The following is a 70,851-nucleotide window of genomic DNA, read 5'->3' as shown; positions in this document are numbered from 1 at the left end:
GCTGTAAATAAGTAATGATAACTTATTTTAGTATTTATAGTAATAATGATTTGATAGGCATGGATTTTGAAAAGAAACTCATTTAAACTCCGTGGAGCCCACCATGATGTATATATTTTATCTCGGCCATTCATTTTGTCAAATCATTTTAGGGCACGAGCCAAAAACTTAGGTGAATCCAAAACTTCATTAGTCCCCAATAAGTTTTCAATGGTAAGCCTTCAATTTCCACTGTCGTATGTCACGTGGTCCACTTGGACTCTGGATCTACCTCATCATTTGGCATTCGTCATAAAATGATACAAGAAAATGAGTGGACAGCATGGATACGACACATACATAGCATTGAGTTTTATCTAAAACTTTAAAGTGAAATTCAACTTTAAACAAAAGCACGAGCATTTGTCATAATTATTTATTAACCACTGCTTAAACACCTAAACAAGTTAAGGCCATCAAATTGTAGGAGACTCGAGTTCATCGACGTCAGTTCCAATACCAGAAATTCCATTTCCCATCCATGTCTCATGTAAATGGGGTTTCAATTTCAAAGACCTTTTAATACGGTAGGACCATGTCAACTTCCAACCATCAAGACGGCGCTTCATTGAATACCATATGTCGTTAGATGCAGAATCTTCTTGTGATTGGACTGAGGGCGACTTGCGTGGCTATAACCATTGGACGGTTGAGATTTTTGGACAATTTTCTATCCGGACTATTGGTTGGTTTAGGTTTAATGTATGGGTGTATACCTTATTTCAGTTCCAGAGGTTGTACCACACGTTTTGTATTTGGTACAGCACTCTATTACTACCTACGCATTCATGGAATTTTTCATATCCAGCTATAAATGTCTCATGAAATTCAAATCCAACGGTCCAAACGGTGGAAACTACGGAAATTGTAACAGAAGTAACTTCTGGTGGACCATTGAATGAAAGTAGTTATAAACGGTCCAACAAGCAAGTGTCCAGTGCTTAGAGGGTATGATGCAGGGAAACGGATTGGCTACTCCCCCTGCCACCAGCCAATGGCTGGTGGTCGGTGATCTGTGGGCTCCACCATGATGTATGTGTTTCATCCATGCCGTCCATCTATTTTTCCAGATCATTTTATTGTATAAGGCCAAAAATGAGGTATATCCCATCTCAAGTGAACCACATTACAGGAAAAAGTGTTGAATGAGCGTCGACCATTAAAAACCTTTTGGGGGCCATAAAAGTCTTGGATCAAGCTAATTTTTGTTTTTTCCCATCATCTAGGCCTGTATGACCTAATCAACAGATTAGATGTCAAATAAACAGTACAGTGGCCCTTAGGAGGATTTTAATGGTGGATATCCAATCAATATTGTTTTCCTGTTGTGTGGTCAACCTGAGATCTTTATCCCACTCATTTTTGGATTCAAGCACTAAAATGATCTGTAAAGATGGATGAACGGAATGGATGAAATACATACATCATGGTGGAGCCCACAGAGCACCGACCATCAGCGTGGCAGGGGGAGTAGCCAATCCGTTTCCATGATACAGGGTGGATTTGGGTACAACTCCTGTTAGCACCGACCTCAACTGTAACTTGATGTGGTGGGATTTGATAGGATAGCAGGGCTGCGGTAACAGATGGGGCTCACATGATACATTTTTGGGAATCTGTTGGGTGGAGAATGTACTTAACCCGCTCATCTCTGTCTCACCACCAATCCAATCTTGCCACGCCGTGTTAGTACCAATGTCAGCTTTGGCAAGGGTAGCAACAAATTCATGATTTGGGCAGTCATGGTCGGGTGCCGAATGATGGAGCTGAAAAAGCTCTGAGCCTCACCATGATGATATGTTTTTATTTATTTATTTTGTCAATTCACTTTACGGCATGACATAAAAAGAAAATAAAGTAGATCCAAATTTAAATTGGACAACCACAAGAATAACAATGGTTTAACACTTGTGATATAATAATAATAATAAAAACCTTCTTAAGGTTGACTGTAATGCTTATTTTACATCAATTTGAGTCACACATATCAGGATTACGGCAACTTGATCCAGAACTTTTCTGGACTCTAAAGAAAATTTTAAGAGTGGGCGTTAATTCAATCGTCATTATTTGTGTGATGTGGTCCACTAGAAATTTGAATCTGATCTCATGTACTAAAATGAGGGGGTAAAATATGGATGGAGGAAACACACCCATCATGGTGGGGCCACGGAGCTTTTCCAGCACTACCAAGGTCACTGCAGGGTCGGAGACCCCAATCCATGTCCTGTCTAATGAACATGGACTGGGTATTGTTAATCTATGTGCCACGTGTACTGGGCTATGTGGGGCCTACCGTGATGTAAGTGTTTTATCCAGGCCGTTTATCGCTTTTCTTAGATCATTTTAAGGTATTATATTAAAAATGAAGCAGGTCCAAAGCTCTAGTGGACCACCTGCAGTGATAATGACACCCACCGTTGAAACCTTTCTAAGGGCTACTGTGATGTTTTTTTTTTACCATCGAATTTCTTATTATTATTATTATTTATTTATTTATTTAAACCATTGAACCTATTCAGAAGGTTACTTAGACGTGGATGATGTGAAAAAACAAATACCATCTTGTTCCGAAGCTTCTTTAGGTCACTTAGACGTGGATAAAGTGAAAAAACAAATATCATCTTAAGCCCTGTACTTGCCTCAGCTTTTGGTTAGTACCTTTAAACGATATGAAAAAAGCAATGAATAGCGTGGATAAAACACTTACATCACAGTGGGTCCCACGGAACACTGCCGGTATGATGCAATCTGTTGTTGTCCTATGCTATAAACATAGGTGGGGTCCATTGATGTTTGTCAGAAATCTATCCCGTCCATCCATTTTGTGAGATCATTTTAAGACTTGAAACCAAAATTAAATGGGATCCAAGACTTAAGTGAGCTGAAAACGTGATGATTAGACGTTCACGGTTGAAATATTCGTGGGCCACAAAATTTTAAATTAGATTATGTAACACCCTGAAATTTGGGGGTCGTACATACACTCGACTCCCAAGTTCCTAGGTGTCACTTATAATCAAATTTTACTGTTTTGTATTTAATCCAGTTTAATGGGCAGTATGGAATTGCTTGGAACATGAATCACTATCATAACTAGTCTACTGAAATGAAAGTGGCTAATGTATACAAGTCTACAAAATATATTAATGGGTCGCACAAGGCGTCGCCCGGCAAAATACAAAAATAATGTGTCCAAAAGAATAGTGCGTTAAGTCCACTACTCAGCGATCCCAAAATCTGCCCGCTAAATCTATGGTGAACTGCTCATCAGCTGGAAGTAGGACAGCTCATCCTCCTCATCTATGCTCGCGCTGCACAACTCAACATCACCTGCATCTACTGAAGAGTCTAGTTGGTGTTTTGAAACATCATCCCAGAGTGGGAGTTAGTGATCAACTCAGTAGGTGCTATTAGCCTTAAGTTATAACAAGAATCAATTCTATGATAAATTTAATGAAAGACAAACATTCATAAATCCCTAACTAATCTTGTTAATGCATATGCATGAATTATGATATGATGCATGACCTCGCAACAACACTCTCTCGAGCGACTTCGTCTAATGATCCCACATAACCAACGCTCCCTCATTGCGACCTCAATTGCCAAGTCGTCAATCTAACTAGTGCGATGCGATCATGATAGTGTTAGCCGAGTTGTTAATTAATTTCGTTCATCCAGTAGATTGAGGAAACTGATTCACCCCATGATATCAATGCCCTCAACTAGTTGCGAGGCTAAGGCCCCTCAACGTGCGAGATCAGGACCCCGCGATCCTTGATCTCATCGGGTTCCCCATCCCCGATTTCAAGCATATGGGGAGTGTTGGGAAGTGGGATTGCTCGCTGTCACTACGGGGAAGCTCGTCACCCCAGTGTAGGCCGACAGCTCGGACACAGTATCTCATTCTACCATGCCCTACTCTCGAGACAATGGATCGGTTTCATACGATTATTAATGGGCTTCAGTGGGCGAAAGGTGTTTCAGGTTCCATACAGGTGTAAGTAGACATGGTTAACAAACATGATTGGCCAGTAAGTGGACTAGACCGTGTGAGTTCAGGCGAGTATGTGACGGATGACATCGGGTACAAGCGACCCATGTAGTCCAACTACTGTTGCCCATTCGCATCCGCCCAAATCCGTTAGTCTAGCCACAGGATGGTCCTATCAACGGGACCACCTTCGCCAATCTCGGTTCCCTGACCAACCCAGAAATTGGATTGTAATCAATAACACTTCAACAATCAAGGGTTCATTTTCTAGTACAAGTGAAGTCATACATATAATACATCAAGCATGAAAATTCAGATTTTTTTTATATAAATGTAACTACTCTCAATAGCATGAAATTAAACGTGTGTGTGTGGTGTTGGGTTACTGAAGAGACTGAGAACAATATATCACTCATAGTACAAGAATATGACAAGGAACAATGCAATCATGCCTGCTACAGGGAAAATCATGCAAGATTCTTGTACGAGATGAACATGCTACACCAATTTCATACCCAATCATGTTGAAGAACATACAAACAATAATTAATCATTTCGTGTCATTTGGGTGGACCTATCATGTAGGTTCTTGGCTAGGTTTTCTCTAGATTACTCATGCACATCACCCTAACATTTATAATCATTAAATTTATCCGAAAATTGGTACTTGGCCACCTACGAATAATAGTTCGCACCTATGGATTGTTGAGAGCTTGAGGAAATGACTTATAAGTGTCGAACTTGCGGGTCGATTGGCTATGAGCCTCACCATGATAATATGTTTTTTTATTTATTCTGTCAATTCACTTTAAGGCCCGAGATAAAAAGAAAATAAATTAAGTAGATCCAAATTAAAAATGGACCACCACAAGAATAACAATGGTTTAACACTTGTGATATAATAATAATAAAAACCTTCTTAAGGTTGACTGTAATGCTTATTTTACATCAATTTGAGTCACACATATCAGGATTACGGCAACTTGATCCAGAACTTTTTTGGACTCTAAAGAAAATTTTAAGAGTGGGCATTAATTCAATCGTCATTATTTGTGTGATGTGGTCCACTAGAAATTTGAATCTGATCTCATGTACTAAAATAAGGGGGGCCACGGAGCTTTTCCAGCACTACCAAGGTCACTGCAGAGTTGGAGACCCCAATCCATGTCCTGTCTAATGAACATGGACTGGGTATTGTTAATCTATGTGCCACGTGTACCAGGCTCTGTGGGGCCCACTGTGATGTAAGTGTTTTATCCACGCTGTTCATTGCTTTTGTTAGATCATTTTAAGGTATAGTATTAAAAATGAAGCAAGTCCAGAGCTCCAGTGGACCACACTAAAGCGAAGCTGCAGTGATAATGACACCCACCATTGAAACCTTTCTAAGAGCTACTGTGATGTTTTTTTACCATCACCTATTCATAAGGTCACTTAGACGTGGATGAAGTGAAAAAACAAATATGATCTTGTTCAGAAACTTCTCTAGGTCATTTAGACATGGATGAAGTGAAAAAACAAATATCACCTTAAGCCATGTACCTGCCCCAACTTTTGGTTAATACCTTTAAACGATATAAACACTTACATCACAGTGGGTCCCACAGAGCACTGCTGGCAGGACACAATCGGATTTCCTGAAGTTCCTGCGCTGTAAACGTTGGTGGGGCCCTTCATGTTTGTCAGAAATCTATCCTGTCCATCCCTTTTGTGAGATCATTTTAAGGCTTGAAATCAGAATTAAACGTGATCCAAGACCAAGTGAGCCGAAAACGTGAGGATTAGACATCTACAATTGGAATATGAAGTTTTGAATTAGATTAATATTTGTGCGTGCTTTCAGTTTATCCCAGTAGGAATGACGTTGTGAACGGTATGAATGGCCCGTAAACATCACTGTCGACCTAGGGAGGTTTCAACGGTAGAAATTTCCCTACCCGACTTTTCCTTTAGTGCGGCCCACTTGAGTCTTGGATTCTGATTAATTTTTATCTAAGTCCTAAAATAAGCTCAAAAACGGATGGACATGATAGATTTATCACAAACATCAGGATGAGGCCCACCTAGCTTTACATCGCAGGAACTCCTTGCCGAAGCTCTACGAGCGTCGTTCGTTTTCGCACGACAGGTACCCACACCAGCTATATTGCCGTGTGTGGTACACAGCCTACCTTATCAAATAATCATATATTCCCGCCAACACGCCCATTGGAAGTGTACTATTTAAAGTTAGGCTCATCACGGTGATCATCTCGCGTAAAATTCGTGAAGGTCCATTTATAGGTGCGCCACACCGTTGGAATCAAGGGACAGCCAGCGGTCTGACTTTAATATGCATCTGTCCTCCATCCAGCGGTTGGATCAATCTAATTTTCTCAATGAAATAAACAAGATACATTTTTTTCACAATGGAATCTCTGATGTGCGTCTGAATTTCTGATGACGTTGAAAATAATGTCCAAACATTTTAGGGGAGTTATTTCATACTCTGGCTGCTGCTTCATACGCAAGAACTTATAAATGATACACGCGGCAGGTATTAACTCAAAGTAAACAGACTAAACTGTGTATATCCTGTATTTAAGTCACACTATAATATTCAGGTTGGTTAGACAATCCTAACCTCTAATTAGCCGGCACTTCTCTTTAAAATAGACCATTGGATATTTTTATTTTTACCCATCCAATATATATCTAGTAATCTCATACTTCAATGATGAAATGAGAGTAAATAATGGTTTGTGCTCCATCTAATTAATCCGGAAGTGGATTAGCTATGACAGATTGAGCAGGGAAAACACACTTATCCATATCTCAAGTGGTAAATTGAGTGAAGATACCTCGTTTCAACACTAAGGTCTTAGTATCCATTCCCTGATGGGGTGGCTAACAGTGAAGTGTGGTGTGAAATCATGTTAAGGAATGAGACAAAGAATGAGTCATGTATGAAGTTCTAATAGACCGCACCATAGAAAACAGTAGGGAGATTAACACCCACTGTAAAAATATTCTAATGGCCCCAAAAGTTATCCATCAAGCTTATATTTGTGTTTTTCTATCTTTCATGTCTTGGTCAACGTATGAACAGGTTGGATCTCAAATAAAAAAATGGTGGACCTTAGGAAGGTTCCAATGGTGGACATCACTCTCTCCACTGTTTTCTATGGTGGGGTGCACTACAACTTTGGATCTGCCTTATCCTTTGGCTCATGTACTAAAATAATCTCTTCAAATGGATGGATGGCATGTATGCAACACATAAATCATGATGGGCCCACATAAATTGGTGACATCACTTCTGTAGCTAGTCTCGCTACTCAACTGGTCGGTAGCTAATCTGCGCCTATCTAATCTGATGCATTTAGACAAATTGATTTGAGTTATTTGTATGCTACGTAAGCAGTTTGTGTAATTTATAACTGCCAGCGCATCATCCGTCACTCTATCAGAGTGTGAAAGCATTGTTTCCCATTTTCATTCTTAGCGCACATGGGCTGTTTGCTCGGTTATTAAAAGCCTAAAACATTGTCAGCTGACTTCAACATAAATTTCAAATGAAGAGTAGTTTTTGAGGAAAGAAAAAGTGAACGTGGGTCGACCCATTGTTCAATTAAACAAATTACAACTCTCGGTCCAACGCATGTCTATGTCTATGTACAGGTGGCCTGAGTCCCATCATGGGTAGAGCTAGCTGTACACGTGTTGAGTTACCCGGTTAGCTCACTCGACTCGGTTCGGCTTGGAAAAGCTTGACTCACCAATTGGCTCGAAATTGGAACCGACCGAGTTGAGCACGTTTCTGGAGCTTAAAATTTTTCTGAGCTCAGTCATTTTAGTATTAATGCTATTCACGAGTGTTTGATGAAATGATTCAATGAGGTGTCGTTTTCTTAAATTGCTCGCATATTAGGATTTTTTAAGGAAAGATTGAAGAAAAAAATTTCCCAAGAAAAAAAAAAAAAAACCTATCATCATATATTGATGTTATTGTTGTTCACCGAGTAGCTGATGGAATACCTGTAAAGCATTTTTTATTGATTTGCATTTAAAGTATGAGATATTTAAAATGTAATTTATATGTTAGAGAAAATATCATATATGCTCGAACTAGTTGGTGTTTTGAAACATCATCCCAGAGTGGGAGTTAGTGATCAACTCAGTAGGTGCTATTAGCCTTAAGTTATAACAAGAATCAATTCTATGATAAATTTAATGAAAGACAAACATTCATAAATCCCTAACTAATCTTGTTAATGCATATGCATGAATTATGATATGATGCATGACCTCGCAACAACACTCTCTCGAGCGACTTCGTCTAATGATCCCACATAACCAACGCTCCCTCATTGCGACCTTAACTACCGAGTCGCCAACCTAACTAATGTGATGCGATCGTGATCGTGTTAGCCGAGTCTTTAATTAATTTCGTTCATCCAGCAGATTAAGGAAACTGGTACACCCTATGGTATCAATTTCCTCAATTAGTTGTAAGGCCAAGGCCCCTTAACGTGCGAGGTCAGGACCCCGCGATCCTTGATCTCATTGGGCTCCCCATCCCCGATTTCAAGCACATAGGGAGTGCTGGGAAGTGGGATCGCTCGCGGTCACTACGGGGAGGCTCATCACCCCAGCATAGGCCGACAGCTCGGTCACAGTGTCTCATTCCACCATGCCCAGCTCTCGAGATAGTGTATTGGTTTCAAATGGTTATCAACGGGCTTCAATGGGCGAGGGGTGTTTCAGGTTCCATACAGGCGTGAGTAGACATGGTTAACAAACATGATTGGTCAGTAAGTGGACTAGACCGTGCGAGTTCAGGTGAGTACGTGACGGACGACATTGAGTACAAGCGACCCATATAGTTCAACTACTGTCGTCCATTCGCATCCGCCCAAATCCGTTAGTCTAGCCATAGGATGGTCCTACCAACAGGACCACCTTCTCCAATCTCAGTTCCCTGACCAACCTAGGAATTTGATTGCATTCAATAACACTTGAACAATTAAGGGTTCATCTTCTAATACAAGTGAAGTCATACACACAATACATCGAGCATAAAAATTCAGATTTTTCTATAAATGCAACAACTCTCTATAATATGAATTTAAATGTGTATGTGTGTTGTGCGGGGTTACCGAAGAGACCGAGAACTATATATCACTCATAGCACAAGAATGCAATAAGGATTAATATAATTATGCATGCTACAAGGAAAATTATACAAGAATCATGTATGAGATAAACATGCAACACCAATTTCATGCCCAATCATGTTGAAGAACAAGCAAACAACACTTAATCATTTCATGTAATTTGGGATGACCTATCATGTAGGTTTTTGGTTAGGTTCTCTCTAGGTTACTCATGCACATCACCCTAACATTCATAATCATTAAATTTATCCTAAAATTGGTACTTGGTCACTTAAGGATAATAGTCCGCACCTATGGATCGTTGAGAGCTTGAGGAAATGACTTATAAGTGTCGAACTTGCGGGTCGATTGGCCAAGATCTTGAGTCAAATGCATTTGCATGTTAAGATTACATGCAAATCCTACCTCAACACAAAAGATTTCTAAAAAAAATAGGTGGTTACCTCCCTAATCAGTTGGAAGTGGTGCTTGTAGTGGAGGGTATGGGGAAGAGGAAGGAGATTCACCAAGTTTCAAGTTCCTTGGGCATCACCTTCTTCTACTTTCTCTTCTTCTCACTTTTTCTTCTCCTCTTTCTCTCTTCTTTCTCTCTTCTCTCTCTTTTCTCTCTTGTTGCTGAAAAATGATGAGAGTGGGTGAGAGTGGGTGCTAAAGGATCATATATCTTGAATTTTTGGGCCAAATGGCCTTAAGTTCTATTTATTTCCTTCAATAGCCCTGTGAGACCCCTCTTTGGCTGCTAGGGCTACCCCGTCACCCCTTGGCCACCAAATTTCGAGTGTACGTGTCCCATGGTCCGATGAGGGGCTGTGCAAAATTTGAAAGCAAATGGATACGGGGTTTTATCATACAGTTCCGATCTTTAAATGGCCTTATCGGATCTATTTGTAGCTGTTGGGGCGGTTCTGATGGCCCCCTGGCTATGAAATTTTTAGGATAGGTGCTTCATGGCCCGATGAAGGGCTGTACAAAATTTGAGGGCAAACAGACGAGGGGTTTTATCGTACGGGTCCGATTTGTGATCAACGGTCACCGTTCCACGATCGAGGTTCAGATTTTGTGGACGGACGTAGAAAATTGTTTCGGCCTTCACCATAAATTTAGAAGAATTCCGATGGCTGAAATGCCTAATATCTCAGTTTCATTTAAAAGGGCCAGTGATTTAAAATTCTAACCTTTGAGCGAAGGCTGGGGTGAGTTGCGCTTGGCAAGTGCTGTCAGGACGGCGCAGATAATTAATTTCTACACATCTGCTGAGTCCGTAGTCTGTAACGGACCAGAAGCCCAGTGAGGTCTACAGTTTCCCCAATTTTTAGATTTTTCTGACCTTCCTTAGCCGTTGCACGGCTCGCACAGGCTGTTGCCAAGTACAAATAGGCTATCTGGCTTAACGACCCGCACTTGGTCCGAACATAACCAAACTTGTCTGCCTTAATGGGATAAGTTGGGTTAATTTGTTAGTGGTACCCTTCGCACAAGTGGTTTAATTGAACGGTCCTGCAGCAAATCCCACGTGGACGCCTCGGGACACTGTTCTGGTTGGGTCAGGTATTACAGACTAATATTTGTGCTTTCAGTTCATCTCAGTAGGAATGACGTTGTGAACGATATGAATGGCATGTAAACATCACTGTTAACCCCGGGAGGTTTCAACGGTAGAAATTTCCTTACCCAACTTTTCCTTTAGTGCGGCCCACTTGAGTCTTGGATCCTATTTAATTTTTGTCTTAAGTTCTAAAATATGCTCAAAAACGGATGGACAGGGTAAATTTATCACAAACATCACGGTGGGCCCCACCTAGGTTTACATCGCAGGAACTCCCCGCGGAAGGCTTTCGCAGGAAATCCGCATAGCTCAAGTAGTCGGTGCTCTGTGGGCCACCATGATGTATTTGTTTCATCCATGCCGTTCAACTATTTTTGTAGATCATTTTATGGTATAAGACCAAAAATTAGGTATATCCCAATCTTAAGTGGACCATATTACAAGAAACAGTGTTGAATGAACATCAACCATTAAAAACTTTTTTGGGCCTAAAAGTTTTGGATCAAGGTGATCTTTGTTTTTTTTTTTTCGTTCATCTAGGTCTTTATGACCTAATCAACAGATTGGATGTCAAATAAACAATACAATGGGCCTTAGGAGGATTTTAATGGTGGATATCCAATCACTATTGTTTTCTGTGGTCCACCTGATATTTATATCCCTCTAATTTTTGGGACAAAGCCCTAAAATGATCGTAAAAATGGATGAAACACATACATCATGGTGGGTCCCACATAGCACTAACTTGTAACTACCAGCCACCGGGCTGGTGGCAGGGGAGTAGCCAATCCGTTGTCGTGTTTCTCTGGCCACGTGGCCCACCTTGTTGCATGTGCTGTATATCTGCTTCTCCGCCAGTTTTTTTGAAACCTAAAATATAAGCACATCCAAATCTCAAGTGGACCACGAAGGAGGGATTGAATGTTATTCTCGAGGGCCACAAAAGTTTTGAATCAAAAGCTAGTATCTGTGTTTTCCCTTCGTCCGGGTTTACATGACCTTATCAACCGCTTGGATGGTAAATAAGCTGTAAACATAACCGTGGGCCTTGGAAAGTTTTTAATAGGGGTGTTCAACGGCCAATGTTTCCTGTGCTGTGGCTGTGATACACCATGAGATAATGGATGTGCTTCAATTTTGATCCCATGGCTTAAAATGATCTTTTAAAAAATCTGATGGACTGCCTAGATATACAATCAAGGTGGGCCCCACGGCATTACCCAGGTAACACCTAATCCTCTCCCCTCACCTGCATCACAGCTTACGGTAGAGTGGACGGTGCATTATCAACGCCCCACATTCATACAGGAGAGCATGTATGCAGCACATAAATCATGATGGGCCCACAGAACTTGGTGACATCACTTCTGTAGCTAGTCTCGCTACTCAACTGGTCAGTAGCTAATCTGCGCCCATCTAATCTGATGCAGTTAGACAAATTGATTTGAGTTATTGTATGCTACGTAAGCAGTTTGTGTAATTTATAACTGCCAGCGCATCATCCGTCACTCTATCAGAGTGTGAAAGCATTGCTTACCATTTTCATTCTTAGCGCACATGGGCTGTTTGCTTGGTTTTTAAAAGCCTAAAACATTGTCAGCTGACTTCAACATAAATTTCAAATGAAGAATAGTTTTTGAGGAAAGAGAAAGTGAACGTGGAACCCATTGTTCAATTAAATAAACAACTCTCAGTCGACGCATGTCTATGTCTATGTACAGGTGGCCTGAGTCCCATCATGGGTAGAGCTAGCTGTGCACGTTTTGAGTTACCCCGGTTAGCTCACTTGACTCGATTCGACTTGGAAAAGCTTGACTTACCAATTGGCTCGAAATTGGATTAGGACGGAGTTGAGTTGAGCACGTTTCTGGCGCTTAAAATTTTTCTGAGCTCAGTCATTTTAATATTAATGCTATTTGCGAGTGTTTGATGAAATGACTCAATGAAGTTTTGTTTCTTAAATTGCCCGCATATTAAGACTTTTTAGGAAGGATTGAAGAAAAAATTTTCCTAAGAAAAAAATTATAAAAAAAAAAAAACCAAACCCTTTATATTATAAGACTGTCATCACATCTTGATGTTAATGTTGTTTATCGAGTAGCTGATGGAAAACCTGTAAAGCATTTTTATTGATTTGCATTTAAAGTATGAGATATTTAAAATGTGATTTATATGTTAGAGAAAATATCATATATGCTCGAGCTTACTAGAGTTGGTCTGAGCTACTGACCAAATCAATCCCAGTTGGTCAGTCATGCTCAAGGACCAAGTTGAGCTAAATTCGAGCTGAGATTAGCTGCTGACAAGGCTGAGCAAAGTTGTGCTAAGCTCAAGTCATTCTACTCGTGTACAACTCTAAATTCATGGGTGGCTGATGGCCCAAAAATCACATTGTTGTGATCACTGGGATTTTTCTTTGTCTAATGGTAGCTAATTTCGGGCATAGCCCACCCACTAGGGCCCACCAGATTGATTGTCAGATCATGTACTCATTCAGCGAGCGCGCGCTACTTGGCTGTGGAACCAATGATGTGGGTGCAACCATGAATGTAGGGCCACATCAATGTATGCATTCTAAATCCACACTATCCATTTATTTTTCCAGCTTATTTTAAACCATGCTACCAAAAATGAATCAGATATAAACTTCAGATGGACCACACCATAGAAAACAGTGGTCTTGACCCCCCACCGATAAAAACTTCCTAGGATCCAACATAATGTTTGTTGACCATCCAACCTGTTGATAAGGTCACGCAGAACTGGATGAAAGAAAAAATATATATACATGCCAAAAACATATAAAAGCACTTGGTGGGGCCCACATGAGTTTTGAATGCCGCTGAAACTTGGTCCGAACCCTCATCCAAGTGGGACACACATAATGGATGGGTGGATTTGCAAACCACATCTCGGTGTGCCCAAAAATGATTATGAATGTTTTAATGGTGCACGGCCCTTCCCCACTTCGTATGTGGTGTGGCCCACACAAGTCACGATTGACTTGATTTTGAGACCTAAGCCCACAATGGAATGGTGCATCGGGATGGGGTAGATGGGGCCCACACGGCTCGACCTCATGGGAAAAACTCGTGAGGTCTAGCGCATAGTACCTTTTCTCATATATATATATATGAGAAAAGGTACTATGCGCTCCACATCACGATAAGCTCCCATTAGGTCAAGCTGTGTGGGCCCCATCGTGATGCGTGTTGACCATCAACACCGTGCATTTGATGGGTCTCCTTTAAATTATGAGATATCCAAAAAATCAGCCGTATATGAAACTCAGGTGGGCCATACCATCTAAAATCATGTGAAGACGCCGTTAAAACATATAAAAGCACTTGGCGAGGCACACCTGAAGTTTGCATACGTCTAAAACTTGGTCTGAACCCTCATCCAAGTGGGACACACATAATGGATGGGCTGGATTTGCAAACCACATCTCGGTGGGCCCAAAAAATAATTATAAATGTTTTAATGGTACACGGCCCCTCTCCACTTCTGTATGTGGTGTGGTCCACACAAGTCACGGATTGACTTGATTTTTGAGAGCTAGGCCTACGATGGAATGGTGCATCTGACTGATAAGGTAGATGTTTGAAATGCATCACGGTGGGGTCCACACAGCTCGACCTCATAGGACGGACTCGTGAAGTCAAGCGCATAGTAAGGTCACGCAGAACTGGATGAAAGAAAAAATATATATATCAGCTTGATTGAAAACTTTTATAGCCCACATAAGAATTTTAATGGTCAACAACAACGGTTTCCTATAGTGTGGTCCATCTAAAATTTGAATATGCTTCATTCTTCCGATCATGCCCTAAAATAAACTGTAAAAACAGATGTACTGCATGGATATAGAATTCATACATCAAGGTAGCCAAGTCATCGAATGAGGACCCGGATCGCGACCAGCCGTTCATCAGGCATGCCTCTCCACGTTGGTCCACATCCAACATATACATATTTGGCCAACTGATGTGCGTAATAGACTAACATTTTAGCGAGAGGACTTAAAAGCTTGGAGCCCACCTCATGAACGTGCCGGATTACACGTTTATTACGTTAGGAGGAGCGAGGGCCACATGGGACAGCGAATCTTAGCATCACATGAGAATCGCTCTCCCACGCGCTTTTTGCATCTTCTTTTCTCCTTTTGGTTATGTGATCTAAACCCCTCCCAACTCGCAACCGATGTTTGCCTTTAAACGGCGGAGAAAACTTTGATGCTCTGTCAGAGTGTGATGGATAATACGCAGGCACTTAGAAATTGCATACGTGGCATTCTATTAATTCAATCTAAACTGTCCAAATCTAATTTAGATTTATCGTGAACGGAATTTTAATATTCTTGATGTAACTATATCACTGGTGGATATATATTGAACGGCTAAAAATGAAGAACACCCGATGGTCCTATTTCAACAGACCAGTTTCCACGAATCAGATTTTTCCAACCAATCTGGTTTTGAATGTGCAGCTTAACGATGGTGGGTCCCACATTTTAGTCAGTTTAATATGATTTAATGAACAATTTCACATGCCTGCGTCCGAAGGTTGGACAGGAATTCTATGCAATATCTGTTTTACGCGTGGCGTAAAACACCCATGTCCATGGGGTCCGCCATATAGTATACGTAAAATCCCTTCCGTCTATCAACTTCTATACTCAGCTCTAGACCTAAGGCCATAAATCAGAGGTTATCCTCAACTTATATGGGGCCACACCACATGTAAAACAGGAATGAGATACCAGCCATAGGTTTCTTTGCGGACCAACATGGTTTGTATATTTCATCAAATCCGTCAATCAGGTGTAACAAGCTAGAATGAAGAGAAGATACAAATCCCAGCCTATAGAAGAAACTCAGGCGGTCCACGCAATGCGAACTCAGCGTTTTTGGGATCAATTTTATATTATTTCCATCTTTTGGCCTATATAAAGTTTTAATTCAAATTATTTTTTGGTTATACGGTTAAAATACTTTTTATCACCTGATGGACGGATTGGATCTTAATATACAACATGGTGGACCCTACAGAGCTTGAATGTTTTAAGTATTGCGTAAAACAGGTGACGTAGACTTACTCTTGCTCGAGTGGAGACAGGCGGAAATATTTTTGGCACCATCGATTACATGGACCTGATGTCTTGTAAAATTGACTCTTCAGACATGAAAGATGGGGTTGCATGTTAAGGTAGCATGCAGCTGGTTGTACCGAGCCTGTTTAGTTAAAGACGATAAAAAGAAGCAGAAAAAGGTGAAGATGGCAATGACGGGGAGTCTGACTGCCTATGATGCTTCGTGGACCGGAATCTTCTACGTCACCGTCTTTTTTCTTTTTTTTTTAATATTTTATTTTACACACGCCCACACACCCCCCACACACTCACGCTATTTTGGAATTTCACCACCTATGGATATTCGAACCATATCTAGTATCCATTCATCATATGGTCCACACAAAGAAGCCAAATCAGACTATCAGTCATCCATTGAGTTCGATCTGTATCCCTCTTGGTGAGTGTGCATTTTGTAGTATTTTCACCATAGCTGTTGCTCATAATGGGATCCGCGGTTTACATGGACCGGATGTTTCATAATATTAACAATCGTGTGAGAAAGATGGGGCTGAATTCTAGATTCGCATACAGCAGTCTGTAGTTGTCTAATCCCCTTTAACCGTCCATGCGTCACAGGAACGAAAAGTGAAAGGAAGGAATAGCAACAGCTTCCACCTTTAGCATCGTTTGGCACTTTGTATTTGGGTCTATTCGTGAGGTGTAAATGCATCTTTTTGTTGCATTATGCTAAGTCTAATCAAAGATGAATGGAATTGGTAGTAAATAAAGTTACTTTTTTTTTTTTTTTAGCATATTTCGAAATCTTTTTTTCTTGCGCCATGATTTTAAGATCATTTTGTTTCACTAATTATCCCAATTATATAAAGAAAATATGTTATTACTATTGATGTGGTTTTCTAGTTAACCCTTTTGGAATTCTTGGGCACCTGCGTAAAAGATAAAGCAAAAAAGACCCTAGCTAGAGCAGGGGACCCTCCAATGCCAAAGTCGGGAATATGGGTCTGCCAAGTAGAAGCAGTTTAACAGTAAAGATTATGTGTGCGCACCTTTCACCATTAAGAGTGCGTTTATTTATAATTGGAGAGATGTACTAGCATAGAAAGAACATCCCTAATTAGTAGGTTTGTGATGTAGATGCGTTAGACGTATAGGAAATCTCCCGGGATCGTTGGGGGAATCTCGAAACCCTAAACTGATCACGAGTTAGTTTCCATGATCCTCACAGGAACGATCAGATAGATCTTCCTTCACATTAGATTGGTTTGCGTCCAGAAATCAGGGTGTGGTTGTCCGAGCTTCAATTTAGGTCGACTAGTGGAAGCTAGAATGCAGAGGGACATACCGGTCGAGCAATAAAAAGGTAAACCGATCTAAAGTACTTATGATGTCCTTGTGACCTCCAATTTCTGTAGCTTTTAACTTTTTCATGAGGCCTGGTAGGCTCTCAAAGTTGTCTCTTGGAGGGTCCGTTGAAGGTCGTGTCAACCTTGGTCGTGTCGACTTTAGTTACCAGTCGACGATCGACTTTTCATTAGTCTATTGGGTCATGTCTGGTCTTGGTCCAACTCGCCCTTATGAGTCGGTACATTTTTCCCATAACAATTATTATGATTTTTCAACCGTCAAAACATACATGAAAATTATTAGCTAAATGCATATGCATTCAAGAAATAGGTAAGTTACTTGAAATCATTGCACTCATTATAAATTTAGTATAGCTAATCCAAACATGAGATAGAATAGTCAAATACAAATTAGGAGATAAATAATTTATAATCAATATAAAAAGCTAACATGTTAGTGTAATTGGTATGAAATATATTTTTTTATAATCAATATAAAAAGCTAACATGTTAGTGTAGTTGGTATGAAATATATTTTTTTATCTCATTTCTTTAAAAATAAGAGAGTCACACAGGTAACAAAAGTATTACTAGGCTACAAACTTATCTTACATGTGCATGATGATAACTTGAACTAATTCAATCATTAATTGCATCATTAAAATCACATTAATATAATGATACTAACTATCTAATTGTTGCCTATCTAAATGGATGGTTATAAGAATTTGGTAAGGCACTTGTAATCCATGCATTTATAACCCAACCAAAGGTACAAATTTTCTTTTTATTTTTTCTGAAAAATGTGTATATTTCAGTAAGTTCATCATTACAATCATTTTGTCGGATATTTAAGTTCATTACAAACATTTTGTCAAATATGCTATGAAATACGTATATTGATTTGGGATATTTAAAAACTAAAATTCAAGTTCTTATAAATATACTAAAGATTTCCAATTTCTAATTATAGCCATTTATACAAATTTTGAGTTCCAATCCAATTACAAGCTATCAAATGCATCTTAGGATTTCACTTCACATTGATTTTTCATAATAATAATGATATGATCCCATTTATTTCAAATACAAGCTCCTAAATAAACACTTTTGTCTCCAGCTTGTTAGCAAAACTGGGAGGGAGGATCGTTTGTGAGTTATTCAGATTTTGATCCCTGACGTGCAGGAGCCGGAATGTAGCAATCGTTCTGTGGCAGAATGTATTATTTGGACCGTCCGTCTTGTTTTTCAACCTGAGATGGAAAGTCTTTCTAAATAAACCTGGATTGTAATACTCCAGTCATCCGATCAGTGCGGAAAGTGTAGAAAGATGATGGTTTTGATCGTCTGATGGGTGTGATTTTTTAAACAAGACCATCCGAGATAGGACCCACTAGATGTACAGTACAGATTGATACATCACCCTGCCACGTGTGCAGAGATGGCTCAACGGAACCGGCTCTAACGTATGATCTCCTCCACTGCATCCCCCGTTGTTCCCATCAGCACTACTAGATTTTATTGTATATTTTTCCCTTCCTCTTTTTAGTTAGTTTTTTATACGATGACAGCGTTCGGTGGCTTATACTCACGCACTCATGACTTTCACACATGGAATATATGTTGGACATAGGTCAGATCATAACCCGAGGTCACGAATCAGAGGGTTGATTAGACCCACATGATCTAATAGTGTTTAAGTGGACCATTAGATCTAGACCGCTCATATTCAGCTTTGTGAAGGTTTCATACCATATCAAGTTAGATTTTGAGGGCTCACTCTTCTGCACAAACTTTCAATATATAACTCAAGTTAAATAGGGGGACCCATTGTAGTGAATCACACCATCTCAACCTCAAAAATCATATTGGTAGGACCCCACTTATTAATGGACGGTATTTGCTAGGTGATATCTGTTAAATGTCTACCGTCAACTATTTAGGATAACTCGATGTAAATTGGGGCCCATTTTGAGACATGCAATCGACCCAATAGGATCCAAATAATGAGTGGTCTGGATCTTGCACAAGTGTGCTGCATTGACATGTGCAATCGGGAAGTCCCAAAAGTTCACTAGCACAGGAAAATCCATTTTTCTGGCACTGCAAAAGTGGGACCGGAACGAGGAATTTTCTTGTGCATCCCCGTCTGGAGGTGTGGGTAGGGATTAAGAAGACATCAAGTGTCTCAAGGGGAGCAAAATTTTCGGGCCTCCATACTGTATATCATACACGTGGAATATCTGTAAGATGATCCAAACCGTGCATCTTTGAGGATCGGACATTGATCGTCTGCTAACGAAAAATTATCCTGATATGACCGGTGTGATAAATATTCCTTGGATTTTGAAAATCTTATTACAATATCCCGGAAAATACATGGCCCGTTTGGTTACTACCAAATAAGTAGTTTATTTTGTTAACTTACACAAGTTAATAAGTTACTTCTATTAAATTAGTTTGGTTATTAAACTTAAATAATCAGCTTTAGCTTGGTTATTAAACTTAAATAAGCAACTTTTTAGAAAATATAATTTATTTTTATTAGTTATTTTTTATTGTTTTTCAACTTAAGTGACTTATGTTCTCCAATTTCTTGGGTGACACCGCAGCTTTTGAAATTATTTAAAGAATATACTTTCTATAGCCATGAACCAATTCTAAGTTAACAAGATTGGAAAATCATCCAATGAATCTAGTGGGCCTCACAAGAATTGGTGCATACAGAGATTGCCCCATATGATGGATGATCCACATCAAAGGTCTACTCTTAATGATCAATGACTCACATCCAAGGCAAGCCCCACATGATGGGCAACCAACATTGAAGGTGGGACCCAGATCAAAGGCGTGGTTCACATGATGGGCAATTAAAAATGGAGGGCCCCACATGATGAATGATCCACATCAAGGTGGGCTCCACATGATAAGCAATCCACATCAAAGGTTGACCTAGTGACAGAGTGGCCCAAATCCAAGGCAAGCCTCATGTAATGGACAACCTAAATTGGAGGTAGGTTATGCAATAGGCAATTCACATCAAAGGTGGGTTCTGCATTATGGACAATGATATTAATGGAGGACCTTACATGATGGATGAATAACATCAAAAGTGGGCTCTACCTAATGAATCATACACATTAAAGGTCAACCCCTAGTGGTGAATAGCCCACAACCAAGGTGGACCCTAAATGATAGACAAACACATCAAAGGTTGGGTTCACACAAAAAACAATCCATATTTAAAGTTGGCCCCACGGCCCACGTGATGGATGATAAATAAGTATCAAATAGACTTTCAGAATAATTACTTATAAGGTTGAAAACTAAATATATTTTTTTACTTTTTACATGGTAAGTATGTTATTTACCACATGTACATATCTGCTAATTAAGTAGAAACTAAGTGGCTTATCCAAAGTAACCTACAATCCAAATGTCCTCTAAATGGCATCATCACAATATTACCTTGATTGATCTACAAATTTTGATATATCACAGTATTGTTCCAATATTTTTCCAGTATTAACTCCAAGACTAGTAAAATTCACAAACTTTTGTGATATATATATTTCTTAAAGTTTTAATTATTAATTTATAATAAATAGTTTTAAATATTTTTATTTTTAGGAGACTTTTCCAATAATATCCAAAGAAAAACCTCAAAATTTGATAATCCCCTTGATAAATATCTGGCCCAAATTGTGGAGAAGGTGATAATGGGACTCTCCTAATTCCTAACATATATTAAATGAACTTTTATGTTGATTATGAACGGTAGCTAATCTTATCCTTTTGCAACCATTAATATGTCATCCGTTGAAAAGACAAGATTGTCCAGACAGCTTGACTTATGGTTTAGATATGCATGTAAAATGAGTACATTGCTGGGATGCTCCGTCAAAACAAAGTTATCATCTTTTCGCCATGTCTAGATATTTATTTAAGTTATAAATTTATTTATTAATTTATAATAAATATTTTAAAATATTTTTATTTTTAGAAAGATATTTTCAAGAAAAATCTCAAATTCTGAAAATCTTCCAATAAATCTCTATGACCAAAAAGTTGTATCCTAAATTCTTAATCATCTCATAAATTAACTTTTAAGATTGTGTCCTGCCCCACCTCAAATCCATCTAGTCAGGGTTTTATAAGGCCCACCGTGATGTATGGGTTTTATCAACATCATCCATCCATTTTTTTCATATCATTTTAAAATTTGAACTAAAAAAATAAAAAAGATCGCAGGCTCAAGTAGACAACCCATTAAGGATTGAAACTCTCATCATTGAAAACTTCTCTTGAGCTATAGAAATTTTGGATCAATTTAATGTTTGTGTTTTCCATTTATCTGACCTTATGATCTTATAAGATGGCAAATAAACATCTCGGTGGCTCCCCTGGAAGTTTCAAAAGTGAGTTTTATTATCCATGCTTCCTGTGATGCAGTACTTGAGTATTAGAACCGTCTAATTTTTATTCTCATAACTTAAAATAACTTAAAATGATCTGAAAATGGATGGACGGTGTGGATAAATTTCATACATAATGGTGGGCCCCACAGAGCCCTGCCTGGACGCATTAAGCATTTAACACGGGCAGGTGCGGGCAGTACCACAATCCTCTTCGATTGAACGTGAGCAGTAATGGCCATTTATGTCTCATCCCAAGATTATCCAAACGTAGTGTTTTTTTATACGTGCATTCATAAATTGCATACGTTGTATGGATGCTTTACCAGCATCCAAGCCTCGACCCTGCTAGTTGGGCTCTGTCCAAAAATCAACGGTTAAGATCATCCAGTGGACTTAATTTAGGGTTATAACATATCCATCTACAGTGGATCCGACGATTAGGATGTTTTAACTTAGAGCCACTGGCTGATAATGAACCATTACATTCTTCCGTGGTATCAAGCAACGGTAGACGGTGATGGGTGAGACAATTCAGCCGAAAATGTAGGGCATAGGAGTAGTTGCTTAATACTCCAGATACTGCGATAGTTGATACACGTGCACTTAGCATGGATATACCTCAAGGGAAACTGCTCAAACAATGAGCAAACTGTAGATGTGGCATATGACCAAACTAGAATGATTGGACAACCTTTAAAAAAAGCATATATCGATGCAATTTTTGCTATCCATACGTAATTGGGCCCCACAAATTGATGAATTTAATCTGACATTCATATAGGCCACATCTGGGTCTTTGATGTGCCGTATTAGGAACGTTTGTACTGATCCAGCCATCTAAACCGTCCGATATGGTGATAAATGGCCAATTGCTTGGACTGTGAGGTTGATATGCATGTGGACCGTTCATTTGGGTAGAAACGATCCATGCACCTAAATTCTCGTGACTGGACCGTTCATCCTTTATATTGTCTCTGGATAATTTGACACCCAAAAATCGCTCGAATTTTTATTATGTCTAATATGTCACGTGCGTATAAAAGAATCTGTGTAGAATGTCCAATCCGTGAAAAGGATGGGCCATACAATGATATGATCATGTAATATAAAAATCAAACTGATCCACTCATCAATTGGGGCCCACCATCAAATTCAATCACGGCCAACGATATGACGGAGTGTAATGTTGTGGGGGCCATCCAGCGAATGGATTAGCCTATTTTCTTATCAGGTAAGATTCATGGTTCAGACTAGCTTTTGCGCGAAATGGATTTTCTAAGAGAAATGTCTCTATCACAATTTTTAGAACAGCTGCCCTGTTTGGCCATTTCCCTTGCATGATTGCAAGAAAATGACAAATCTCAACCACAGGATATGCCCATAATACTGGTTTTCTTTTCTTTTTTTTTGTATCGGGCCCACAGTTCTATAATCCGGACCGCTGGTTTGGTGTCGATGGATGGACCATGTCTCAGGAATCTTCTCGACAGGCAATCCAACCGTTTTAAGTTAGGGGCCTTCAAATGGATTGTGAAGAGTAAGACAGACTCCCATGTTTGCTTCGCACCATTGACAAGATGGTGCTGATTCATCTTCCTCACGGGTGGCATTGATGTACAGCTATCCAGATTACTGATTTGTCGGCCTCATTGGATGGAGCATATCTCTGAAATTATACTGATCAAGCAATCTAAGCCATCCAGTTAATGGATATCAAATGGACGGTTAAAATTAAAAGTATTGATAGGCCCAATTCGAAAGAAACAAAAATCAGATGCTTAATAGTATATAATCTGTGCAATTTTTAGTTATGCGCTATCGGCAATTCGGTCAGAGATCTGGACGGTCTGGATTGCCACACAGCTATAACATGCAAAGGTTTTAAGAGTCACCGCCATTTTTTAAATGGTGAAAAACGTACGTGCGAGTCTAGCCTGTGATGAACGGGTGACCTTTAAACGGACAGTAATCGTTCCTCTCAACATGCCGCTTATGCAGGGCATCTGTACCGTCAAAAATAGGCCCCACTACGAAGATCATCTGGGACAAAAACTAGGATACACCGCGCGTAGGTGGGCCCACGGTTTTGGAATCAATGACAACCGATGATCCGATTCAACATATAGGTGGGGCCCACCCAGCGAGCAGATCATCCAGACCTTACAAGGGTAGTCTTCATGGTGGGGCCTAACGTTTTCACCGTCGTGATGTGCTGCAGAAGTGGCCTGTTGGGGACGCGGATTGCCTGTACCTCCGGACACAGGAAGTTCCTGTAGTGGGAAGCTGTGTGGGGCCCACATATATTCCTGTGGTAAATCCACTCCGTCCATTAGTTTTGCAAGAATAAAATAGTACACGATTCTAAAAATCCTGTTGAAGGGGAAATGGTACAGTACAAGACGTTGCGGTACAGCTGTCTGTATGCGGTGGTATCTGATCAGTTCTGATCAGTTCAAAAGAAGAAAACAGATTCTCGCCCAGACGTTGGAGGAAAAGCTGGGAAAGCGAGGGCTGGAATTGCATTGGCCCCATCCGTCTATCCGTCTCCCAAACTGTTATCATCTACATCCGCCTGTTGAAGGGGAAATGGTACAGTACAACACGTTGCGGTACAGCTGTCTGTATGCGGTGGTATCTGATCAGTTCTGATCAGTTCAAAAGAAGAAAACAGATTCTCGCCCAGACGTTGGAGGAAAAGCTGGGAAAGCGAGGGCTGGAATTGCATTGGCCCCATCCGTCTATCCGTCTCCCAAACTGTTATCATCTACACTAACGAACGCAAATGGACGGCCCCAATCGCTCACTGATACGTGTACCTTGAAAGTAGAGTAATGTGAAGTTTCACCATTTTCAAAATGGTGGTGACTGCGTGTACGACAATATGCACCGTTCAAACCGTATACCCAATCTTGAATGTAGCATAAAGCAAAAATTACAGCGATTAACCATGTGGCTTTTCGCTTCGACATTGGACCACTGACAACTTTACTTTTAATCGTCCATTTGGCAAACCTCAGTTGGATGTTAGGATTGCTCGATCGGTATGATTTTCCAGATGTGCTCCATCCACAATGTGCCCCAGAATTTGGATGGTCTGGATAGCATACAAAAGTGCCTCACACGACGAGGATGAGTCACCACCATTTTCAAAACGTGTGTGAACTACCACAAATATCTGGCCGTTCAATCATCTCCTACAACAGGCAACCTATCATCCCCATTTTCAAAATGGAACCAAAATTCCACCTGCAGTTCTTGCTCCACGTGCGACGCTCGTGTCATTATAGTAGGGCATGGATTCTATCGGTACAACCGTCACATATAGAACATCCGACCGATGAAAAAGGTGGGACACACCTTGATGAGTTGGTATGAGAACTAGGCTAATCAACTTATCTGGCGGAACATAAAGAAAAAATCCAAGGACAGCGAAAGGAATCATCGGTGGACTGGTGTGGTCCACCCAATCAGTGGATTAACCTGATCTTCAAATGAGTGCATTAGCACGGTGTGGCCAACCTTTTTTACGGATTGGATATTCTACAAATGTGACACGAGGCACGATCTAACATAGCGTTATCAATACGGGACAAACTAAACCGATATAACGGCCGTAAGCACATTCGATTTCGGCGTCGCCCGTTTGATTCGTTAGCAACCGTTACGGGAAGGCTAGTAGTAAATGCGGGCCGGAATCGTATACAACCGGTTGTAAGGAACGCAGGCAACATCCGAGATGTGTGGGGCCCAACGTAATGTATGGTTTACATCCAGACTGTCCATCCGTTGCTTCATCTCATATTCACCGCACGTAACATAAATAACTTCAGTAGATAAAAATTATATGGGACACTGCAAGGGAATAATTTAAATCACGCCTAAAGCATTTAAATTCACGCGGTGTGGCCCACATAAATTGGATCAAGCTATTTACCCTGGCGGACCCACCTGATTAACGGGTTAGATGGAAAATTAAAAACAAGCTCGCTCCTGGAAGGTTTCTACCAGGGAAATACAGTGGGCCAACGAAAGGTGGTAACGGTTTGCAGAGGAACACGGTGCCTCTGGCATCTCTCTTTAAAACTGGAAGTCTGAAACAAATCGGCTACGGATCTTGCTACTAGCCAATGGCTAGAGGTCGATCCTCTGTGGGACCCACCATGATGTATGTGTTTCATCCATACCGTCCATCCATTCTTCCAGATCATTTTATATATGACCCTAAAAATGAGTTTAATCCAAATCTCAAATGGACCGCACAGTGTTGATTGAACACTCACCATTAAAAACTTCTTGGAGGCTGCAAAAGTTTTAGATCAAGCTGATATATATTTTTCCCTTCATCCAAGTCTTTATGACCTAATCAACATGTTAGATGTCAAATAACCATTACAGTGGGCCCTAGGATGTTTTTAATGGTGGAAATTCAATCACTACTGTTTTTCCATGGTGTGGTCCACATGAGATTTATATATACCTAATTTTTGGGTTCTAAGACCTAAAATTATCTTTCAAAATGGATGGACGACGTGGATAAAACACATATGATGGTGGGGTCTACATATCACCGACCACTAGCCACCTAGCTGGTGTCAGCGCCACTACCCAACCGGCGTCCGAACGGACCCGACTCTTTTACGGAGAAACTGGCGGGTGCACCGCGGGAGCACCAATTTAAGAAACAACAGCAAGAGAAGAAAACGACGAGACCAAGAAAATCAAAGAAGAGAGTGAGAAAAGAAATTACACCTGTAGCCAAACACTGCTCTCTGTTACTTCTCTCCTTCCTTGCATTCTCCCTTCAAATACGGAGAACGAGAGCGATAGATTCCAATCGTTGTCTTTGTTGCATTTGAGAGAGAGATGCAGAAGCGCAGGTTAAGGTCCGTTCTCCGGCTATCCCTCCTCCGCCTGCTGCTAACGTGCGCCATAAGCACAATAGCCCTCGCGGCTCTGCTCGCAGTTCACATCTTCCCTTCCTCTAAAGTGCAGCTCCCCAAGGTGATTTCCAAATTCCACAACCGCTTTTCCCTCTCTCTCTCTCTCTCTCTCTCTCTCTCTCTCTCTCTCTCTCTCTCTCTCTCTCTCTCTCTCTCTCTCTCTCTCTGTGGTTTAGGGTTCTTATTTTAGTGTTACAGAGGATGTTTCGGTTGAGAGATTTTACAAAAATGCCAAAGATCTGTTCTTTAATTTCTATATAAAGTAGTTTTATCCGTTTTTGTGTTGTATGGTTTATCTAAATCTTTTTTTTCTTTTAGGAATTTGGATCTCATTTTTGGACTTTTTTTTTTTTAAATAGTTTTCCTTTGATTTTTTGTTTTGTTTGTCGAAAATGCTGGTTGTTTGTCGAAAATGCTGGTTGCTGTGGTGAGATCGCAAGCTGATCTTTGGATTTTTATTTTTATATATTTTTTTAACGGTAGCAAACACACGAAAGCGGTTTCCGTAAATGGAGCAGCGAGCTGAGCTGGACTCGGGAGTTCTCTCCGCCCCCATTGTCCAAAATACCCCTGCCGTCACAGAAGGTGATCGTGTTTCTTGAAATTGCATTTAATTACCATATTTAGCGATCTTTATGGTCATTATTCGACTACATTTGATGCAATTGTTTCTCTTTTTCTTTCTTCCATCTGTTGTTTGGGTTGTTGAGATGGTCGAATGAACGGTTGGATTTTGTTAGATTTCAAGTGGGATATAGATATATGTCTGATCTGTTGATGCAAAGTAGTCATACATCTTCCATGTTTTTTCACTCTTCTAGACTTGACAGTTGGATGCTGCAAAGAGGTCGGAATTCCAGAAGCTGTGGAAGCCTCCGCCGAATCGTGGTTTCCTGCCCTGTGTAGAGCCCAGCGAATCGTATTTGCGTAAGGAATCAGGGGTCTTTGGACTCTTCTTCTTCGAATTTGCAATTCCATTTGCTCTGGTCGTGTTTGGTTGTCATTTTTTCCTTTTCTTTTTCCCTTTTTTTCCAATATCTTCAGCTCCTACAGAATCGCGGGGCTACTTGCTCGTTTACACCAATGGTGGGCTTAACCAGATGCGAGCAGGGGTAAGTAAATCTCTCCCTCTCTAGATATACACCACTTCAAATTTCCAATATGATAGAGACTGATATGGCAACATATGGGCCCGTGTTGCCGCCCTTTATAATGTATCCGGGTGGGCCAATATAGATCTGTTATAGCCACATCAGATATCTAAAACCACGATCCTTATCATGCATGTCAATGAAGATTATACCTTATATGTACTATGTTGGGGAAACAATCCAGTGCAAGAAGCAGACGGCGAAGTTAGTTGTCAAACACTATACCAGTACATGTGGTCTATACTTACGTGACCAAGTCTGTTTATCCATTGGTGCCAACCATGGATGAGGCATAGGCCAAAAATCACACAGGTTGGATGATCCTAGCTGCTGACTGGAGGATTCTTTCACATTGATCGTTGACCATTGGTTGAGCTTTTCTCTAACCATCCATTGGCAAACCAAGAAGAAAAAAAATGCTCCAATCAGCTGGTAGGATCATCCAAGCTAAGTGATGTTTGGCTACGCCCCATCCATGGTGTGGTCCAATAGATGAATAAAAATGCCTGACAATTAACACGTCTTGCATCTAACAGTGGATACTTTCTATATATGTGTATATGTACATACATACAAAGGCGTTGAGATTCTCTATCAACCCAATATGAAGTGGGTGAGCAGGAAAACAACATGATTCTACTCTTTACTTGCTTTAGATACATATTTTTTGGGAAAATAGGAAAGATAAGTAGACATGCCTGTTTTTGCATAGTCACCTAAATAACTTAGATGGTAGCTACCAGAATAAGTTCTAACTCTATCTAACTTATACAACTGTAGATTGAGTTTTCGTGACTTATTAAAAAGAACTAAAAGTCTGTCCTCATAGCTTTCTGGTAAGCATCTACCAGGTCACTCATATGTCACATTTTCCATTCATAAATGTACCCTTTACTCTTTAGGAGTTTGGATTATCCTTATTTATCCCAGAATGAGGAAATATGGATTTCATGTCATCTTGGGACCTGACAGAGGTTTCACCGAATTAGCTTCTGCATAGATACAAACCACCCAAGCAGGTTTTCTTTTTTCTTTTTTGTTTTTCTTTTTTCTTTTTCTTTTTTTTTTTTCCCTAAAAGATCGTGCTAATTTTTATTGAAAAAGGAGGACAAAGTTCCTCACAACAAACTACAACCAAACATGACCAAACGGAATCAAAATAAGCTATGGGAGAAAAAGTCCCATGCAAAACTTACTGCATGAGAATATCTATATCTAAGGTGAAGCAGAATCCTGGGTGTTGCACAGTGTGCCTCCATGGCCTACACAAGAACCATTACCATTTTTCAAAAGCTTATATACCTCTGCAATGGTATTATCAGGTGCTTCTTAGTGACCTGTATAATAGATAAGCACTCATCTAGCATCAACATTCCAAATTGAATTAATCCTTGGGTTTGGGAATTTCAGTTCCATGCAAATGTTTCAGAGTTTTCAATCAAATTTTCAAGATCAAGTCAATACGATAGTTCTATGGTTTAGTTTCCTTACACCTGTCAGACCTGAATTTTGGTCCCAGATGACTCCCATCAAGAAATTTTTCAGTGTTATCCATCCCTATAGCCTTAACACTAAGAAAAATAAGCAAGACACCATTGACTTATTTTCAGTGGAAGGGTAATTTTAGTCCCTCCATGACAAGTCTAACAACTACCATAGATATTGGGTATCTTATCTTTTTCTCTCATTGCAGACAACCACCATAGATATCAGGTATGTTATATTTTTTTTCTTATTGCAGACTCACCCCCTTAAACTAAGTGAACTAAAGGTGGGTTTCATGTATATTTTTCAGTGAACAAAAGTTTGTTCTTGCCAATAAAAGTAGATGGGCTTAGTGGGTCTGATCTCCAAACCATTGAAGAGCACTCCCACTGTAGAATCTCACTTCCAATCTTGGATTCCTTACCTTTCATGCCAGTTATTGCCATTGCTGGTATTACTCCATATGGTCCATATTTGGCTCCAACATTGCTGACAAACTTGTTCTTTATTTGTCATAGTCTAGATATAATTTGAAAACCCATATTTTTTAATTCTCTACTGTTTCTGTAGATGCTTCCTATGCCTGGGAATGGGTTGGCCTGGTCAGGGAATCTTGACACTCAGTTATGAATGGAATAAAATCTACCAAGAGGCATTGATCCGTTTTATAGTTTTTTTTTTTTTTAATCACTACTGCACCTTACACTTTTAGTTTTTATCACCTGTATTACATCCTTATGGAGTTCATAGATTATATAGATCGTTTCCAAAAAAAAAATTTATGGTTATATAGATATTTTATAGAGATTCTTTTGGAGCTCACAGTCCACATTGTTATATATTGTTATATAATGCGAGGAGTAGAATTGTTCCAGTACCGATAGACACGAGGTAGTGCTAAAAGGTAGTGTCATCTTTGGGTGACAGATATGCGACATGGTAGCAGTTGCCCGTATCATAAATGCCACCCTCGTTATTCCGGAACTTGATAAAGAGTCATTTTGGCAAGATTCTAGGTACGAACCATCCTCACGTTCTTTTTCTGGTGTCATATTTATTCTCGATCTATCCTGCATTGTTGACTACTTGAAAAAGTTACTTTGGAATTGCAGTAACTTCTCGGATGTCTTTGATGAAGAACATTTTATAAGTTCTTTGGCTAACGATGTTAAAGTCATAAAGAAACTTCCAAAAGAACAGGCAACAAGCATTAAAGCTGTTAAACATTTTAGAAGCTGGTCTGGAGTAGAATACTACCAAGATGAGATATCTGATATGTGGGATGAGTATGAGGTTTGTTGGTTATAATGGCACATTTGGTAATTGAGATGCAATTCTTCTATTAAAATCAATTTAGTTGATCCTGTTTGATGGTAGCGACACATCAGCCTGGTGTAACCCATCTTTACTGCAGGTTATTCGAGCTGCTAAATCTGATTCTCGCCTTGCAAATAATAATCTTCCTCCAGACATTCAGAAGCTGCGCTGTCGTGCTTTTTACGAGGCACTTCGTTTTGCCCCTCAGATTGAGGCGTTAGGAAAAGTAATACTTTACCCTTCTTTTAAGTTCCACTGTGGCCGTATCATGGCTGTGGTTACTGTAATCCGCTTCATCTAATATTCCAGTGGCATTGATGCTGCAGTCATTGGTGGAGCGAATGAGATCATATGGTCGTTACATTGCTTTACATCTGCGTTATGAGAAGGACATGCTTGCTTTTAGTGGATGCACATATGGTTTGTCCCCAGCAGAAGCAGATGAGCTAACCAAAATCAGGTAAAAAAAATTTAAAGCATATTGTATAGCCAGTTGATTGGTTTTGTTCTTTCTGGGAATTTCTGCTTTGGCAAACTTACCATTTTGTATGTTGATAAACCTGCTTTCATCCGTCTTTGCAGGGAAAACACAGCATATTGGAAGGTGAAGGATATTGATTCCAGGGAACAAAGGACCAAGGGGCATTGTCCTCTAACTCCGAAGGAGGTCAGGATGTTCCTTACTGCTCTAGGATATCCATCAAACACCCCCATATATATTGCTTCCGGGGAGATCTATGGTGGTGAATCTCACATGGCTGATCTTGATTCCCACTTTCCAATATTAATGAGCAAGGTATGCAGTGCAAAACCATGTGTTGTTTCTTTTTTCAGCTTGTTCCTATTACTATTTTTGTGTTATCAGTAACACTTGTTTATATGGGAAACATGCAACTACATACTCTGTTTGCTTATTTTATTTGCTCGACATTTTATTCCATGGGGAAATGGTTAAGCATATAACCGTACAATGCAAACTATTAATCTGCTCTAGGAAAACTTGTACCAGCTAATGATCCATTAGAATATCCCCACTGTCAGGCTTCATCGTACATCAGGAATTAACTTTGTACACAGGAATTGAGTGTGGGACTCAAGTCTTTTATTAAAAATTTAACACCTTTCATACATGTAAGCAAAAGGGTTTGCAAACTGAGTGAAAGATAACTCGTTTCAACACTGAGGCCTTGGTATCGATCCCTAGTGGGGGTGGCTAACAGTGAAGTGTGAACTGGCAGTGGGGTGTACTAACAAGCTAACAACAAAAAAAGGGTTTGCAAACCATTGCTCAAATCTTTATCATTTTGCAGTTTGTCAAAAGAGGGGCAAATGAAAACATTTTTGGATGCATAAAAGTGATTGTGATTAGCGTCTTCTTTTAGGAAAATGGCCACAGCTGAGTTGAAGTACAGATAGTTGACGTGTAGATTCTACAAATTTCTTATAGTGCTGAACTAATTTTAGTAATCATATTTGGAAACATTATTAATCTTGCAACTAGATAGTGAGAGTTTAGCAGCTTGGATTTGATGAAGCTGCATCAAATACTGACAGTGGCAGAGAAAGGGGCCTCAATGGAGGTTGTCAAATATGGATGGACTCTTAATGATGTTCCTGAACCACTGCTACAGCAGTGATGGCCCTCATGGAATCTTGGAAGAACCACTAAGCTTCATTGATAAATCTAGCCCTCATGGAATAACCAGTAATTCGACCCGACTCGACCCAAAACTCGATCCGGTTAGACTCGACTCGATCCGAAACCCAACTTGACCCGACTCTCTAACCCTACCCGCCGCACCCTAACCCGACCCGATCCCAAACTTTCTCTCTCCCTCCCTTATCCTCCTCTTCCAAGCCCGGCAACCACCCACCACCATCACCCTCCTCCTCCTCCTCCTCTCTCTCCTCTCCACTCTCTCCCTCCCTCATCCTCCTCTTCCAAGCCCACCTCCTCCTCTCTCTTCTCTCCACTCCCTCCCTCCCTCATCTCTCAATCTGACTCGGTGCCAACTCGACTCGACCGGTACTTCTGACCGGATCGGACTCAGTCCGGATCAGTCCAAGCCAGACCGAACTCAGATCGAGTCAGGCATGCTAGACTCGGTCTGGATCAGTCCAGGCCAGACCGAACTCGAATCAAGTCAGGCATGCTGGACTCGATCTGGATCAGTCCAGGCCAGACTGAACTCGGATCGAGTCAGGCATGCTGGACTTGGTCTGGATTAGTCCAGGCCAGACTGAACTCGGATCAAGTCAGGCAATGTTGGACTCGGTCTCGAGTCGGATCGAATTCGGGTCAAGCCTATTTCAAAACCGGATCGAGTCTTGTCAGCCCTAACTCGGTCCGACTCGACTCAATGCCCAGCTCTACCCCCACCTGAACAGGTAAATGGTAATGGTCAAGATGTGTTTTATGGGCCCTCTAGGTCAGAAGCTAATGAGAGAATTAGTACAAAGCATAATTATCAACTGTGACTTGACAATATTCCTTGCAACTTTGGTTACTGTGAATCCTTCATGTAATTCTTATTTTGTACACATCTCTTCGACATCCGGACAGGAAAAATTATCATCAGTGGATGAGCTGGAACCTTTCATGCCTTATGCATCTCAGATGGCTGCACTAGACTACATTGTGTCAGTTGAGAGTGACGTTTTTGTTCCTTCATACTCTGGGAATATGGCAAGGGCTGTTGAGGGTCACCGCCGTTTTCTTGGCCACAGGAAAACAATTTCTCCTGACAGGCAAGATGATGCCATTTCTTTCAACCCACTCTTTCCTCAATCTCTTGTATTTGGAGAACTGCAAATGGCTATAATTTCATTATTTTTCCTTCTCTATCAGAAAAAAACTGGTTTGCCTGTTTGATAAGATAGAAAGGGGATCACTCAAAGAAGGCAAAAAGCTATCCGATCTGGTTGTGGAAATCCATAAAAGGAGGTACGTGTAATGTCAATTCTGTTTCTTCATCGTGACGACATTTATAGCATCCTTGGCTATTCAATTTTGTATGAGCAGGGCCCATGGTCAATTGACCCCAAACGTCAATGTGATGGATCCCACTGCTGACAGACCTCACCCCAAAATCCTCAATGTGCAGTCATAAAGAAAGTGGCCTGCAAATCAACAAATGGAAATAAATACAACTACATTCCATTCAACTGAAGAGGCCATACATAGTATGCGTAGGATCTGCCAATGCGAGATGTTTGGGACATCATCTAACCAGGGTCAATCACCAGATACAGTTTGGATCAGTGACCATGGGTCCCATATTACAAACTCAAAACCTGAGGGTACCATGCATGTTCTTGCATCGAGAATCATATGATATTATCATATTTGGACTTGACTTCACTGTGCTGGTTGCACAGACAAGGGTCGCCACGGAAGAGAAAAGGCCCTGTTTCTGGAACAAAGGGTATGGACAGGTTCCGATCTGAAGAAGCATTTTATGAGAACCCTTTACCAGATTGTTTGTGTTGGAAGGAAATGCCTGCTAGAAACAGTTCTTTGGCAACGAAATAGATTATAATACTAAAAAATATATCAAATCACTTGGAAGCAATCTTGATCGTCTTCAGCCACTGGCTTTGTTGCATATTCATTGCTTATTTATTGAAGCTCCTGGAGCTGCTTACGCCATTCTAGTCGAGCTGTGCGACGATGTATATTTTGAGTGTATGTAACAGGAAGGTAAAATTCAAGTGTAAATGACAACCCACGGCAACACGGCAGTGATAATGGTCGTTGGGTTAGGTTAGTGTAAGGGGGGGAGGGCAACCATGGAGAGGAAGGGCCTTTCATTTGTGTATGTGTAGTTGGGTCAGGCAGCAGATGTATACAACTGGAAATATATATATATATATATATATATATATATATATATATATATATATATATATATATATATATATATATATATATATATATATATATATATATATATTCCCATGTATTTGTTACATCTCACTTGGTTGGGTGGTTATAGAGATGAATAAAAAGAGACTGATGTTTCTTCCTATGCAACATGCACCTCTTGTTTTTCAATTATAATTTACAAGTACATTTCATTGCTAACGTATATTCTCTCACCATTTTTTTATTTTTTTTTTCAGTGTGTTTGCTGGGATGGTATGAAATTTCTTGGCTTTCAAGCACAGCATTTTTGGTGCTGTTGAGCAAAAGATCCCATCCCAGCAGACTCTGGATTAGGCAATATGATGCTGTTGGTTCTGATAGTCCAGTGCGTGGACCACCTTGGAGGTCCATTCCCAGAAGCCTTGCTGATTGAAAGTGCATACATAGATACAGCATGGAAAGAAACGCTCTTATAAGCAACAGTCCCATCCATAAATTGTTTTTTCTTATCAGCTGATGCATTAGGTGGCTTTCAATCAGGCCAGATGAATTCACATATACACCAATATTAATTAGAGGTTACTGTTTGATATGGACCTGTGGGATGCACTTGTGGGCAAACACTGGTAGGTGTGTCCCACACGATTTCCCCTTGAACAATCTAAAGGTCAACATTCCTTCATCCAGGTGCATGTCTATGATACTGTTCCTTTCTAATCCTCTCCATGCCAGGGCATCCTAGGATCTCCTTAGAGAAATCAAGCGAAGTATGCTCCATTCTCAATTAAGCTTCCTTTACACGATCTTCATCATCTCTTGTGGCCATCCTAACCATGAATCAATGATGTGATTAGCTCTTTTTCGCTCCCTTAGTAGTTAGGCAGATCACTGGACAAAGGTTGTTCATCTTTAACTTTTTGAAGGTCCTTAAAAATGTGACATACCATCAGATCCTGTGGGCCCACCCATCCAAGCCTTTCAGTTACCATTCACTACACGGTGCACAGTATTCCCTAAATGCTACTTCCAACTTCAACTTACCTCTACAAATCCTTACTAGAACAGAGTGAGGGCCCATTTAATTGTAGAAGGGTTCATGCCCTAAGAGCCTTGTCTTAATATTGATAGGCCTCGTCAGGCCTGTCTACTATTTGCTGAAACCTTCTCTTGCAGCGGCTAGAGTCAGCTCTCGTGTTATTTGTTGAAGCCTGTTGGAGTTCTATGAAGCCCATTACGCCATATAACATGAAAGACATTATGTAGAATAATGGATGAATCCCTTAAAATCAAGTTTTGTGGCCCACCTAAGCTTTCAATCATCAAAATATATGTTATGCCCCTTCATCCTAGTAGAACCCCATTAATGGGTTGGATTTACAATTTAGACAATCTTATGAGCTCCCTGACATTATTTGGTGTCTCCTTCCCAGTTGTTGCCTGTTGCATGACCCACCCAAGCAATGAATTGGGATAATATTTTATCCAAGGGCATAAAATCACGATTCATATGTGATTTATGCATCAAATATCACCCCGAGAGAGGCAACAGGATCCCTAAATTTCTCAAGATCCTAGCATTCTTCCCTCTCAACCAACGACCAACTTTTTCACTAACAACCGTAAAGCCTAGACAAGGCAATAGCAGCTACAACTTGCTACCAAACGGCTCATCAAATCTCTGGCATGGACCGTAAGGGGTCACACCATTGGAAAGGATGTCAAACAATTCCTTAAAAACCTCTAAATTCACTTGGTTTGACCCACCCAAAGTCTCAGAATAGCCGATTTATGGTTCACTGGTGGGCCATCTAACAAATGACTCGAATGACATGCACAATCCAATTAGAGATCCCAAGAGCAATTACGATTTAATTAGAGATTCAATTAGAGGCAATTACAATCTAAATAGAGATCCTAGGAGCAATTAGTCTGATTAGATATTTGGGTAGGCAGTTACATGGAACCCATGAAACTACAGGCACCCCATGAAACATGTTAATCAATTTAATCAATCTTCTCACAAGTACCACTTGTTTGGAACTTCATACCCATGTTATAGCCATGAATATTTGCTCCAACACACCCTGACGTATCACAGGTGTACCACCAGCCTCGTCAACATTTGAAACCTTCAATGACACATCTCATTTGTTTGATAGGCACCCCTTGGATGCGAGATGGCTCAAGTTCAATTTTAGAATTGAAATAATCAAATAGATGGCATTCATCTGCCCTCTTTCTCCACCATAAGCCGAAACTAGGGACCTAAACTGTTGCAACATTAGTAGAGAGGACTCGGATTCGCAAACTTACCTTTAAGGCTTATTCATTGGGATCACATCATGTTCCATTCATCATCTTGATGCCCACAATGGAGCCATCAAGAGTTGTGCGCTTCAAGGGCTAGGAAATGTCTCCTAAATGTAGGCACAAAACAAGGCATGAGCCAAAAATTACAACGGGCACACAAGGCAATTGCCACCCATGAATTGCACCATTTGAGTTGGTAAACGGCAATTGCCTGATTAAGTCCCCATTGAATTAGGATCCCAAACTGGGAAAAGCGTAATTGCCTTCCCTCCCTGGAACAGGGATCCAACGAATGCATACCCGGATTAAAAAGCGCTTTCAATTTGACTTCCAAATTTGTGAATAGTACCACGGGAAGAGTGACAACGCCATTATAAAAATAAATAATTAATTTTTTTTAATAATAATAATAATAATAAACTTGTTTGAACCAGGGGTGCAATCAGGTAGGTTTGAGTCACAGGTTGTGGGTCAACCCACGACCTACCAAACATCAAAGGAACCCAACCTAACTATTTGCTTCGAATGTGGATCATTTTATTTTTTTTATTTTTTATTTTTACCTGAGGCTTACTCATCTACAGTGGGGGGTCTCCATGTGCAGTTCAGATCATGATAGTTCTAAAATTCACATATTCAACCGTCGAGCATCAAACAGAACACACCACACCTTCATGCGATTCCTGGAGATGCCAGAAACGCTCCCCACAAATAAGAAAGCAGCACTGCGTGCAATTAGCAATGCATATCCTCCACCCACCCCCACACAGCATTTTGCATACCAATTAATAAAATAATAAATAAAGACGACAATTAGTGAACTAATAAGAGACATTACCACAGAATGGAATAGTCTTTGAGAGTTCAGAGAGTAAACATTTTTACCTCCCTCCAGACAATAAAACGAATTGAAAACAGAATCACGCACATCTTAGTACTAAAAATCCTTTAACGGACAGACAACCACATCAACACAAACCACAGAAAGGAAAAAAAAAAGTGATAAGAGCAGTTCAAAGCATATGTTCAGAGAACGCCATGCGACTAGCCAACTATTCCCTAACATATCATACCGTTTGTATATGCATATTAGATTTTGAAGGGATTAAATATGGAAAGGAGGGAGGGGTCAATCTTAGCATCCATCTGATGAAGATGTTTCAACAGATCAAGCCCTCTCACCACGGATCCTCCTGGCCAGCTGGATGTCTTTCGGCATGATGGTCACCCTCTTAGCATGGATGGCGCAGAGATTAGTGTCCTCAAACAGTCCAACCAGGTACGCCTCTGCTGCCTCTTGCAGAGCAAGGACGGCATGGCTCTGGAACCGCAGGTCAGTCTGCATATGCCCCCACCAACAAATAACAAATACATGAGAAGACTTGGCAACTTTCAACTATGCAACAAAAACAAGAGAAGCAACCCCCAGCTAACACTAATTCATCCCTCCTACACGCTCACCTTGAAGTCCTGAGCAATTTCTCGGACAAGCCTCTGGAATGGCAGTTTCCTGATCAGCAGTTCTGTGCTTTTCTGATACTTGCGGATTTCACTGAAAGTTGAAGTTCCAATTAAAGAGGCATTCAACTACCAAAAAAGAAATCCAACAACATTGGGGGAAAAAAATGCACGTGCATCAACATGATCAAAGATGAACAAAGATCCAACAACGCAGCTACAAAATCACACACCTACAAACCAAAGCCAAAATAGACACAACAGCAACTACACTAGCATGTAGTAAGAAAACAAAAACACTTGTGTCCAAAATACCAATTTTTCTTTTTCCCATCTTATATTACTCAGGCAGCAGACAATGATAGGAACCATAGTCTCCATGATCCAAGACATTCGTACAGCAGACCCAGTGAGAATTGGCAATATTTGGGCTCATGCAAATAGTAGGCTCATCATGGATGGCCAATAAAAAGCTACCACAATAAAACCATCCAATAATCAGTGTACAGATTGAAGCTAGAAACAACATACAGATGGTCCACTGGGCCTACCAATAACATTGCAGCAACTGTACATGAGTGAATTTAGGTCCATCAACCAACCATGTAGAAGCAATCCCAAATGAACATTTCATTCACTGAAATACAACCCACTGGACAGGATATTTGGCCAGAAGATAAGACATTTGTAATTCAAACCAAGCATCATACAATCAACAACAAAGAACACCAATTGTGAAAACACCACAATACCAGCATAGCCAATAAAAAGAAATACAAAAAAGAACCAAGATTCAAATTATAGCATGAACTCGTATCATCATATGAATTTTCATAATAGATTGTCATGTAACATACAATTACTTCAGATATGATCAAACTTGGTGTGATAGACTTCCCACTAAAATTGTGAGGTGAGGAACAAAACAACAATACATTCCAATAAAATGAATTTCTATAGGAATGCATTGATGATATTCTCAATACATTTCAATGTTGTGGAAAAAAGAATTGATCATTTAAAACCGGTTGCATGGCAAAGCCCATATTCTCATGCATACAGAATTTTTTTCTCTTTCATATTTGAAAACAAAATATATTTGTACAATACTTGTAAAAATAAGTCGTATGGGATCAGACACTGGTGATAACTTTCAACAGAAGGTAATGCTAGATCTGATCAAAACACACACCCAAACACAATACATTCCAATATTATAAACCCTTGATAACAAGAACCCAATTACAGAGTAACTGCCACAATAACTGAAACAACCCAGGCAGGATACAGGCCAATAAATTAAAAAGATGCACAAATGGAATTTCAAGAAAATTCAGTATATACCGAAGAGCAACAGTTCCAGGGCGGTATCGATGGGGCTTCTTCACTCCACCGGTAGTTGGGGCAGACTTACGGGCAGCCTAACATTAAAAATAAATAAATAAATAAATAAATAAAAAAATAGGAACTTCTAAGGCAAATTGCATACAATAAAAATAGAGTAACCTGTAACCATATGGTTATCTACAGTTCATGCAAGAGTGGCTCACAAATCAGTGACCCTGACCGTTGGCCTGATGAGCCCCAATATGGATGGGATCATGCACTAAATCTACCCAGATATGATGATCCCACTTCCTTATCCATCTTTTCACACAGTGAAAACTGAAACTGCAATTTGACCACATCAAGCGCATTTTGGGGCATGGCTGATCTACAATAGGCCCACATCAAAACAACGGCCCAGATCACCAAGCTGTCAGCCGCACTTGTAGAAACCAAAGAAGGCCCAAAATTTACAATAAACATCATTGGTCAAGAATCATACAATTTCACATGATAATCAACTAACCTTGGTGGCAAGCTGCTTCCTGGGAGCCTTTCCTCCCGTCGACTTGCGAGCGGTCTGCTTCGTACGAGCCATCTGCAAAATTGCCAGAAGATCCTACGTATGATATAAATTCGCCAAAAACTACCAATGTCTTCAAGAAAAATTCTTTTCTTACAACAAAGACACCAAAGAAAAACCCTAACCCTAAAAAGGAAAGGATCGGAAACCTAGAAACCCTAAATCTTCAGCCGTAAATTGAATTCAAGGCAAGAAAAACCAACGTAGAAGAACACCAAATCCCTAATAGTCAAGAAGAAACCCTAAAAACTGAAAGAGAAGAAGATCTTCCATACCTCTCTCCTTCTATTCCCCTCCGATCAGAAAGCAAAAGTCGTTTCTTTGAAAAAAAAGATCAGAGAGGGGAGAGGGAAAGCCCTATTTATAGCCTTCTCTCCTCCCCAGTAGCCGATAGAATATTACGCGTTCCTGGGGCAAGATCTGACGGCCAGAAGACGCTCCCGTTGTGTTTCTTTGAACAGCGTCGGACGGCTGAGATCTATTCTAGTTAAGCGACACGGATCGCGGATCTGGAACCTCGAGAATTATGGTTGCGTCTCTGTGGGTAGTCCACCGAATCAGGGTCCGTGCTGACCCTCAACCGTACACATGGCAAGTTGTAAGGAGAGCCACGCCATCCAACTCTCTATCCCGCCTTGGCTTGGAGCATTACCGGAAAATCACGAGCCGCTCTGGAATAACTCGCGCTATGTACCCACTGGGGTTACTTTCTCTCTCGACCAAGAGACACGTGGGTGGATCTTTCACAAAATCCAACCCCGTCCATTAGTCATGATACTAATTTTAACCGTTGAAGCCAAAAATCATTAGAAATTCAGGTAGCCCCCATCACAGAAAATAGTGGGGATGTAACACCCACCATTAATTTTGTATAGGACCACCATGGTGTTTTATACGCCATCCAATCCATTCGTCCATCGTGCCTTAACATGGTGAAATAGTAAACCAAAAATCACAATAATTTAAAATTCAGGTGGGCTATAGCACATGAATTTAGAGGTTTTAGGTATAAAGCTTTTGAAATGGCTAACTTGAGTGTTGGATCATCTTAATTTTTGGAATAAACGACCAAAAATGAGTGGTTTAATTGATGGATGGATTGGATTTTGTGCACGTTAATCTGTTCTCCCAAGTCAGTGGAGTAACTCAGTGTTTTTCAAATTTTAGCCTGGGATGTTAGTATTAGCTTGTATACGATTTTCTCGGTTTTGTTTTGGAACACTCAATATTGTATTTCTAGCCATCCACCTCAAAGACATAAATTGAGTGGTTAGGCTTGATTTATCGGTCTGATTTTTTAAGCATATGCTACATCCAATGTGGGACCGCAATTTGAATGGTGTGGATGCGACAGGTGTGATTAGGATGAGTACCACCATTTCCAAAACGATGCTCGACTAATGTAAGGATTCTTGCCCCCAAATCGGAGTTCCTGAGGACGTTCATCAAGCTGGACGACGTGTTTAGGTTATTTGGACATAAAAAGGGCGGATCAGTTATCAGGAGGGAAAGGATATGTATGCCCAAGTGTCCATTTTCTTTCGTAATCGTGGCCCATTTCAGTGCGTGTTTGTCCCTACCGGATGAACGACTCGGATGTCACGTGTGGGGATTGAGATACATTCGTTTCTTCAGGCCATCCATTTGGTCTGTACACTATGGCCCGGAGGACTTGACTTTACACTGGAAGATCTTTGTGGGTCCCACCTGATGAAAAGCTTGGATCTTGCTCACACGTTCTATAATGTCACGTGTGGTTGGTGCGGATGGGATGGACCAGACCGCCCGTGGATTACTTCCTTCACACGGGACCCACGAGTGCATGCGTTCCGCTGACCAAACACCACGCGGTTGGAATTTTCATGAATGCATGTCGCCGCGTGACCGCCTTGTTAAAAAACTCAAGACGAGTCAAGACCTAGTAAGCCATACCACAGTAAACTGTTGGGATGGCTACGCCCCGTCATTAATTTCGTGCACGTCTCAACAAAGTTTCACTGTCTATATTTTCCTTAATCTATTTATCTCGTGTTTGCCTCGAGCTTATCTATAACGAAACTTAAATGGCCCATGACATATCTATTACCAGTTTTGAAATTTAATGTTACATTCTTTGAAAGCTATTATAGTTTACCAATTACCATGGTTAATAGTTTATCAATTACCATGGTAAATGATGGTTAACGCACAGTGACCATTTTTCTTTTTTGTTCGGATCGGATGAAAAATACAAAGATAATTGTACGAATTTTCGAACGTGGGTGCCACTCAAATTTCATCGGTCCCATCGTGATAGTTGATATCATATATCCATTTTAACAGAGCTCATTTCAAAGCATGATCTCAAAAAATGAGGCAAGTTGTAGCCTAGAGTGAGCCACACCACATGAAGCAAGGGGGCTGGTTATGTCTACCATTAAAGTAAAAATTTTATGTTGAGCTCACAATGATGTGTATTTATCATCGAATTTGTTCATATGGTTTTGTAAGATATGAGTGAACCAAAAAACACAAGTATCATCTTATTCCCATGATAGGTGTTTGATCCTCACCATAGCTTGGGGTGTGATCTATATTTTCTTTAGATTTACCTCTATTTTTTTTGGCTTGTGCCTTAAAATGAACTAATAAAATGAATAGATGGCATGGATGGACAATGGCTCTCACAAATTTTATGCATTTCATTCCTCTTCACCTCAAATTTAGTGAAATTGTCAACACCATAACAATTGCATACATGGATTTATCACGATAAATAATTATTGCTCATTTACTATAATTTATCAAGGTAAAGGGTACACCAAACCAGCCCTAAGATGGGTGGGCCAGCCAAATAATTAATAATTATGCCTTTGGAGACGAGGCAAGCATCACAGCGGGATTCAATGAGTCTAGGAAATAATAAAGTTCGGTGGAACCTTGGTATGATAAAATTTACTTAAGCTAGATACGCCAATATCAATACTCAATCAAATTTTAGCACATGAGGATCTCACTAAGCTTAATGTTTTTCCCAACCTCATTAAATTAAGCTTAAGCAAGCATCGTAAGTTCAATAAGGCCATGATGTGGCAATATTTGGTTAGGCCATGTGCCCTAACCTGGCTACCTTTTAAACATACCTTATAAGGCTATATTTCTAACCGTTGCACATGGCCCAATCTAATATTGCCACACTAGGTTATTATTAAACTCGGTATTTCCTCAACTTCTCTAAATTCGCTTTCAGCAATAAAAGGTATATTGCCCGAATTATCTAACTCACAATCACAACTCATACATCACAATAATAAGCTAAGCAAAAAAAAAAAACAATGTAATACATATGAAGCTAACTATATAATGCACAAAAATAAAATAAACAAAAAGACAATGTAATACAATTATACAAACATATTAAGTTAACTAGTAACTAACTAATGCACAATAAGAACTAAGAAGCTAAGCAATAAGTAATGTAAACGATAATTCTAAAAAATTAACTACTAATTGTTTAATTTAAATTTTCAAATAAATAAAACATTTTTACAATTTAGGAATTAGAGTTTAGGGATTAGATTTAGGGTTTAGGATTTAGGGTTAGAGTTTAGGGTTCAGGGTTCAGGGTTTAAGGTTAGGGTTATGGTTATGTTTAAGGTTTAGGGTTTAAGGTTAGGGTTAGGTTTAAGGTTTAGGGTTTAGGGTTTAGGTTAGGGTTTGGGTTTAAGGTTAGGGTAGGGTTTAGGATTAGGGTATGGATTAAGTTAGGATTTGGGCTTAGGGTTAGGGGTTTAGTGTTTATGGTTAAGGTTAACTCAGTCCGACCACCAGCGAGTCAGGGCGGGATGCTGCAGCCGAACTATCACGCCCCAAACTTGGAAACTGGGCTCACAAAATTTCTGATCGCCGAAACTGGCGCCGACAGCCTCCATAGTACCCCATTCTCGGCTCCCAATACCCATACACAAGGTTTCGATCCTGGGATTCTACAATGAGGATTTCTAACATGATTTTGTTTCGTAATGAGTATAACCCACGAACAATAACCACAAGAACACCATCACAAAATCCACTATGATAAAAAACTTTAAAGTACAATGCGTATGAAGGAAAATACAAAATAATAATAATGGAAACTCCTGAAGCTCAACTGCATGCTCCTGCTGCGACTAAGTTACGGCTGCGTCCTAACGTCACCTGCACGCATCAATCGTGCATAAGCTTATAGAAAGCTTAGAGGGTGGTGTAAGTATGTGTGTAATATGAGCGTGCTTAAAATGCAATGACAAAGTAATGTGGAACCATGCTGATGAGTATATGAATGCAATTGGCCGCACTAAGGCTATGCGGTGCAAGGTATGAATGCTATCGGCCGTATCGAGATCATGCAATGCGAGATGCAACTCGAGTATGTCAATCCTCATCTAAATCTACATCAAATATCAGTACAGTTCTCGTTCTAGATAATTACCGGGGTTTAGTACACTCCAAATGGCACTGCCCCTTTCCCAGATGCACAGCCCAAGTAAGCGTAAAAAATCTCACTATCCACCTGACCAATAGTCTGTCAACACCTATCCGGCACGTCGATAGCAGACCCATTCACTAGCTAGTCAAACTCAGCCTAACAATGCCCCCTTCCCTCGGGCGGGTAAGGTCACGCCCATTTCCAACCGACCACGACACAGTGGGAGACGCGACCTCCTGGTATTCGGCCCTCGTGCGCTCATGTATCCACTCGGTCTCGACGTTAGAGTCATCCTCTAGTACCATCGAGTTTAGAGATTTTCACCCAGGGACATCTATGACGCCCCGATGCTAGTAACAATATTTTCGATATCCGATCCTGCCATCCACGTGTGTCTATGGAGGCCATAGGCCCAATGTCGCTAGGGCGTACAGTAATCATGTCATACAAATGTAAAGTGCATGAATCACACTACCAGTCATGCAACAATTCTACGTGTACCGCGCGCTCATGAAGGGCAACTTCGTCTATCAGGGAGCCCATAAACAATTTGCCTGAAGGCATATGCAATGATCAGTCACTCCTCATATCAAGCATATATATGATATGTATGAACATGAATCATGGAACTATACTAAACACGTTATATGGTGATAGATTCTGTTCATAACGAAAATGGGCCCAAACGGCCTACACACTACAAGTATGGGCCTAACAATGGGTCCTAGGGAGATTTATAATGCGGACATTTAACCATCATTACTCCCAAGGCAAGGCCATCATAAATAACATTACATGCATCATGGTGGAATCTCACATCGCAATGGGCCCTATATACGTCACATTCGGCCCACACAAAGGCCTCACATATATCTCATTGGGCCTCATATACATCAAGTGGGCCGCATCATGTGGGCCGCTCTAATGGGCCAACATGCATCAAATGGGCCAAATCGAATGGGCCAATTAAATGCGCCAATTCCAATACACCATTCATCTATTGTTAGAGATCATTATAGAGTATTAAAAAAAATGAATCATATCCAAAGGATCATCTGGACCATACCACAAATGGCAGTGGTGATAATGATTTCCACAGTTAAATTTTCAGTGGGCCCACCATAGTATTTATTTTTCATCCAGTCTGTGCATAAGGTTACAAAGACCTGGATATAGAAGGAAAACAAATATCACACTAGTTTAGAACCCTGCAACCCAAAGGGGTTTTCAACAATGGACTTTCATCCCACTGTTTTCTGCAGTATGGTCTATTTGATATTATATCTGTCTTATTTTTAGTCTCAGGCCGTGAGACGAGGTGGTCAAATCGCTGGACGGTTTGGATGAATCACATATATCAAGGTGGGGTCCACATATGTGGCTGTCTACCAGATGAATAAACGGTTTGGATGGAAAATATCCATCATGGTGAGGCCACTGGCCGTCCATCTGACATCATGGTGGGTCACTACATGGACGGTGCAGGCACCACATGCATCATGGTGGGGCCGTACTTGGCAGCAATGAGGTACGCCAGCCAATCCACTCGTAAGGTGGGTCCCAGGTACGTGGGCCACCCCACTTCCCTCTCTCTCATTATATATATAATATAATATAATATAATATAATATAATATAACATATTATAAAAATAACTAAATGCCCACCGTCCAGACTCTCTGGACGTTCTGGACAGTGGGGATCTAACGCATAAAACATGGTGGGTCCACACATGTGGCCACCACAATATATATGCTATATATATATATTAAAATACTATTGTTATTATTATTTTGCTAGCTGGTACACCCCACTAACAGTTCACACTCACTGGCCACGTCCAGCATCCTAGGACGCTGGACGGTGTGAATACAACACAGGCATCATGGTGTGTCCCACATGGACGTGGCCCACCTGTTTGAATCGATCTGATATTTGTGTTTTCCTTCCGTCCAGGCTCGATAACGGGCTGGATGGTGTAGATCAAACACATCCATCAGGTGGGTCCCATGAAGGTGGATGGCATGGATAAGTTACATACTTTATGGTGGGGTCTATCCGGGTGGGTCACACAGCCACATCATCACCAAAAACAAGGAAAGAGAGGGAGAGAGAGAAAAAGAGACGAGAGAGAGAGAGAGAAACAATGACATAGAGGGACCTCGCTACTATGGGCCCCTCTCTATAATGCATACATCAATATAGGTCTCACAACAAGTGGGCCCTAAAATTTGAAATCAATGGTGGATCACCCACTTATCGGTCTTCTTCTTTAGCTCCTTGGACTCGTATGCTTCGTGCCTTCAATTTTGATGGAGGATGATGATGAATGAATGGTTGAGATGGGAGATGATATGGTAGGAAAAATGGGCCACACTTGGCTTTGGGAGAGAGCTTGGACGTTTGGAATTTTTGTTGCTTGGGAGTGAAGAGAGAGAATGAGAGAGAGAGGGAAGTGATGGAATGAAAAGAGATAGAGTGATAGGTGATGAGTGATGGGTGGAGTGATGGAGTTATAAGAAAGGGATGGGTGGAGAGAGAGAGAGTTTACTTTAGGAGTGGGAGAGAGATGGGTTGCTTGTACTTGTGATATGGTGTGTACTTGACTTACACTTAACATTAATTGATTGATTGATTGATTAATGAGATAGATCGTAGAGATTCACTCAGAATTCGCACGTGCGGCATTTTCCTCGAGATGAACGCGGGCCCATATCTCCTGGCCTAAGTATCGGATCAACGTGCGAGGCGCGATGTTAGAACCGCGGCGATGGTGCAGTCGCTAGGATACAAGTTTCGAGTCGAGTCGACTCTAATATATAGGACTCAGTTAGAATTGCGTGCAAACGTCGGATACAGGTCAATGGTTGCCGGAATTTGGTCAAGAGGACCGCGGAAGCCTACGGAATGGTACGGACTAGATACAGGCCTTACATGAGCCAACAAGGTCCTGAGATCGGCCGAACCACCAGCGAACCAAAGCGGGACCCACTATGAAGTATGATCGACTAGCGAGGTTGAGCCAGGGCGGTGCACCCGAGCCAGTAAGGTCCCGAGGTCAGTCAGACCACTAGCGAGCCAGGGCGCGACCCACTGACTCACTACTATCGTGCTCAGTAGCTAATTTGCATCCGTCCCAATCCAGGGTGGGCCACGACCAAGGTCCCGAGCTCGGCCAGACCACTGGCGACCTGCATGGCTATACCCGAGGTTCCGAGCCAGGGTGGGCCATCGGCGACATGCACTTGATGAATGGAGCTCGAAAAAATACAAAAAAAAACTGATAAAACTAATCTACTTGATGAATAGACGAGGATGACAGATAAAGATAGGGTGTTGGGCTGTTGACTGCCTAAATTCCAATCGGGTTCGGTGCGGCGCCAACTCTGGTAAGGTTAAGGTTAGGGTAGATGAATGGTAAAAGTAAAAAAAATAAATTGATTTTATAGTACCCGATTCCAGTTCGGATCGGATTTGACCGAATCAGATTTCGAATCGAGTTACTACGTAACCTGAACTCGACTCAGTCGGGATTCAAATCCGGGTGGGTCTACTCGATTCAAACCCGACCTTGGCATTCGGTTCGAGTCGAGTCGGACCTGACCGATTCGGTCGAGTCGGATCCGACGAGTCAAGTCGAGTCCTACCCACCTCTACTCATACCCCACCCACACCCATGCACACACCACGGTGAGATTTCACCACAATGGGTACTCGAACCCGTTACCTCGTGTTGGCACTTGATGTGCATGCGTTTGTAACATATACATATGGCATGTACTACTTAGTTTATGTTAGTATATATGTGCATGTGTGGTCTTGTAGAGTATCATATCACTCGCTTACCTACCATTTTTGTATATTTCTCTCGTCTACTTAGTTTGGCTACATGAATTGAAAAATTGGTTGAAAATGGGTCGTCACTCAGTAAATGCATTACATAATAATCTTTAGTTGCAAAGATTTTTCTCACATGCTAGGGAATGTGATGGGCAAGGTCACATGCATCAAGAGCATAGTTTGCAAACTAGGTTGATCCATTAGCACTTGCCTGAGTTAACCTGGTCCTAGCCATTCAATTGGTCATTGAGAGGGGAAAACTAGGCATGCAACATATTTGGGATGCATAAGAATATCAATATTAAATGTGAAATGTTGTAGTTGCAGTGCCTTAGTAGTAGACTTTTTTAGTTTCAACATATGGTCATGGGTTTGAGCATCTCTTATGATGTGAGTGTGTGACTGTGTGAGAAAAAAAAATGCATAATAAAATGTTTTTATACATGGCCCAATACTTATATTTAAAATAAGTTAATGCAATTTATAAACCATACAAGATGGTTATGAAATCATATTCTCCCACACAACACTTCAAATGTTAATAGACACTTAGGTTTGCCCAGAGAAACGATGTTTAAACTTTATAGAGGGCTTAAGAACATTATCTTATTATAAAGGAGCTTTGAATGCTCGTTAGGGTGAAGAATCACTAAGAAGAGAGCATGTATCTTGGTGGGCTAGAGCTTGCGAGGTTTCGTAGAGTTTAGGATGCACCGATGTCTCTAAAATGCCAAAATCTATCATATATACGAGGATTCAATTGCTAAATTTATAGAAAAATTGCTCCAATGAATCTATAACGGTTAGTCTTTAATTGCATCAAATGTAGGTTTGGTTACACCAAATTGAAGTTCGGTCAAATTGAATTAGGCAGGAAAGCAATGGAACAATTTTGGACCTTTTCAGTCGCACCGAAGCGGTCTTTAATCGCATCGAACATGGTCTTCGACAGGACCGAATGTGACACTTAGTTGCAGCTGAATTAATCGAAATTCTATCTTAACTTGCTATCTTCTTTTAGCCCCTTCTGGTCGGATCAAATGTGGGTTCAGTGGGACTGAAGGTTGTTAAATTTGTGCATTTTTTCAACAACTTGAGACGTTTAAAGCCAATATAAAGATGAGCAATTTAGGCTCTTATGACTTAATGGATGATCAATGTTGAGACTTAAATATTGCATAATGTTCCTCATTTATATCTTGGTTTTATGAACATAAATCATCTTAATATTCTATTTTACTTATGTATGTGTTGCAAGGTGAATTTAAGAGCTTGGATTGAAAAAGGGTGCTAAAAAGTAAGAATTTGATGCTCAAAAATCACTAAGGTAAGGGATGGATATTAGGAAACCAAGATTGAAGAATTCACATGCCAAAGATCCAAGAAAACTAAGTGAGGATTGAAAAGAATCGAAGATTTGAAGTGAAGAATCTTGAAATCGTCCTGAAAAGTATATTCTTAAGCTCTGAAGTCTATTTTGAAAAATGTGCAGCAGGAAGTCTATTTTAAACGAACTATGCAGCGAGAAGTCTATTTTGAGAAAATACGTATATTTGAGGCATTTTCTAGGGTTTTCAACTTTGTACGAAAATTGGAATTCCCTCCTTATAAATAGGGCCTCCTAGGACATTCTTAAAGATGATTAGAAGCATTCAAGAGCAATATTTAGGGTTTTTAAAGAGTTTTTAGTTTTATTAAAGCTTTATAAATTGTTTTTTTAAATTTTAAATCTTTTCTATTTGCATTTTTTTCTTCTTTCTTTCTTATTGCTTTTTATTTCTGCAATTTAATTATATTTTTCTAAGTTCCTTCTAGCCCAAGCTAGAAGGGAAGCACATGGGTTTAATAATTTTTTAAGATTATGATGATTGATTGTTTTAATGATGAGAAAAATGGTGTATGCATGTTATCTATTATTTAGGTTTTGTTTTTTTATCCTCTTGTAAGATCCATATGTTTCCATCATATGAGATCTACATTGATGGATAGGCTTACCGTAGATCAATCAAATTTCCTAAATAGGAGATATTCTCAACCTGTTATATTTCTTTGATATTCATTATCCTATAGATATTGAATACTTAAAATCACTGGCGCTTGAGAATATATGTCAATGGTGCAGATCCATTATTTTCTAATCTTTTATATCATTTATTAAAATATTTAAAGTGTTTTATTTTCTGATTAGGCTGACCATAGTGTTCAGATCCTAGTTGTGTTATCCAAGTCATCATGATTTTGGAACATTAACATATGTGTGAAACTTTGAAGCTTGGGTGTTAATTTATTCAGTTGAATTACATCCATTCAAAAATCTCAAAATCAAATCATCAGTTTAGTTTTTATTACTTAGTTTGTTTTGCATTTGATTTTTTCCTTCTCGCAATTCATCTCCATATGGGATCGACCCTGTATTCACAGGATATTACTTATAAACCTCTGCACTTGAAGGCAAGCAATCAAGTTTTTGGTACCGTTGCCGGGGAGAGACTGAGATAGATCAGATCTGTGCAAGATAACTAAGGTAAGTTTTCTTTTAAACCCTCCAGATTTTCTGTAGATTTTTTTATTTTTATTTTTATTTTTTTCTTTTTCTTTGAAAATAAATTCAGTTGGATCTTTCAAGCACTAACTATGACATAAGGTTGCCCTGCTTGAGATTTTATCACCCAAGTGCTATGGTTGTCTTACAGTTGCTGTTTGATCACAAAGATCATCCGCTGAATCTATTTTCCAGATTAGCATAGTTTAATTTCTACATTAGTTTTACTTTTATTTATTTATTTATTTAATTTTTTTGTGGATTGAACCCTCATGGTTGGCTCTGCCACCTTTATTTATTTATTTATTATTTTTTTTTTTTTTTTGTGGATTGAACCCTCATCGTTGGCCCTGCCACTTGGGTTGTTGATTTATTTTGCTTTGTGGACTGAACCCTCATGGTTGGCTTTGCCACCTGGGTTGTTGATTTATTTTGCTTTGTGGACTGAACTCTCATGGTCGGCCCTGCCACCTGGGTTGTTGATTTAAGTTTTTATTTTTATTTAAGTATCATACTTGCGATTTGAATTAGTGGTATTTGTTGTGTGGTGTGAATGGTTTATGTCTCGTTGGAGTAGGGATCAAAACAATCGACTCTCCTCTGAAGGGGGACTAGTTCCAGGCCTTGATCATTCACGTAGAAGAGGCACTCAACATCACTTGGATTCCATGGCAGACCCAGTTGATAATCCAAATCCAAATCTGCCAGATCCAACTATAAATTAAAATAGAAAAAATCAACATAATCCTCCTCTTGAGGATGAAAATGAAGTTCATATGAATGTGCTAAACCAACTACGGACTTTACGTGAACATTTATACCCTGAGAGATCAACTTTACCATCTTGCATAGTGTTCCCTTCTCACACAGGGAACATTGATTTTAAACCAGGTGTGATTCAATTAATTCCTAAATTTCATGGCTTAGATTCTGAAAGCCTCTACTTGCACCTCAAGGACTTTGATGAAGTAATTGCAACGTTACAAGTAAATAATGACAATAGGGATATACTTAAGCTTAGGTTATTCTCATTTTCTCTAAAGCGAGAATAACCTAAGCTCAACTCTCTAAGACCTAATACCATCACTTCATGACAAGCCTTAGGTAAAGAGTTTTTGAAAAAGTTCTTTCCCGAGCACAAAACAAATGCACTAAAACAAGAAATCATGTCATTCTCCTAAAAGGGGAATGAACTATTTTTTCAAGCCTGGGAGCACTTTAAAGATATTCTAATTACTTGTCCACATTATGTTTATGAACCATGGCACGTGATTGATGTTTTCCGAAAGGCGCTCACCATAGATACCCGTCAGTTCATAGAGATGATGTGTGGTGGAACCTTTCTTGATAAAGATCATAATGAGGCTTGAGATTTTCTAGATATGTTAGCAGAGAATACTCAGACATGGAATGTCTCTAATAAATCAGACCAAACTAGACCCATTCCTAGAGAGAAAGCGTGAATGTATGTCCTAAGAGAGGAAGACGACCTTAATGCAAAATTCACTGCATTGGCTAGAAAGATCGAAGCCTTGGAAATTAGGAAGGTTGATATGGTTAAAGCAAACACTTCCTTAGGTAATTTTTGTAGCATTTGTGGTGGTACAGACCATGATACAAAGGATTGTCCAATAATTTCAGTTGTACAAAATATCACGCATGAGCATGATCAAGCAAATGATATAAATAATTATCAAATGTCAGTTATGCAACCAATGAGAAACACGTATAATCCAAATTAGCGTAACCATCCTAATCTTAGTTGGAGGAATGAATCACAAATTAATGTACCCAATGCACCTCAAATGCCTCCACAAAATAACTTTTTTGGGGCACCTAACAATGCACCATATGTGCCCCCACCAAAGTGATCATCTGTGGAGGATGCATTGACCACATTCATAAACTCTCAAGCTCAAATGAATCAGTTTCTAATCCAATCAAATCAGGAATTAAAGACAGCTGTGGTTAGGATTGAGACTCAACTAAATGCTAGGAAAAAAGGCACCCTTCCTTCTCAACCTGTGCCAAACCCTCGAAACACATATTTCATTGGAGACTTAAATCCAAGTGAACAACATCATAAACAAGCTAAGGGCATCATTACCTTGAGAAGTGGAAAAGAGGTTGATAACAAGATAATGCAACTGGTAGAAATACTGGAGGATGAGCCACTGTATCAAGAAAATGATGAACTGGCTATGGTTCAAGAGCCGCAACAACAAAAGGAGAGAGAGACTAAGTCATATGAGTCTCCAGTTCCGTTCTCATCTAGACTTCGGAATCCAACTGTCCCCATGAAATATCAAGAGGTGTTGGATGTGCTCCAAAAGGTTACTGTCAATATTCCTCTGCTTGATGCCATTAGACAAATTTCATCATATGCTAAATATCTCAAGGACTTGTGCACTGTAAAGAGGAAATTAAATGTGTACAAAAAGGCCTTCCTTACTAAGAAAGTGAGCGCTATCATTCAACAAATGGTTGTACCCAAATACAAAGACCCGAGAAGTCCCACCATTCCTTGTATTATTGGAAATTTTCAAATTGAGCATGCTTTGCTAGATTTGGGTGCAAGTGTCAACTTAGTACCTTATTCGGTTTACAAACAAATGGGGTTAGGCGAGCTTAAACCAACCACGATTACACTCTAACTCGCTGACCGCTCTATTAAGGTACCAAGGGAAATTCTAGAGGACATGCTAGTTCAAGTGGAGAAATTCTACTTCCCTGTGGATTTTATTGTACTAGACACTGAACCATGTGTAAATGCTAGCCCTAAAGTTTCCATCATTTTAGGTCACTCATTCCTAGCAACTTCAAATGCAATCATAAATTGCAGGAATGGAATGATGAACTTGTCTTTTGGTAACATGACTCTAGAGCTAAATATTTTCAATCTATGTAAGCAGCCCATTGATAATAATGAAATCCATGAACTGAATTTTATGGATTGCTTGATAGAAGAAGATGAATTGGAACCTAGTCTGACTGAGAAATTGATTCTAGTAATTGGGGACTTGAAAAATTCTGATTTAGAAAAAGTGCTTATTGAAATTTCTGATGATAATGAAAGCACTACCACCCAGGACATTGGTATGTGCCAATGGAGACCACGCACTCAAATCCTATCTATTGAGGACTTGCAACCTCTGCCATCATCAACCAATATTCCAAAGCTCGATTTAAAACCACTACCAAATGAGCTTAAGTATGTATACTTAGGTGAAAATAAAACTTATCCTGTGGTAATCTCTTCATTTTTAGACAAAGATCAAGAGATTAAATTGGTGAAAGTTCTAAGGGACCATAAAGGAGCATTGGGCTGGACCATTTCTGACATCAAGGGTATAAGCCCTTCTATATGCACCCATCGGATCCACCTCGATGAACACGCCAAACCAATTAGACAACCTCAAAGGCGTCTCAATCTAAACATGATGGAAGTTGTAAAAAAATGAGGTGATCAAATTATTGGATGTGAGAATCATCTACCCAATATCCGATAGTGTTTGGGCAAGTCCAACTCAAGTAGTCCCAAAGAAATCTGGAATAACTACTGTGCGGAATTCTAATAATGAACTCATACCAACACGTGTCACTACTGGTTGGCGTGTTTGCATTGATTATAGAAAATTGAACCAGGTCACAAAGAAGGATCATTTCCCTCTACCATTCATTGATCAAGTTTTAGAGAGGGTAGAAGGTCACTCATTTTATAATTTTCTTGATGGATATTCCGGATATAACCAAATAGAGATAGCCTTAGAAGACCAAGAGAAAACTACGTTCACTTGTCCATTTGGCACATTTGCTTTCAAACAGATGCCATTTGGATTGTGTAATGCCCCAACAACTTTCCAATGGTGTATGTTAAGTATTTTTTTAAATATGGTTGGAAAGTTTCTTAAGGTTTTCATGGACGACTTCTCTGTATTTGGGAGTAGTTTTGAGAAATGCCTCAACAATTTATCTCTTGTCTTATCTGGGTGTAAAGAGAAACATCTTGTCTTAAATTGGGAAAAATGTCATTTCATGGTTTAAAATGAAATTGTTTTGGGTCATGTTATCTTTAAAAATGAAATCGAGGTAGATCGCTCAAAACTCGACATTATAGCTAATCTACATACTCCCAAACTGTTAGAGATATTAGATTACTTATAGGGCATGCTGGTTTTTATAGAAGATTCATCAAGGACTTTAGTGTCATTACTAGACCATTGACTAATCTTCTTCAAAAGGATGTTCCAATTAAGTGGACAGATGAGTGTGCAAGTGCCTTTAATAAAATTAAATCATCCCTTACCACTGCACCTATCATGCGTCCACCAAATTGGACACTTCCTTTTGAACTAATGTGCGATGCAAGCGATTATGTCATAGGGGCTGTTTTGGGCCAAAGGAAAGAAAAACGACCCTACGTTATTCACTATGCGAGTAAAACTCTAAACTCGGCCCAAGTGAACTATTCAACAACTGAAAAAGAGTTACTTGTAGTAGTTTTTGCTTTGGATAAGTTTAGGTCTTACTTGTTGGGATCCAAAGTGGTTATTTTCACGGACCACTCATCTTTGAAATATTTGCTATCTAAGAAGGATGCAAAGCCGAGACTTTTGAAATGGATCCTCCTACTCCAAAAATTTGACTTAGAGATAAAAGATAAGAAATGAGTAGAAAGCATAGTGGCCGATCACCTTTTTAGATTGGTGTTAGATGATTCCACTGAGGAGATCCCTGATGAACAATTATTTGCGATCTCCAAATTGCCTTGGTATGCGGATATAGTGAACATCTTGTAACGGGAAAAATGTCATATCATTGGAAGTCACAAGATGGAAAGCGTTTTGAAACCGAGGATAGGAACTTCTTCTGGGATGACCCGTATTTATATAAATATGGGACTGATCAAATTTTTAGACGTTATGTCCCAGAAGATGAATTTCGAAGTGTTATTTCTTTTTGTCACATGGAAGCATGTGGTGGCCATTTTTCTGCTAAGAAAACCACTGTAAAAATCCTACAGTGTGGTTTTTACTAGCCCACCATGTTTAAAGACAACCATACTTTCTATGTTGCTTGTGATAGATGTCAAAGGTTGGGAAGAGTGTCCCGATGCAACATGATGCCTTTATCCCCAATTTTACCATTGGAGATTTTTGATTGTTGGGGTATTGATTTTATGGGTCCATTTCCATCTTCTTTTGGATTTCTTTATATATTAGTTGGTGTGGACTATGTTTCAAAGTGGATTGAGGCAGTTCTAAGTAGGACCAATGACAACAAAGTGGTCATACGATTCTTCAAGGAAAATATTTTTGCTAGATTTGGAACTCCAAAAGCCTTCATTAGTGATGGCGGGTCTCACTTTTGCAATAGAACATTTGAAGCTTTAATGAAGAAATATGACATCAAAGATAAAGTGAGCACCCCATACCACCCACAAACGAGTGGGCAAGTTGAGATTTCTAATCGGAAAATCAAACACATTTTAGAGAAAACTATAAGGCCAGATAGGAAGGATTGGTCCCTCAGACTATCCGACACTTTATGGGCTTATAAGACTGCTTATAAAACCCCGATTGGAATGTCTCCATACAAATTGGTGTATGGAAAGGCATGCCACTTGCTTGTGGAATTGGAACATAGAGTCTACTGGGTAATAAAGAAATTAAACTTTGATATGGATCAAGCAAGTGGACAAAAGAAATTAGAGTTGAATGAATTAGAGGAGCTGAGGAGAGACTCTTATGAAAATTCTAAAATCTACAAAGAAAAGATTAAAGCTTTTCATGATAAAAATATCCCGAGGAAGAATTTTGAACCTTAGCAAAATGTCATATTGTACAATTTTTGTCTCCAGTTCTTTCCGGAAAAGTTAAGATCAAGATGGACAGGCCCCTTCATTGTGAAGAATGTTTATACTCATGAGGCTGTTGAAATTGAGAATCCACGTAATGGCAATATGTATAAGGTTAATAGTCAGATATTGAAGCCTTATGTGGAAAACTTTCATTTGGGAGAGGAGTCCTTCCCTCTTCATGAGCTATAATATTAAGATTGATACTCCTAGTCTGACGGAACATTTGTGTAGGATTTGTATTATATTCAATTTTTTTAGTGTCACATAGTAGGTGAGTTTTTCATGGCAGGTACTATCCACCATTTCTTTTATTTTTATTGTTCCCTGCATTACATTATCATTACATTGGGGACAATGTAGATTTTAGGTTGGGGGGTGTGGATAGTCATCCATGTGAAGTTTTTTTTTTAGGTTTCAGTTTATTTTATTATTTTTAGGTTTCAGTTAGGTTTAAGTTTTTTTTATTTTTATTTTTATTTTTTATTTTAGGTTTATGAAAAAAATTCAATATCTTCAAAATAATATTTTTATATACAAGAATGTGAACATGATATTTTGTGAATTCCAAAGGCAAAGTTAATTAGTCTAGGTTGATAGTAGTCAGAATTCTGATAACTGAAAATAATAAACTTAAGTTCAATTATCTAATCACTAGTTTAAAGTAAGTTGTAATTTGATGTACTGAATTCAAAATACACCCTAGCTAACTAAGTAAGGAATATGATATGTGAACTAGAATAACAAATTTTAATTCAAACAAGGTTGAATGAACTAATACCATTGATATATGCTTAAAAGAGAGAATATTGAAGAAAAAAATGATGAAAAAAGAAAATTTTATTATAGAGCATGAATGCAATGACCGTGACAATCGTGTCAGTAATCCGGAGTAAGGATACTTAAGTATCCATTACTGTTACCATTACAAGTACGATACCTTAGGTTATGAAGCAAACCCGGTGGGAATCTTCATCTAAGGGTAGTCTATAATAATGAGGATATGATGATAAAAGAAGAAATGATATGAAGAAAATGAGATAACTAGAGATTTCATATTCTTGGGATGATTGAAAGGAGTTAGGATAGGGAATATGCATATTTATTAAAGTTACACTAGTGTCATGGAGCACCTAAGTATATTGGATCATAACTATTCTAAATTTTGATTAGGTTTCTAAACTCAAGGATGTAATGGATTAAGAAATTGAGATTCTAACTAATTTTAGATTTAGGGTAAGTATTGTTTTGCTTTGGAATTCATATGATAAATGGAGGAATAATTGTATAAATTTCTGAGTGTTGAACTGCTTTTCATGTTTTCAATGTTTGTGGGTAACATTTCTGTAAACCCTCACGAGACTATAACTTGTCCACTAGGAGAAACCTAGGAATTTAAAGGCTTATTGCATATACTAAATGCAATCGAGGTTACCAGTGAAAGTGGTGTAGTTAGAATTTTTTTCATTTTAATTTTATTTTTAAAATTAATTTTTATTCTTATTTTTATTTTTTTTTGCTTATTTTGCTCGGGACTAGCAAAATGCTGGTTGGGGGGGTATGTTGAGACTCAAATATTGCATAATTTTTCCCATTTATATATTGGTTTTATAAACATAAATCATCTTAATATTCTATTTTACTCATGTATGTGTTACAAGGTGAATTTAAGAGCATGGATTGAAAAAATGGTGCTAAAAAGTAAGAATTTGATGCTCAAAAATCACCAAGGCAAGGGATGGATATTAGGAAATCAAGATTGAAGAATTCACATACCAAAGATCTAAGAAAACCAAGTGAGGATTGAAAAGAATCGAAGATTTGAAGTGAAGAATCCTGAAATCGTCCTGAAAAGTATATTCTAAAGCTCTGAAGTTTATTTTGAAAAACTGCGCAGCAGGAAGTCTGTTTTAAACGAACTATGTAGCGAGAAGTCTATTTTGAAAAAATATGTATATTTGAGGCGTTTTCTAGGATTTTCAACTTTGTACGAAAATTGGAGTTCCCTACTTATAAATAGGGCCACTTAGGGCGTTCTTAAAGATGATTAGAAGCATTCAAGAGCAATATTTAGGGTTTTTAAAGAGTTTTTAGTTTTATTAAAGCTTTATACGTTGTTTTTTTTTTATTTTAGATCTTTTCTTGTTGCTTTTTATTTCTGCAATTTAATTATATTTTTCTAAGTTCCTTCTAGCCCAAGCTACAAGGGAAGCACATGGGTTTAATAATTTTTTAAGATTATGATGATTGATTATTTTAATGATGAGAAAAATGGTGTATGCATGTTATCTATTATTTAAGTTTTATTTTTTTATCCTCTTGTAAGATCCATATATTTCCATCATATGAGATCCACATTGATGGATATGCTTATCTTAGATCAATCAGATTTCCTATATAGGAGATGTTCTCAACCTGTTATATTTCTTTGATATTCATTATCCTATAGATATTGAATACTTAAAATTACTGGCGCTTGAGAATATATGTCAATGGTGCAGATCCATTATTTTCTAATCTTTTATATCATTTATTAAAATATTTAAAGTGTTTTATTTTCTGATTAGGCTGACCATAGTGTTCAGATCCTAGTTATGTTATCCAAGTCATCATGATTTTGGAACATTAACCTATGCGTGAAACTTTGAAGCTTAGTTGTTATTTTATTCAGTTGAATTACATCCATTCAAAAATTCCAAAATCAAATCATCAGTTTAGTTTTTATTATTTAATTTGTTTTGCATTTGATTTTTTCATTATTGCAATTCATCTCCCTGTAGGATCGACCCTGTATTCACAGGATATTATTTATGAATCTCTGCACTTGGAGGCAAGCAATCAATCAATAAATATTTTACTTGTTAAGTTTAAAATCATCTAAATGTTTAGGTTGCTTTGGGTCAAGGGTTAAGATCACTAAGACACCACATTTTACATTTTCTTTGCTCATTTATGCTTCGCCTTCACTTATGTTTTCGATTTTCAACTTCCATGGACTTAACTGATTACATGATGTAGAGACTCGTGCAATCGGCAAACATTTATGTATTAATACAAGTATTGATATTTAAATCATTAGTTGTGGGGAGGGTTTATAAATATTGATATTTAGATCACTGCACATTTAGAGGCCGTGACATTAAATGTTTGGTAAATAACAACATGAAAGCAAATTGTGTAATGAGCAAATTATGTGGGGCCCATTGTAATTTATGCATTTTATCTACTCCATTGTTCATTTTAGCTGATAATCTTAGGGGTCGCTTGGCACCATGGATTTTGGGGATTTGAGAGGATTTCAAATCCCCCAGTTATTTGGCACTATAAAGTAATTGGGTGTTTCAAATCCCCTCAAAGAGGGAGTTTGAAATCCATGGCGAGAGCTTGGATTACATTTAAAATACTTTTAAGAGTTGCATGTGTAATATGTATGTCACCTGACTATTATTCTATTGCACACGTGCCCCACTAGTGATGTCCAAAACAATTAGATTATCAATTGCATCACTATAATTATTTTAATACGATGATTAACACCGTCCAAACATTGTCTGTGTAAATCCGCGGTTAATAATGTAAATCAGCGGTTAATAATAGTTGGTTAGTCACTCAAACATGATTTTATGGTTGTGGCCATCAAAGACTCGTAATTTCATCATTTTTGGGCTTATGGCAACTATTGTGCTAAACATTATATCGGTTAATTAGTTAGAGATATTAAAATTGATTTAGTAATTAAATTCAAGATCACGTTCGTATACCATGCATAACTACTTTTGAATTATAGCTGATTCCCAGTAGAAGGGTTTCAACTTTCAAATACAGGGGGTTTTAAATCCACGCTCGCGAACAGGTACTCAGGGCTTGAGCCAAAAAACGAGGCACATGTAAAGCTAAGTAGACCCCACATGGTTGAAATATCATTGGGGATGACAGAAGTTTTAAATCAAGATAATATCTATATTTTGTCCTTAATCTATGTTGTATGATCTTATGAAAAAGTAGATGACAAATAAACAAACATTACTGTGGTCCCAGTAAAGGTTTCATCGGTGGCGCTCATTATTCCCACCGTTCACTGTGATGTGATCCACTTGAGCTCTGGATATACTCTAATTCGGTGGTAACTGATAAAACGAGCCGGAAAACGGATGGACGGCGTGGATAAAATACATACACGGACCATGACACCTGAAACAGAGGGACAATGACACCCACCTTTGAAAAGACAAGTACCAGCTCCATCTAAAACTTATGGCCTCGAGAAGTTTTCAACGGTGCACGTTCAATCACCACTGTTTCATGTGTTGCGGTCCCGTCGATTTTAGGATATGCTTTATTTATTTATTTATTGTTTCCTGTCCTCAAATGAGCTGCTGCCAAAATGAATGGACGGCGTGGATATAAGACATATAAATCACTGGGCCCCTCAGCGACCACCACACCACCACACCACCGCCCGGGGCGGTGATCTCCGTCCGTTCTAGACAAGTAGGTGGGCCCCACTCACACAGCCTGTTTATCGATGCATCTCCAAACAGACGCCTGTAATTCGTTCTTTCCTTCGGAAAGAATGGCACCGTCAGCAGCTGTAGCAGCTGCTTTTCCACTCATCTCCTCTTTCTTCCGCTCTCCTCCCATCCCGTCCCACCATTCCAAGAAATCCGAATCTCTTCCTCTCAAATTCCTCCTTTCTAAATCACTCCTCCACAAAACCTCAAATTCCATCTCAGTCCCCAACGCAAAGCCCTCATCTCCCTTTCACGAATTCCTCTTCTCCCAAAACAGTTCCATCTCCTCAAACTCATCACCATCTCCTCTCGAGTCCTTTTTCGTCCTTTGCACCTCCCTCGCCCTCTCCTTCTCACTCCTCGTGGCTGATGTGGATGCCGCGTCGGCCTTCGTCGTCACTCCTCCCCGGAAGCTTCAGTCCGACGAGGTCGCCACCGTCCGTCTCTTCCAGGAGAACACCCCGTCCGTCGTCTACATCACCAATCTCGCGGCCCGGTAAATTGCTCTTGATCCGACTGTTGAATTATCTGCAACACACTTACTTTGATTTTTTTTTTTTTAATTGCTGGAGAAGTGCTACTAGCTCATGAAGCTCCCACCAAAACATCTCCACCATACACCTGTCACAAGTGGCACGAGTGTAAGGCGTCGGAGTGTTGATTTAGTGGGCAGTTCCTAAAATCAAGGATCAATGTCCTGGACGTTGACAATCCCTTATTAGGACACCTTTGTGATGATCATGACCATTGATTGATGGACCATCTTGCTGATGGACCATAGTGCGACAACATGACAATGGTTGTGATCTGATCAATGGCTGGAAGTTGAACAAAGTATGAGGAATGATTCGTCTTCGTGACCAAAACTTACAATGATCAGGAAGTTAGGATTCTATTCTCAGCAGCAAGTTTGGACTGTGGCCCATCCACCAGGTGGCCCACCATATTAACAGTTCCTGATCAGCATCTGTGGTAGGGACTCCGCTTCATTGATTTTTGACAATTTACACATCATAGTGGAATTTCTCATCTCATTACTGGCTTTGGCCAGGTTTTGATTATTTGTTTTTTTTTTTTTTTTTTTTCCTTTATTTATTTATTTATTTATTTTTTTAAAGGCAAGATGCTTTTACATTGGATGTACTGGAGGTGCCTCAAGGGTCTGGATCAGGATTCATATGGGACAAAGATGGACACATCGTCACGAATTATCATGTCATTCGGGGGGCGTCGGATCTCAAGTTGGTGGTTTTTTTTATTTTTAAAATTTAGATTTGTTGTTTGATTGTATTAGATTTTTCTTTGAAAAAAAGATGTAATGACGATATGCAGAACATTGTTTATAACCTTCCTCTGTGTGGATGGTAAGGATCTCTGATCAGCTAGATTTTTCCCATCTATCCCATCTACAGCGGGACCTACTGGATGAACAACCACACTCAACCATCTGGTGGGGCAGAAGGGGTGATCCAAATGGGCAACCCTCCTCAACATTCTTCGTGTTCCTTGTACATAGGTGGCTCAAGCCTACGCTCTCATGTATATAGAAGAACATTGATGAATGAAGTATTTTTCAAGCACATGACATCCTATTGCTTTAGTGCTTACTTTTATATCTTGATCCATTTCATATGCCTTATTGTTTTGACATTGGGCTATTTTAATGTAATATTTTGTTGTCATACATCATTGTGGTCTTGAATAATCCCTAAAATGATTTGGTTTTGATTTTGCAATCAAATTCTTGCTGTTTGATTATGTACAGGGTAACTCTTGCTGACCAAACAACCTATGATGCAATGGTTGTCGGATTTGATCAAGATAAGGATGTTGCTGTTTTGCGTGTTGATGCCCCGCAAGATAAACTGAGACCTATACCTGTTGGTATCTCTGCAGACCTGCTTGTTGGTCAGAAAGTATTCGCTATTGGAAATCCCGTGAGTTTGTTTTCCTTTAGATAATGCTGTCGCATTGTTGGATATTCTCTTTTGCTTTTCTACTTTATTTCTTGGACATAGATTTGCACCTCCATGCTAGGACGTGTTTGGTACATCAGATGTGAATGCTCAAGTAATATTTTTATAGCTTTACTAAAAAATAGAAAGAAAAAGATAATACGGAGAGCTTTGTGAACTTTTTTTTCACCCTATTCATAGGACTTTACCAACCGAGTTGCCTAATTGTTTTGATGTTTCATACTATGTACTTATTATTATTATTATTTTTTTTTTTTAAAAGAAAGGTTACTTGCATCCATGATTTCAGGCTTTCATCATCATCTAAGCCTTATCCCAATTAATTGGGGTTGGCTACATGAATGCTCTTCTGCCATTCCAATCTATCAAGGGCCAGACCTTTAGTTAGACAATAGGTCATTGAGTTTTTTTTTTTTTAATCTCCATCCACGTCCTTTTGGGCCTTCCCCTCTCCCTTTTAGAACCTTCAACAAACTCATTCCTTCTAACTAGCGCAGTTTGTTGATGGGGACATCACCTGCACACGGACACGCACGCCACCCCCCCTACGCACGTATGCAAGGAGAAGGAGGGCCCCACCGTCGTTGTTTCATGTCTTGCATCATTTTTGGTCTTTGTCGCACATGACTAAACCATCAAGTCTACTTTCTCCCATCTTATTACCTATTGGTGTTACTCCTAAATTCTCCCGAATGCATTCATTTCTAATTTTTTCCTTCCTTATCTTGCCACTCATCCATCTCAACATCCTCATTTCAGCTACACATCCTACAATTTACAAACATGTTATTCTTTAATTACCCAATATCTTGTTGCATAAAGCATGGCTGGTCTTACAGCTATCCTATAAAATTTCCCTTTCAACTTTAGTGGTAAATGACGATCACATAAAACTCTAGACGCACATATCCATTTTTTCCACCCAGCTTGAATTCTATGGGCAACATCCTTTTCAATTTCTCCAGATACATGAATTATTTCTCCACTCTCCATGATTTCAGGCTTTCTCTGAGATTTTTATTATTTCATCATTTGTGGGTCCATAATAAGATCCCCATTACGTTGTTATTTGTTGTTTTCTAGTTCAATGTGTTCACACACGTGATTTTAGCTTAATTCATTACCCATCATAACCTGGGGTTGACCAATATTCATAAGAAAGAAGGCTTTCTGATGGCCAATTTGTTTTGTTCATGCCACTGCTGGATTCTGTTGCCAATCCTTGTTTAATGTGTTTCTCATGAACTAACAATATTGGTAATTTGTTCCCCCCCTAGAAAAAGTTGCTTCTTCTTCTTCTTCTTTTTCTTCTTCCAATAAAAGTTCATTGCCTCCCAAAAAAGAAAAAAGAAAGGAAAAGAAAAGGATTATGTGTAGTATGGTAAGAGACTGAGTTATGCTTTAACTGCGAAACCACAATACCGCAACTCTTCAATGATTTAGGCACTATTTATTTTGGGATTTAATCAGTGCAATAGTATGGTAAGAGACTGAGTTATGCTTCAACTGCGAAACCACAATACCACAACTCTTTAATGATTTGGGCACTATTTGTTTTGGGATTTTATCACTGCAATAGTATGGTAAGAGACTGATTTATGCTTTAACTGCGAAACCACAATACCGCAACTCTTTAATGATTTGGGCACTATTTATTTTGAGATTTTATCAGTGCAATAGCAACGTTTCAACGCATATAGAGCTCTTAAATTCATCTGTGCCAGTGGTTTCATTACCGATTCCACATATTTTTATATAAAATTAAAAGTGGGATTAAGATATGGTTATCCTGTCTAATTTCTTGAAATGTTTTACATTTGGTTAATCTATTCAGGTATACATTTGGCATTCTTAGGGTTATACATTTTGTTAATCTATTCTCATCTTGGGTTATACATTCAGGTACACATTTGGTATTCTTATGGTTATACATTTTCTAATCGTGGTTCTGTCACAGCAGTAATGCTTGAGGAGATAAATTAATGAACATACTTTTTTTTGAAAGGCAAGGTTAATTAATAATAGAAACGATTGTATAAAAAAAATAATAGAAATGAGCATAAAAGCTCCATGTACAACTATTTGCATCCCCTCTAATGGCGATGCATCATTTGGATCAAATTCTTTTGAACAAGAAATCCATCCCATGCCGTACATCTTAGCCCTCTTATATACAACCACTTCTGATTTATTCGGTCATTTATCTCCTTCCAACTGGCTCATATGATCGCTAACATTACCAGCCTACGCCAGTTAACCTCCTTTTCCTTTGTGTCACCACTCACCAATTAATGAACATATTTATCCAAAAAAAGAAAAAGAAAAAGAAGAAGAAGAGAAAATAATAAAAGAAAGAAATGTCAGACTTCAGTGAGCTATTTATACATCTAAACATGTAGTTATCTGTGGATTTTCCACCAAACAACCTGGTTCATGGACTCGTCTCAAACATTTGATAATACCGGTGCATACAAAAGCACATTTTCAAGGATTTACAATAAATATACTAGCTGAGAAGCTGTCGTTAGAATTTCTAGAATTTTTATTTTTATTTCATACTGTGGAGGACAACCCACTCTTCTAGGCACAAGAGGAAACCATTAGGCTTGCTAACATGCCAACAGATCCCATCATCTTCTCCGACTTCTAATCTCAATCCAATCATATTTTGGAGCTTCTGCTCGAGTTCCTGTACAGATTTTATTTTATTTTATTTTATTTTTTATTTTATTTTTATAAATCATGTTTAGAGCAAATAATGTAAAACCTTGATGTTGCCTAAACGTATACATCTTTATATCTATCTCAGTTACTTCCCATCCTTTCTATATGCATGTTTGGAACCCATCTGGTGAGGTCCTTGGAGATCTTCAAGGCTAGAACATTGAAGGGAATTAAACAATTAGATAAGTGAAGAACGAGGTAATGACAAAATAGAACAGGGTGATTATAAAACTACCCCTGCGGTTTGTATATCCTTGCACTTAAATTAGGACTTTCCACTTACCGCAATAGATATGAGTGGGTTTTTTGTTGGCCTAAATGATTTCTTATTCCATTTTTGTTTTTTCTGATATGCTTAAAAATGATTCAGGGAATTCAATACCCAACTGAATCTTTGCATGTCAAATCAATCATCTGGTCCTGCAGTTTGGGTCTGTGCCAGCTGAGTCAATGCTCAGGCAAAAAGTTGGTTTGATGAGTTTTGAATTACTGATCTGCCCACTAGATACTCCCTGCAGCATTTTCACATCAAGCTCCACCACAATAGTATTTCACAAACATATCACATCACTGTAATATCGTCCATTTCTAATTGAACAACAATATGACTGAAAGTGGTGGCCACCAATATCCAGGCTGCATGTACTACATTGTAGCTATCTGTGTGGGGCCTTGGTGGAATGAGCTTCTTGTGGTTCATATGCTGTAGCTCGAGTTTTGTCTGGTTATCAATTAATTGATTTATTTCTTACTTTTAGATTATTTCTTTAATATTAAAGATTGGTAAATTTTGGTGCTCTATTGTTTGACACTGGGTGCATGTTATGTTTTAAATCACTTGTCAGTCAAACTGCTTCTAAAACTTTTTGGATGTCTGCTGTTGTGCAAACATTTCTTATATATGGTGATTACTGATATGAATTACCAAACTAACTAGAAGATTCATGTATACCTTTTTTTTTTTTTTTTTCTGCAGTTTGGCCTTGACCATACACTCACAACTGGTGTTATCAGGTAGGAAGATCTGTAGTTTCATATTCACCGCTCAGTTTGCTAATAAGCAGGAATATTCTGATTTACTCCATTGTTTATGGCTAGGCAAGTAGGAGTTTTTTTTTTTTTTTTGAAAGATAATTTTATTAAGAATTGGCTGAAGCCTAAAGAATTACAACTCAGACCATGAAATGGGAAACAAAAAACTTCCGCCTAATACATCTGACGCTGTGGAGCATTGCATTACATTTAGTTTTGCCCTATTGAACACCTCTGATACCCTCCCACACCTATTCCTGAAGCAGCCACTATTCCTTCCCCCCCCCAAATGAACCATAGACCGGCGAACATCGCCATTCTCTAGATTGCCTTGCCTGCTTTACTCACACTGCCTCCATGCCATGCTAGCAAAAAACTCTCCATTAAGCTTGGCATAACCCATGACAACCTGGATAGATTACAAAAATTATCCCAATTTCCTTTCTCAAAGGGCAATGGATAAAAAGACGAACTACCGACTCCTCACTTCGAAAGCACATTACACAAACATTTGGAAGCACCATTTCTCTCTTATGTAGATTGTCCACCGTGAGCATCTTATTCTTTCCTACAAGCCACCCAAATGTTGCCAACTTGGGAGGGGCACCATAGCTATACCAAAGCTGTAGGCCTAGGATCACCCTCCTCTGAAGACCCACCTGTAGCTTTATACTATGACTTCACAGTGAAACGCTTTTTTTTTTTTTCAGTGAAACACTTGCTCTTTCCTTTGGTCCACACCATCTCATCCTTGATTCCCATCAGAAATAACTCCAGAAGCCTGACTAAATCTTCTGCCTCTTCATCCGACAAATTCTTGTGATCCCTCCACTTATTCCCTTAAGAAAGAGAAACAATGTGCCACCGATATATTTGCCTTCGTGGATAAACTTGCTAATCATGGAAAAACTTCTTTCAGTGTCTTTTCCCCCAACCAGATATCCTCTCAAAAGTGGATGTCCTTCCCATCACTCAAAGAAAAGCTCACATTCTCCATAAACTTACGCCTCAATGATGCCATTGATTTCCAACACACTGAAGCCTTGTATAATGATGATTCCCTTGTCCACCAACCCCCTACTTGAACCCCATACTTCCTTTCTAGCACCTCTCCAAAGATGTCCTTTTTCCACCCCAAACCTCCAAATCCATTTCCCCTAAAAGAGCTTGGTTCATTTGCTCTAAATTCCGTAATCCCGCTCCTCCTTCAAATGGTTTACACACCTCGTCCCAATTTATTAGACAAAACTTATGTTTTTCTGCTGCTCCCTACCATAAGAAGTTCAGTGTCAGTCTTTCCAGTCTATCCAACACTAATTTCAGACAACTGAAAAGGGACATGACATAATCAAAAGATTGGATCGGAAGATTGGACAATTGATTTGATTAATGTCAACCTTCCTCCCATAGAAAGATATCAACTTTTCCATCTTGAAAGCTTGTCTTCAAATCTCTCAATTATAACTTATAAACAAAGTAAACCTAACAGGTGTATCTTTTTAGGCATGCATTTGAAGATGTGATGATGGATTTAAATGGTGGTTTTGGGGTGTCACTCACCTGGATAAAGCAAACGATACAACTCGCCTTGACTCATTTCATTTAAGTCCTGTGACCAATTTCGTTGTGGTCCAATGCTGATATCCCTCGGGAAAAACCTAGTTGTTTAGGATGGTATTTAAATCCATGGATGTGATTTATTTATTTTTTTTCAAAGGAGTAATCCATATTAATGTTAAAAAAAATGTTTCATATTTCTCCTGCAGATTGTTAGTAAATTTAACTAATATGTACTGTACAGTGTATGAGACTTGTTAACATCTAAGCACAAGGCATTTTTTGAAAGTCTGGCAGACTTCAACAATGTGTTTAAGGGGAAAATCCACATTTGCCTTCTCTCCTTTTACTGGATGTTCACACCCCAAGAATAGGGTTGTGATGTAGTAATAATCTCGGTAAGACCGAGGTTGAATCCACATGGACTGAACCTCGTACGTAATCTGAAAGTAACTTGAACTAGAGCTAGGTGAGGATGTAATCTAAATCAGGGAGAATTTGAAGGGAATAATGATGAATAGCTTTAACTAAAACTTGTAAAATTCAAATGTGGAAAACTAGCGTTTCCAAGGATCCACTTGTAGAGATCAGGGAGATCTATGCTTGATTCACGAACGCAATTAGAATTAGAGTCCTATTTTCATCCAGTTGGAAAATATTTCATTAAAAACCAATTTGAACATCCTTTGATCCAGTTTTCAAGAGATGAGAGGTATGAGAATTAGAATTGATTCCATTACAAAACCATGCCAATGAGACAAAGCAAACAACAGAACTTTAACCAATCCACATCCAATTCAAGGAATTTATGAACATCAGGAAGGGTTCTGTCATCCAACCATGCCTGGGAGACGATGGTGAACAATAGGGCTTCCACTTTCATAATCCCTATAATGAACAGAACATGCACAGAGCCATCGCAGATCTACTGTAATTTAAGTCACAATAAATTATTAAAGACTAAAAACATTCCATATAATCAAACTAACATCAAAGAGGGTTCATAAACATAAATCAAAACCGTTAAAAACTCCCCATCATGCTACAAGCTTCACCTCTTAGCCATAACTAAGAGTTTTAGCCAGACGTGATCAAGCTAAAACCCAGAAAAAGAAGAAAAACGAAGATAAGTGAAGGAAAAACTCGTGCTCCCTCGCTCCAAGATGCCTAAACGGCTGCCCCAAAAGATTTGATGCCTCCACGTCTAAGGATGCTTCCCCACGTCCGCATCTCTCTCTTTTTTATAGCTAGTCATAGGTTGGTGGATGGGTTTTCGCAGCCAACAGCCGGTGCGCAACGGAAAACGCAAGGCCTCTTGCGTTGGGATCTTGTTTTCACCTAAAGGAGTATCAAAGAATCGAATTTTTCTACGTGGTTAGGGTAAAGACCCCCTTCTGGAGCTTGTGGATGATCCATATCATCGATCCAACTATGATTGAGATCACAGAATGGCCCACAACGGCCGGTTTTCACGGACGTGCGTAGCCTGCGAAATTCATTGCGCTGATGTGTTCGGTGGTCCCCATGGTGATGTTTTCGAAGAAATCCACCCCGTTCATTGGATTTCTGGCGAAATTTCGGTTGGAAAGGAGTAGTTTTGGTCGAGTTTTGTGCGGTTCACTGTATCAAATCTTTCCGCCGTTCATCCTATGTTTTCTGGTTATCCACGTGTGTACATGCGTAAGGGGTCAAAAACTCAACATGGCTGGGGTCATCCCCACATCCTAGATTGAGTGGACAGTTCAGATCAAGCATATGGGCCCCAATGGTGGGCCACAATGTGCAACTGGCGGAAGACGTCCGTCCGCTGGATATCTCTGCAAAAGAAGTCGGGTCAGCCTGGCTTTGACCGGGCTGACTGTTCGGTGCGGTGCGGGAGTGCACCGCACTGTGCACTCGCACAATCCTAGGTGGGGTCCACTAAGATGTATATGATAAATCCGCTCCGTCGATCCGTTTTGCCACCTCATTTAAGGGGTTGAGACCAAAATTAAAGCATATTCAGATATCAGGTGGGCCCCAAATCAGGGATTTGGGGGCTGATCTGTCCGTTGGGCCACTTCCACAATGATCCAATGACTGAAATTTGACGTGTACGGTTAATTTAGGGTCCTCAGGCCAGATATAAAGTTTCGAGCCGAACGGATGGTGGGAACCCTGTGATCTTGCATTCTGGACGATTTTCAGGTTCTTTTAATGTCAATGGCTTAATTTTCTCGGATCTCTAGCGTGTAAATTCTTCGATCTCGGTCCTCTGGGGTCCGTCCCTTGCCTTGGTGATTTATGAGCGTTAAATCCATGCTTTTAGTACCCTTTTTCAGTCTAGGCTCCTAAATT

The 70,851-nt window shown here is 39.4% G+C and overlaps 3 protein-coding genes across 6 annotated transcripts in view; 2 read left to right on the top strand and 1 right to left on the bottom strand.

The window, feature by feature from the left end:
• Positions 1–26,288: 26,288 nt before the first annotated feature.
• LOC131234404 (O-fucosyltransferase 7-like) lies at positions 26,289–34,944 on the top strand. 2 transcript variants are annotated; one of them, XM_058231262.1, is made up of 13 exons: positions 26,557–26,595; positions 27,018–27,119; positions 27,356–27,461; positions 27,579–27,646; positions 29,481–29,621; positions 30,098–30,186; positions 30,283–30,463; positions 30,585–30,713; positions 30,814–30,947; positions 31,070–31,283; positions 33,051–33,235; positions 33,336–33,431; positions 33,866–34,944. In XM_058231262.1, the coding sequence occupies exons 5-13, from the start codon at positions 29,514–29,516 to the stop codon at positions 34,017–34,019; spliced, it is 1,290 nt and encodes a 429-aa protein (XP_058087245.1). In that variant the 5' UTR covers positions 26,557–26,595; positions 27,018–27,119; positions 27,356–27,461; positions 27,579–27,646; positions 29,481–29,513; the 3' UTR covers positions 34,020–34,944. The 2 variants fall into 2 exon arrangements, with proteins under 2 accessions (XP_058087238.1, XP_058087245.1); XM_058231255.1 differs by lacking the exon at positions 29,481–29,621 and having other exon boundaries at positions 26,289–26,595; positions 27,365–27,461.
• Positions 34,945–37,475: 2,531 nt separating this feature from the next.
• Positions 37,476–40,366, bottom strand: LOC131234391 (histone H3.3). Of its 2 annotated transcripts, XM_058231234.1 has the most exons (5): positions 40,305–40,366; positions 39,973–40,044; positions 39,465–39,541; positions 38,124–38,214; positions 37,476–38,001 (listed from the first exon to the last, which is right to left on the bottom strand). In XM_058231234.1, exons 2-5 carry the CDS (start codon positions 40,042–40,044, stop codon positions 37,831–37,833), a joined length of 411 nt encoding a protein of 136 aa, XP_058087217.1. In that variant the 5' UTR covers positions 40,305–40,366; the 3' UTR covers positions 37,476–37,830. The 2 variants fall into 2 exon arrangements, with proteins under 2 accessions (XP_058087217.1, XP_058087227.1); XM_058231244.1 differs by lacking the exon at positions 40,305–40,366 and having other exon boundaries at positions 39,973–40,065.
• A 20,849-nt stretch (positions 40,367–61,215) lies between these two features.
• LOC131234381 (protease Do-like 1, chloroplastic) overlaps positions 61,216–70,851 on the top strand; it is a 16,991-nt gene continuing 7,355 nt past the window's right edge. Inside the window, exons 1-4 of one of the 2 annotated variants that reach the window (XM_058231214.1) lie at positions 61,223–61,721; positions 62,344–62,466; positions 62,991–63,162; positions 66,902–66,939. In XM_058231214.1, coding sequence (XP_058087197.1) covers positions 61,240–61,721; positions 62,344–62,466; positions 62,991–63,162; positions 66,902–66,939 — 815 coding nt within the window. In that variant the 5' untranslated portion in view covers positions 61,223–61,239. Of the gene's footprint in view, positions 61,722–62,343; positions 62,467–62,990; positions 63,163–66,901; positions 66,940–70,851 lie in introns of both variants that reach the window. The other variant, XM_058231223.1, reaches the window with a different exon arrangement.

The sequence above is a fragment of the Magnolia sinica genome, chromosome 2 (genome assembly GCF_029962835.1).
Source record: "Magnolia sinica isolate HGM2019 chromosome 2, MsV1, whole genome shotgun sequence".
Classification (NCBI taxonomy): Eukaryota; Viridiplantae; Streptophyta; class Magnoliopsida; order Magnoliales; family Magnoliaceae; genus Magnolia; species Magnolia sinica.
Note: the sequence above shows the minus strand (reverse complement) of the source record. Positions and strands in the feature narration are given on the sequence as shown.

Excerpts from the sequence above, each read along its gene's own strand:
- LOC131234404 (XM_058231255.1), top strand. The coding sequence starts at position 26,458 with ATGCAGAAGCGCAGGTTAAGGTCCGTTCTCCGGCTATCCCTCCTCCGC. Across the intron at positions 27,462-27,578 it reads GCCCAGCGAATCGTATTTGC|CTCCTACAGAATCGCGGGGC; the intron begins GTAAGGAATCAG and ends CAATATCTTCAG. Across the intron at positions 30,187-30,282 it reads TCATTTTGGCAAGATTCTAG|TAACTTCTCGGATGTCTTTG; the intron begins GTACGAACCATC and ends TTGGAATTGCAG.
- LOC131234391 (XM_058231234.1), bottom strand. The coding sequence starts at position 40,044 with ATGGCTCGTACGAAGCAGACCGCTCGCAAGTCGACGGGAGGAAAGGCT. Across the intron at positions 38,215-39,464 it reads CCTGGAACTGTTGCTCTTCG|TGAAATCCGCAAGTATCAGA; the intron begins GTATATACTGAA and ends TTCAACTTTCAG. Across the intron at positions 38,002-38,123 it reads AAATTGCTCAGGACTTCAAG|ACTGACCTGCGGTTCCAGAG; the intron begins GTGAGCGTGTAG and ends GGGCATATGCAG.